The following is a 72089-nucleotide window of genomic DNA, read 5'->3' as shown; positions in this document are numbered from 1 at the left end:
AGAAACACAAGAAAACATAATGATAATAATAATACAGTATATTGACCTTTAAACAAAAATCAAAGTAACAAATTATGAGTAGAAATGCAATCCACAGTATTCAAAGCCCGGAATTCATGATATCTGGAATGCTTTTGGTGTTAGGATATTTCCCTCTGTATACTTTCCATGTGTGAGTGAATGAGATCTGTAATAAACTGACATCCCATCCTGCACTGAACCCTGATCTTTGTGATGCTGTAAAGAAAAAGGTTTGATACAGTGTCAGTATTAAAGATAATTGGATACCAGATTTAAAATATTTGTTGAAATCAGTAAAAAATAAAATCTATGTATCTTTTTGTTTTTCAACTCTGTGATAAATTGATATATTGATCTGTCAAGTGCTCATTGACAACAAGAAATCACAACATTACACATACAGATAAGTTTTGCAGAATAGCTTGGACACTGTTTGTATCCATTGCTGCTGGTCATTAGGCTGACCTGTGCAGCAATTGTGCTTCTGCCTGAAATCTCTCTTACTGCTAGATGGTAATGAGTACCAGCCTCTGAGTATTCTCCTAATTATATCCCGCTTTTCCTCAGCTTGGGTACTGATTTTTGTAGCCTGTAGCTTCTTTCTTACTTCATGCTTTAGACCTTTAGCAGGATAAAATATAGACAAAAGTGTGAGAAACACAGCCTAATATATATACCTGTCATAAGAGAAGAACATAGAGATGACTTACAGCAAAGTAGTATGACATATCTGGCAGTTTATTGTAAGAGCATTCTTATATCATAAATCAATATATGTGTTTATTATGTACATTTCTTTAAACAGGCAAGGTAACTAATAACAGATTTTATTTGCTGTATAATAACATGATCAAGAGGCTCACCATCAAACAATAAAAAATGGATAATACAGTTATGCAAATTAAATTAGCAGTAAATAAAAGATGTGAGAACCCTAGAACCTATTAAATATCAGTCAGTGACAACTGAACTTTGCAAAGGAGCACCTTCATAGAAATGAAGTTGTTCAATTTTGATCTCTACTGCAATTCATTCCAGAGAGATGATCACTCACATCACTTCTCACAGAACTGAAGAATTATGTTTTATGCAGCCAAAAAGGATCAAAGCACCATGATCCCAAAATGTCTGTTGTACTATGGAATGCTACTGGTTGTTCAGTGTGACAGATGTGGATGAGTCTGAAATCAACCTGTACATAATAATAATAATCTATATATATATAAGCCAAATACCACTGACTCACTCATCACAAAATCTCCCGAACAATGAGACCTTGAGACTTGAAATTTGGAATGTATGTTACCCTTGGCCCATAGGTGCTTGCTAAGAAATGGTTTTAAAGATTTCGTGGTCCAAGCACGTTCTGTCTGTATGTCTGTCCACTGTATGTTTGTCCGCTTTCACAAGAGAATTACTTAACGGACTTAGATCTGGATGTTTTTTTATAATTTGCTTGAACTTTCCGGTTGATTTTGCAACTTCTCTCATTGCGCTAAGTACCATAGTACGCTTGCAGTACCGATGTATTTATGCAAATCCAACAGAGTGGCTTTGGGCCAAGAGTGGGGGGTGGGGCCTTCCTTATTCACTCACCAGCCTCTGTTCGAGTTAGTCTATGTCTCGCCACGTGTTGGAGTGCACCTTACCTCCGCTTAGCTAGCAATACCTGTTTGTTTAACAGACATTATCATCTACAGATTGTTAAGGAGTAATGTTTGACATTTTTGAGAGAGAGATCAGAGCACCTTGTGTTTTAGAGGGTAGCTGCTGTTTGCCAGAGATATCACATCCATGTGCTTTTCTCCGCACGTGGGGAATGCTCTACCGTCAGAGCTGAACACGATCAGATATAGTGCCAACATCTATTGATTTTTAAAGTTTGTCCTGTTTCATTACTATGTGGGTGAAGCCACAGGGTACAGCTAGTAATAATACATTTTTCTTATATAGCACTAAAGTGAGGTCAAAAGGTAAGAGTTAATATGGGGTTATTTGGTAGATTTATTTTATTTATTTATTTTTTTATTTATTTTTTTTTGTTTTCAATATCAGTAATTTACCAACTATTGACAAAGTTTAAGAAGTTAGAATTACTGTCACTTGAGTTAACCACAAGCCTCAGAGCAGAAATTTTAATCCTGAGTTTTTAGGTAAGTAAATACCTTTTTTATATTCTACCTATATTTTGACATTTTGTTGTTCTTAAAAACTAATAAAAGAAGATTTTACTGAATATATAAACCATAACCACACACACCCAATTTTGGAGGGGCTTAAAAATGGTGATAAAACTGCATATAATTAAACTGAATGTGATCCAAGACAGAGAATGAGTGAGGTCGCACTGAACTACTTATTAATTGAGCTTGTATGTAACTTATGCTGTTATTTATAAAGGGTCAGAATCACGAGAGGCCCAGAGGCTCCACTGAAGTTAATAAGTCACTTGTGTTAGATGCTGTTTGTATCAACAGTAGGCAAGGTAGGCAAGGTAACTGTCGGAGATGGCATTGGTTTCATATTTTAAAACATTTTGTAATTCTGCCCCTATGTTGTATCTTAGGGAGTGCAATTTCGAAATAAAAACTGGTGTTGTAGTCCATTTGGGCAGGCATTAGAGAATTTATTAGCTTTTAAAACTAGGGGGATGTTCTGCAGGATGGTTAGAAATCAAAAGTCTAACCACTTTCTTTTAAAGTCTCATTATATGAAGGTTTGCGGCTATGCTCCTTCTAAGCTGTACAGGTGCTCAGTCTCACATCATTTTTCCAGGTGCCACACAGCCACTCACTCACCCTCCAGCAGAGCAGCAATGAAGTGCTATTAAGCACATAGCTAATTGTTCATGTGTTGGTGATTTACAATGCTCAATATACGACAAGGGAAACCCCCATTAGTTATTTGTTGATTGATAATTTGGATTTCTCAGTACTTCATAGTGTATGCCCTTTGTTTTTCATGACAATGCTCAATATTTCATGGCAGCCACTCCAACTGATCATCATTAGTGTGAAGCTTGGTACTCCATAGGCCCATGCTGCTTTGCCACGCTAGATGATATGTACCAGCTATTATGCTATTCACATCTGCTCATCAGTAAAACAATTAGAGGGAATGTTGGTTTGGGGGGGTCTTCAAGAACTTCAGATCACAAAAAATGAATGTTTCATTTATACTGAGTTATTCTTATTCAGTGTGTGCAGTTTAGACACTAAATTTAATTCTTGTTGAACAGCAGGGATGAGCACAGAGGGGTGGCTGCAGTGGCTCAATGTCCTACCCCTTCTTCCTCAATGGTTCAAGTGCACTCTTTTCACTTTAAGACCTAATTGATTACTTCTGAACACAATTTTGTGCCTCCTTTTTTATTGTAGGAAACAGAAAAAGCAGTGATAAGTAATGTGCCTTGTTAAAGAATGGTAGGTTATGGAAATGGAAATAAACTGATTTCTGCAATAATTTCATCTATCCATTCATTATCCAACCTGCTATATCCTAACTACAGGGTCACAGTGGTCTGCTGGAGCCAATCCCAGCCAACACAGGGTGCAAGGCAGGGAATAATCCCCAGGCAGGGTGCCAGCCCACCACAGGGCACACACACACACACACCCAGCACAATTTAGAATCACCAATGCACCTGACCTGCATATCTTTGGACTGTGGGAGGAAACTGGAGTACCCACAAAGACACGGGGAGAACATGCAAACTCCACTCAGGGAGGAAATGGGAAGTGACCCCAGGTGTCCTTAGGCGAAAGCAGGCTACCACTATGCCACCGTGCCGCCCTCTGTAATAATTATTTTTTCTAATTCCGCAAAAAAAATGAATAAATATGCATTATTATCTATTAATGTCAAATGTGTCAGGTAACTGCACATATTCACTTTATTTATAACACCAGTATTTGCTAAGGTTATTAGACATACCAAACAGGCATTATCTCCCTATCAAAGCAAGTGCAATGCAACCAAGCAAAGCAGCGTAAAACCTACACATATTTGTGAGAGCACATATCTGTGGACAAAAAAGGCTCACTGATCTCCCAATTCTGGTGACAAAGTTATAACTTAACAATTTATTGAAAAACTGGAATCCAAAAGGACTCCAGAAACAACCAAAACAGTGTTATTATTATTATTATTATTATATTAGGTCAAACCACAATGTCAAACAGGTAAAAAAAAAAATCCCAATCATGATCAAAAAACATTACCAAAAAGTAATACTATATGCCTGAGAGAAAGAAAAGAACTTCAGTAGTCTTTTAGGATGTTATCTGCAAACTTATATAGGAAAGGGCCACCTGTGTCGACCTTTTAATCTATCAGTAATTGTTGTCAGGTCAGAACTTCTAAGACCACAACCCCTGCAACTGGGAAGGTTGATGATGGGTTTACAATGCCCATAGCCAAACAAAATGTAGTCAAAATTGCAGTAAATATCGATAACAACATTAAATACATTTTTATGCAAAAAAACAAATATATGAAAGTCTCATAGTTCAAACTCTCATAACACACAATTAAAGAACAGGTTATGAAAAATGAAGAACAAAATAAAACATCATTACAAATCATAACAAAAATATCTTAATACATACTGTATCATATCTATAAAATCATTTTACATTGTACTGCAGAGTTCTGGAACAAATTCTGTCCCATTAAGTGCCCTTTCTCTCCTTTTGTGCCAATCCAATAGAGTTGCGCATGTCACAGTTATACAGTACTTATTTATTTTTGTCTCTTTTTAAACTCACTCAAAGCAATTCTGTGATCAGATTGTGGTTCATGTTTTACTGTATGAAATTTAAATTGTCTACAGTTATAAGCAATAAAATAACCTGTAATACTAGTCTACTGGAATTGATCAGGATATTTCCACTAGTGAGGGGCACGGTGGTGCAGTGGTAGCGCTGCTGCCTTGCAGTTAGGAGACCCGTATTCGCTTCCAGGGTACTCCCTGCGTGGAGTTTGCATGTTTTCCCCGTGTCTGCATGGGTTTCCTCCCACAGTCCAAAGACATGCAGGTTAGGTGGATTGGCGATTCTAAATTGTCCCTAGTGTGTGCTTGGTGTGTGGGTGTGTTTGTTTGTGTCCAGGGGTGGGTTGCCACCCAGCCCAGGATTGGTTCCTGCCCTGTGTTGGCTGGGATTGGCTCCAGCAGACCCCCATGACCCTGTGTTCGGATTCAGCGGGTTGAAAAATGGATGGATGGATTTCCACTAGTCCTATAATAAGTTGATATGGGGATAGCATAGTCATTACACAGTTATATATAGTGTTGGGTGCTATACCACTTTTACTAAACATATCAACCACTAGAGCCAACCATTTGTGATATTCAAGACACCATAGTATAGCACATTATTTGAGCAACATCGATACCTTATTTTCTCTATTACTCTTGATTAAGCCCTCTTGGTTGAGTGAAATTATGGCTGTGTTAGCTTCTTGTTGGGCTGCATGACTACTCAAAGATGATGTTTTAAAAGAAATGAAGGGTCTTCTGCATAAAAGTGACAGAAATTGAAATTGTGTTTGTGTTAAAGTCAAGAGTTAACTGTAGTATTACTGATAAATTTACTCTGCATACTTTTTGATGCAAAACATTGGCCAGGAAGAAAAGTGACACCAAGTGATTAATGACATGAAAAGGGCACAGCATGAATCAAAGTTAGGGGAAACCCACTGTCAATAGGAATTAAGGCCTACAAGGAAAGAAGTCCAACAACAGTGAGTGATAACAACAGACAAATGGTTATAGATAAGAGGAGAATGTTCCACATGAAGTAAGGTCATCAAGGTAATTTCTCATTTCACAAAAAATCATTCAGTCATTTCTTAAAATTGTAAAAGTGAATACCCAATTAGTATTGGAAGGTGTGTTTGACAGTGTACCCAATAAGGTCAGATATTCCATCCAGGGGTAATTGCTTTTGTGTGCCTGGTGCTTTGGGTTAGGCTTCAGTGTAAGAATCTGGGCAACTCTGAATAGTGCCCAATTGTGATGGCTAGACAACTGGGTCAGAACATCTGTAAAATGGCAGGTACTGTGGGGTGTTAACAGTATGCAGTGGTTAGTACCTGCCAAAAGTGGTCCAAGGAAGAACCAACCAGTGAAATGGCGACAGGGTCTTGGGTGTCCAAGGCTCAATAATGTGTGTGGGGAGCAAAGGCTACTTTGTCTGGTCAGATGTCACAGAAGAGCTACTATAGCACAAATTGTTGGATAGCCTAATGCTAGCTACAAAAGAAAAGTATCTGAATACAAAGTGCACTGCAGCTTGCTTCTTATCACCATTCAGAGTGCCCATGCTGTCCCTTGTCCACTACTGAAAATGCTTACAATGTGCACGTGAGTATCAGAACTGGGCATGTATCAATGGAAGAAGGTGATCTCTTTTCTTTTAGATCATGTGATTAGCCAGATGAGTATGAGATGACAGTAGGACGCACTATGGGAAGAAGACAAGCTGGCAGATGCAGTGTAATGGTCTAGGCAATGTTCTGCTGGGAAACCTTGGAACCTGGCTTTCATGTGGATGTTACTTTGCTATCTACTTACACTTTGTTGTAGACGACATACACTTCTTAATGGCAAAAGTATTCCCTGATGGCAGTAGCCTCTTGCAGCAGGATAATGCAACCTGCCACACTGAAAAAAAATGTTCAGGATAGGTTTATGGAAAAAAGAGTTTGAAGTGTTAACCTAAACTCCAAATTCCCCAAGTCTCATTCCGATTGAGCATCTGTGGGATGTGATGGAAATAACAAATCCGATCCATGAATACCTCAACTTACAATTGACATTAGGAGCAGCACCAGAATTTAACTACATAACAACATAATAGTATTGCCAATCCAAAAACAACCAAATCTGGTGGTAAATGTGAGAAGACTCCACCACAACAAGGTGCAATGAGTGATGTCAGAACAAAATACAGGGTGTCCCAAAAGTCATTGCAGTTTTATTTGCTAGGCTTACCGTCACGTTACAACGCCTTGAGGACTAGTTGTATGCCTCCACATAAGTGCCGCTATTTTCCACAACTTTCAGCCACCTTCGGACGTTAACCTTTCTTAAGTAAAATTCTAGAGAAGGCAGTCATTATGCAGCTTAATGACCACCTCAATAAACATGCTATTCTTGATAAGTTTCAGTTGGGTTTCAGAACAAATCACAGCACAGAAACTGCACTCGTTAAAGTAGTAAATGACTTGCGGGTAAATGCAGACAGAGGCCGTTTATCTGTTCTCTTCCTCTTAGATCTAAGTGCCGCATTTGACACCATTGATCACAATATTCTTAGAAATCACCTTAGTCAGTGGGTGGGCCTCTCTGGCAGTGTCTTAAATTGGTTTGAATCCTACCTGGTAGGAAGAAAATTCTTTGTGAGTTGTGGTAATTAAAACTCAAAGACACATGATATTCTATATGGTGTTCCACAAAGCTCTATCCTGGGTCCGCTGCTCTTTTTGATTAACATGCTTTCGTTAGGTCAGATTATCTCAGGGCATAATGTGAGCTACCACAGCTATGCTGATGACACATAACTGCACTTATCAATAGTGCCTGATGATCCCGACTCTCTTGATTCACTGACACAATGTCTTACTTGTGTTTCTGAATGGATGAGTAGTAATTTTCTCAAAATAAAGAGAAAAACAGAAATTTTAGTGATTGACAATAATAGATATAATGAAGTTATTAGAAATAAACTTGATGCATTAGGATTAAAAGTCAAGACGGAAGTGAAGAATTTAGGAGTAACTATTGACTCTGACCTGAATTTTAAACCACATATTAATCATATTACTAGGACAGCATTTTTCCACTTAAGAAATATAGAAAAAGTTAGACCCCTTATACCACTGCAGATGCTGAGAAATTAATCCACGCTTTTGTTTTCAATCGACTAGATTACTGTAACACTCTCCTCTCAAGACTACCCAAAAGAGACATAAATCGTTTGCAACTAGTGCAGAATGCAGCTGCTAGAATCTTAACTTGGAAAAAAAAATCCAAGCCTATCTCTCCAGTTTTGATGCCACTACATTGGTTACCTGTGTCATTTAGAATTGACTTTAAAATCCTGCTTATAGTTTACAAAGTCTTAAATAATCTCGCTTCATCTTATATTTCGGAATGTCTTACATCTTAAACTCCAAATCGTTATCTTAGATCTTCAAATGAGTGTCTGCTTAGAATTTCAAGAGCTAAACTTAAAAGAAGAGGTGAGGTAGCTTTCTGCTGTTATTCACCTAAAATCTGGAATAGCCTGCCAATAGGAATTCGCCAGGCTAATACAGTAGAGCACTTTAAAACACTGCTGAAAACACATTACTTTAACATGGCCTTCTCATAGCTTCATCTTAGTTTAATCCTGATGCTCTGTATATTCATTTAATTACCATTATTATTCATTGTGGCTCAAAATTTCCATGCTAACCCCTATTTTCTCTTCTGTTCTTTTTCCAGTTTTCTGGGGTGGCGACCTGCACCACCACCACCTGATCAAAGCACCATGATGTCCCTACATTAATGGATTAAAGGCCAGAAGTCCACATGACCGTCATCATCAAGTTCTTTCATGAGAACCCTGATTACCATAAGGACTGATTGATGTCATTTATGTTAGGTAGAATGCCTAGAGGGGGCTGGGCTTGGAAGCCCTACAGATTTTATTTTTTTTCTCCAGCCGTCTGGAGTTTTTTTTTTGTTTTTTCTGTCCTCCCTGGTCATCGGACCTTACTTTTATTCTATGTTAATTAGTTTTCCCTAATTTTAATTATTTACTTTGTATTTTTTCTCTTTCTTCATCATGTAAAGCACTTTGAGTTGCATTATTTGTATGAAAATGTGCTATATAAATAAATGTTGTTAGCCTCTCCAACGTTTTGCAGCATCTCTTCCCCAACCTCACTGCGGCCATGCAGATTCTTTCCTCAAGCTGTAACAGTTTTAGGGGCTTAGTGGCATACACCTTGCTTTTTATACAGCCCCACAAAAAAAGTCACAAGGTGTAAGGTCAGGGTAGCACAGAGCCCATTCGAGGAGAATCCTTTGACTGATCCATCGTTCAGAAAACTTGATGTTCAGGAAATCTCTGACTAACCTGGCAAAGTGGGGAGGGGCGCCATCGTTAAGGGAATGATACGCTTACAAAACCTGCAAAGCCTAAGTTGTTAAATGCTGATGGCTTAAGTCTTTACCTGGAACGAAATAGGAAAAAGGAAGTATATAGTGACTTTTGGGACACCCTGTATATTGCACAGAATCCCAAACTAACAGTAACACAGCATTGCTAACCACTGCACCATAATGCATTAAAGTAGGAGTGACTTTTCAGGACTATCTATAGCTTGATGAGTAAGGATCATAATGAAATTTTTATTGTACTGCCAATACAAATCCGAGCAGTTAGGAGTATGGAAGAACTGGAAGATGAATCATGAGTCAAAGAGTTTAACTATGAAAAAAATGAACTTTTTACAAAGCAAAAACACGAATTAAACTTTAAGTCAAAAAGGGAATCGCTATTTTTCCATGCCAGAAACACTTGCATAACACTCATTTGAAATCCACATTCTCAGATGAACATAGAACTATGACATCGGATTTTAAAGCATGGTGCTGGTGACATCACACACCATGACTTCAGGACTGCACAACTCTAGAAACTTGGTGTTACATTTTAACAACAGGAACCTCAAAATTCTAGTACCCATCAATCCCATGGCAGTCCATGGGATAAAAAGGCTACACTATAAATAAATTTGATCACTCAGGATTAATCTCTTAGAATACCCGGATAAAACTTGAAACAAAAATGCATTCCATAACTGAATCATTAGAAATCTTATCTGAGGGAAACTTACAGATTCACATTTGTAGTATTCATGGATGTGCACACAAATGAATGTCTACATGTTAAGAGTGGACTCTGAAGGCATGACTTTTCTCCACTTTTCAGAAGTTCACTACTTAAGTGTACACTGCTTTTCTCAAAAAAGATAATTTTTTTTGTAATAATGAATTTATGCATCATATCTTGACCATAGGTTTCTTGACTGTGTAGTTTTTGATGGAAATATTGTCTTCAGTATTACATTGGCATTTCAAGTGAAATGGTTCAGAGTTGCTTGCCTCTAATAATCTTTACACTCTCCAAACTAGGGGATGCATGTTATAAGCTATATGCAGACTACAGCATGTGGTTGTATAATTCATTTGCTAAAGAGATGTGTTGTAAATAAAAAGGATGCTAGTTCAATTACTAACATGAAGTTAGGATGCTAGTTCATTTACGAACATGAAGTTTATAATGGCAATAATTCATTCACTTGCAGAAATACGGAAACAATCATACTATCCATCCATCCATTATCTAACCCACTATATCCTAACTACAGGGTAACGGGGGTCTGCTGGAGCCAATCCCAGCCAACACAGGGTGCAAGGCAGGAAACAAACCCTGGGCAGGGCGCCAGCCCACCGCAGGGCACGCACACACACACTAGGGACAATTCAGGATCTCCAATGCACCTAACCTGCATGTCTTTGGACTGTGGGAGGAAACCCACACAGACACAGGGAGAACATGCAAACTTCACATAGGGAGGACCCGGGAAACGAACCCAGGTCTCCTACAAGCACTACCCACTGCGCCACCGTGCTGCCCACAATTGGATAAATGCATTAATTATATTAATATTTTGTGAGATTTTTGAGCTCTTTTGAGACCCTCCCCAATGGTGCTGCGCGTAACATGTCTGACACCCAATGGGTGATGCAGGGAAAATTCTAACCCAGCCGCTGACCTGGCTCTGTCCCTGCTTGTTTACTGTGTGTATTGAAGTGGTAACTCCAATTTGAATAAACACCCTGACTGATCCTGTTTTGATTGGAATAAAGTTGGTTTTCTTGAAGCCTTTGGACTCAGCGTCTTCTCTCAGTAGAATTAACCATTTACTGACAAAGAAATTTGACATATTGCATAGTTATACAGCCATGAGATAGAAATCATAGAAATCTGCAGGTCACAAGGGTAGAAATTAATTTGTTGGAAGATGTAAATGTAAGGGGTGGCACGGTGGCACAGTTAGGACATGTTTGCATGTTCTCCCCGTGTCTGCATGGGTTTCCTCTGGGTGCTCCAGTTTCCTCCCACAGTCCAAAGACAAGCAGGTTTGGTGCATTGGCGATTTTAAATTGTCCCTAGTGTGTGCTTGGTGTGTGTGTGTGCCCTGCAGTGGGCTTGCGCCCTGCCCGGGGTTTGTTTTCTGCCTTGTGCCCTGTGTTGGCTGGGATTGGCTCCAGCAGACCCCCGTGACCCTGTAGTTAGGATATAGCAGGTTGGATAATGAAAGGATGGATGGATCTAAATGTAAGTCAGGGATGTGGTTAGTCACAATCAAATCCAACAAAAATGTGAACCAAACTTTAAGTCAGTATAAAGATCATTAAATCATTTGCCATCTTTTAAGAAATAAATACACTAAGCACTTGAAACTATAACCAAAAACTTGGACAACAAGCAATCTATGCTGCTGGAAGTTTAAGAATATACAATGACTTCACCTGACATGCCTTCCAGGAGAGGTTTCCTGGAACTCCTGTGAATGTATCCCTAATAAAGGGTGCTCATGATGATGGCACCAATAATGAAATAAAGTTGCACTTTGGCAAATTTAAAACAACCAATTATTGATCTTTATAATGCCAAAATAATATTTCATGAAGAAAATAATTAAATGCTTAAAAGCATGATATTCTAAAAGGTACTAAACAATCCAGAAATTTGCTAAGAAATATTTAAATAATTTTGAAAATAACGTAACATGATTGTCAATGTAATTGTTTTGTCACTGTTATGAGTGTTGCTGTCATATATATATATATATATATATATATATACACATACATACATACACACACATTATATATACAGTATATATATCTATATATATATATCTAATATCTATCTATCTATCTATCTATCTATCTATATACATACACACACACACATTATATCTATATCTATATATATATATATAGCAAAATACCAGCCATGCGCATGAAGTACTGCCTTAAAAATTTTATTAAGAAGAAAATTAAACCTTTTTAAACTGAGGGAAAATATACCAATAATTATTTGTTAAGGATCTCTTTGTATACCACATTGTGAGTTCGGCCCTACGGTTGTAATATGACCAAGCTGTGCGCTGAGCTTACTCTTGAGCATGCAACGTACAGTTGGCCATATGAAAAGTAATCTTGTTTCAAATCTCACAGCTTGGATTGCTGCTGTCATAATCGGTTTGAGTTTCATGGTTTGTTTCAATTACGACAGTATTTGTAGGACTTGTGTACATTCGGCATCTGTCAAGCGTTGTAAGTATACAACCAGTTTCATCGATAACTTCACATCCAGCTTTTGAGAGTTTAAACATTCATAAACATCAAAGTGTCCACTACTGAAATCGTCACCTGTGAATCTAAGATGTTTAAGAGGCATTGGCGGTTGTCCAAAGGTGTAAAGTATTTGGCCACTTCGGTACACTTGAAAGCGACAACCGAACAATTCAGGGGCAGCCATCAACTCACATGCAGAACCATAGGTGAAGGGCTTAAGCATTTCACTCTTATAGTGCTCCTGTGTAGTATAATTATCTCCTGTACCGTCATCAGTCCACACCTTGAACCTGTCCCAGTCATTCAATACATAAGACAAAATGTTATTCCAGATATCAAGAGTGAGCCTGATATGGCCGTGCAATATGTAACACAGAGAATGGAAAAGATAGGTGCCATCTCCGGGCATGGAAACAACTCAGTAAGTGACAGTTCTTTGATCGATAGACCTCGATAGACATGTTAATGCGGGTACGGTTGGAATGATAAAGGAAATGGGTACCTGAACAATGTAAAGTAAGTCTAAAATACCCACACAATAACTATAATCGTAATAAACAAACAATAAAACAGCGGAGAAGCCGTGGATTAAATAAAAAGGCTGTAGTTATCAGCAGGGAGACGTGAATCCCGTGGGGAAGCAAGGAATGGAATGAAGAGACTGGAGCAACGGACGGCTTTATATAGGCAGGCAGCCAACAACGTGCGAGGTGTTGGGATGGGGGACCGCCTCACACAGTGACTGAGCTGCAGGGTATGGACATATATATGTACGTAAGTAGGATTCAGTTAGCGTTGGGAACCTGCGTACCAAATTTCTTGAAGATGGGCCCATAAGTAACAAAGACTGTTGAATAGTTCAATATGGCGGCTGACAGTGGCATCATACCACCGAAATAAGTACCAAATTTCAGCCTTCTACCTACACGGGAAGTTGGAGAATTAGTGACGTTGGAAAGTTCAATATGGCAGCTGACAGTGGCGTCATACCACCGAAATAAGTACGTACATTGGTTTTGGTTAGCGCAGGGAAGCCGCCTACCAAATTTCGTGAAGATGGGGCCATAAATAAGAAAGTTCAACATGGCGGACATTGTTGACCGTTATGACCGTTATGCGTAGAATTTCGAAATGAAACCTGCTTAACTTTTGTAAGTGAGCTGTAAGGAATGAGCCTGCGAAATTTCAGCCTTCTACCTACACGGGAAGTTGGAGAATTAGTGACGTTTGGAAAGTTCAATATGGCGGCCGACAGTGGCGTCATACTATCGAAATAAGTACGTACATCGGTTTCGGTTAGCGCAGGGAAGCCGCCTACCAAATTTCGTGAAGATGGGGCCATAAATAAGAAAGTTCAACGTTGTCGACCGTTATCGACCGTAATGACCGTTACGCTTAGAATTTCGAAATAAAACGTGCTTAACTTTTGTAAGTAAGCTGTAAGGAATAAGCCTGCCAAATTTCAGCCTTCTACCTACACGGGAAGTTGGCGAATTAGTAATGAGTGAGTGAGTGAGTGAGTGAGTGAGTGAGTGAGTGAGTGAGTGAGTGAGTCAGTCAGTCAGTCAGTCAGTCAGTCAGTCAGTCAGTCAGTCAGTGAGTGAGGGCTTTGCCTTTTATTAGTATAGATGTAATACATGCTCTGATTGGGTGGCTTCTCAGCCATCCACCAATAGTGTCCCTTGTATGAAATCAACTGGGCAAACAAACTGAGGAAGCATGTACCATAAATTAAAAGACCCATTGTCCGCAGAAATCCGCGAACCAGCGAAAAATCCCTGATATATATTTAAATATGCTTACCTTTAAAATCCGCGATGGAGTGAAGCCGCGAAAGTCGAAGCGCGATATAGCGAGGGATCACTATATTGCTATATGGAGATATCTTTCGGGTATATTTGATTGACTTTATTCTCTCTTGACCTCTTGAAGACAATGAAATTCAAACGGCACTTCACACTGCATGTGGATGTTTATAATAAAGGAGTGTGAGCAGTGCTGCCTTAGATCATCAATGACATGGTCTTCTAAGTAATGTACCCCTCACACAAAGAAAAAATATGCTATGGTCAAAGGGATGATTTGGTAGTTAGATAAACAGTTGAAGAAGGCCAATGTAACTTGTTCTATGTTCGCTTTGGATACTAACTGCACTACATTTCACATGTAACATGAGCACTAACTTGTGTGTCACTTCATTTGCAGTTTCCACAGAAATACACTGGCTGTCTTCTGAGTGTATATTCACATAGCAAACTTAGCACTTATCTCAAACCTTGGAGGTCGTATTGCACAGTTTTCTCTACCTATCACTACTAGAATGTCATCAGGCACAGTGAAGAACACCGAACAGTTGTTAAGAGCTCCACAGAATGTGCTTTAGAGACTTTCTGTCTTCCCTTCAGTATAGAACATTAAGTCCAAAGCCTTCATAATACTTCTGACGAAGCAGAGGACATGCAGTTACTTCAACCCCAACCAAGAAGGATAAGATAACCACAGAATTATATCTACTGTACGTGAGCTAAGATAGGGGTGTTAAAGGAGAGTAGCAGCAAGATGATCAGAGCACTTTATACCCAAAAGGTAAAGGAACGATGGCTATAAAGTTCTTCTGGGCCATCAGAAAGAAGAGCCAGACACAAAGGCCATTGGCATGGCTGGAAGTAAGTGTTATTTCTGCTGTCTCATCTTTAGGTATGCCGAGTAAGCCCAAGCAGCCACAACAGGTTAAGAAATTCTGTTTATATATACAGTGGTGTGAAAAACTATTTGCCCCCTTCCTGATTTCTTATTCATTTGCATGTTTGTCACACAAAATGTTTCTGATCATCAAACACATTTAACCATTAGTCAAATATAACACAAGTAAACACAAAATTCAGTTTTTAAATGATGGTTTTTATTATTTAGGGAGAAAAAAAAATCTAAACCTACATGGCCCTGTGTGAAAAAGTAATTGCCCCCTTGTTAAAAAATAACCTAACTGTGGTGTATCACACCTGAGTTCAATTTCCGTAGCCACCCCCAGGCCTGATTACTGCCACACCTGTTTCAATCAAGAAATCACTTCAATAGGAGCTGCCTGACACAGAGAAGTAGACCAAAAGCACCTCAAAAGCTAGACATCATGCCAAGATCCAAAGAAATTCAGGAACAAATGAGAACAGAAGTAATTGAGATCTATCAGTCTGGTAAAGGTTATAAAGCCATTTCTAAAGCTTTGGGATTCCAGCGAACCACAGTGAGAGCCATTATCCACAAATTGCAAAAACATGGAACAGTGGTGAACCTTCCTAGGATTGGCCGGCCGACCAAAATTACCCCAAGAGCGTAGAGACGACTCATCCGAGAGGTCACAAAAGACCCCAGGACAACGTCTAAAGAACTGCAGGCCTCACTTGCCTCAATTAAGGTCAGTGTTCACGACTCCACCCTAAGAAAGAGACTGGGCAAAACGGCCTGCATGGCAGATTTCCAAGACGCAAACCACTGTTAAGCAAAAAGAACATTAGGGCTTGTCTCAATTTTGCTAAGAAACATCTCAATGATTGCCAAGACTTTTGGGAAAATACCTTGTGGACTGATGAGACAAAAAGTTGAACTTTTTGGAAGGCAAATGTCCCGTTACATCTGGCGTAAAAGGAACACAGCATTTCAGAAAAAGAACATCATACCAACAGTAAAATATGGTGGTGGTAGTGTGATGGTCTGGGGTTGTTTTGCTGCTTCAGGACCTGAAAGGCTTGCTGTGATAGATGGAACCATGAATTCTACTGTCTACCAAAAAATCCTGAAGGAGAATGTCCGGCCATCTGTTCGTCAACTCAAGCTGAAGCGATCTTGGGTGCTGCAACAGGACAATGACCCAAAACACACCAGCAAATCCACCTCTGAATGGCTGAAGAAAAACAAAATGAAGACTTTGGAGTGGCCTAGTCAAAGTCCTGACCTGAATCCAATTGAGATGCTATGGCATGACCTTAAAAAGGCGGTTCATGCTAGAAAACCCTCAAATAAAGCTGAATTACAACAATTCTGCAAAGATGAGTGGGCCAAAATTCCTCCAGAGCTGCTAAAAGACTCATTGCAACTTATCGCAAACGCTTGATTGCAGTTATTGCTGCTAAGGGTGGCCCAACCAGTTATTAGGTTCAGGGGGCAATTACTTTTTCACATAGGGCCATGTAGGTTTTTCTCCTAAATAATAAAACCATCATTTAAAAACTGCATTTTGTGTTTACTTGTGTTATATTTGACTAATGGTTAAATGTGTTTGATGATCAGAAACATTTTGTGTGACAAACATGCAAAAGAATAAGAAATCAGGAAGGGCGCAGATAGTTTTTCACACCACTGTACATGCTAACTATACTTTCATTAGATAATTCTGTGTGTAATAGTTAAAAAATCGGCAGTATACACATCAGTGAATCAGTCACTACAAAGTAGTTTTTAGAGCCTGGAATATTACCTCATAAAAAACATATTCCAGCAAAATCTAGACTTACAAGGTTTTTGTTCAAGTACAACCTGAAGTGGATCTGACAGGCAGAATATCTGAAAGCTGTAATATCACAACACAAAATAAAATATAAACTGGACTATGGATGTTCCGTTGACAATTATTATTGAATTGGATGCCCTCAGACCTGTTATCTAGTTTTCTTTTGTCCTATGGTGGCCTCTAATTTTGCAAACACTAAAGAAAAATCAAAAAACAAATGAAAGACTCTTTTTTTGTGCAAAGGTACCCATTAATACTTTAACACCTTTGTTCTTGCTTTCTTGTCAGTCATACCTGTGTTTCTCTTTTTTATTGCAAAGGTTATGTTTCTAACCATAACTTTTCTTTGAGAATGTCTTGCTACAATTTCACCTTGTTGTGTTCATAGAACTTTTTGAGAGATATTCTCAGTAATGCACTTTTAAATGCCTGCCGTCTATTATTTTTAACAGCCCTTTGTGTGTTGACTAGTCATACACCTAATTATCTGTGCAAGTAGCAGTACTGTACATAGTATGTCATTTTAAATGTTTACTGAGTGATTTCCTATTCAGCATACGGAGAGACCATGTACCATACAGCACCTCATATCATCTTGTGAAATATGGCCTGTTGCAGCAACCATCTTCAAGGGTATAAATACATTGTAGAATATTAGGCAACGTAGGTGGCATGGTAGCGCAGTGGTAGTGCTGCTGCCTTGCAGTTAGGAGACCCGGGTTCGCTTCCTGGGCCTGCGTTGAGTTTGCATGTTCTCCCCATGTCTGTGTGACTTTCCTGAAGGTGCTCTGGTTTCTTTCCAAAGACATCCAGGTTAGGTGCATTGGCGATCCTAAATTGTCCCTAGTGGGTGCTTGGTGTGTGTGTGTGCTCTGCGGTGGGCTGGCGCCTTGCCTGGGGTTTGTTCCTGCCTTGCACCCTGTGCTTGCTGGGATTGGCTCCAGCAGATATAGCGGGTTGAACAATGACTGACTGACATTAGGCAAAGAGGTAGCATAGTAATTCCTATGCCCTTTTTAGGCACCATTAAAATTTATAAAGGGTGCTAATACTGTAGGAAAATTATCAGGAATAGATGAATATTAGAATATGTGCCAACCTCAGTGAGGAACAAGTAAACTGAGGAGGTAGTCTCGAAGATGAACATGAGCTTAAATGAGATGGATGAAATTCCAACCAGGTTGCTGCTGTTTTCTCATTTACTCCTAAAGCCCTACAGTCCCTCAGCAGAGGGAGAGTCTTTATATAAGAAAAGTCATGAGGCTTGGCTAAAACCAAAAATGGGAAAATAAAGGTAGCAAGAAGTGGTTATTATGGCACCCATACATCACAACCAAGTCAGGAAAAACAAAAAATCTATAAACACTAAAGAAAAATACCACTACTTTCCATTGAGGCCCACTGGATCTTGGATGTTATTTGTTTTTAGTGGTAGTGGTCAAATACTTAGATGTTCGACAAAAAGCAGGGACTGTAACTGAAATATTTGTAAAGATGGAGGCAGGCATATAAAAAAATAAACAGAAGCATTCATATTTTATAAGGTTTCCAGGTGGAACACTGGTATTGTTTTTGAGCGACACAGGGTGCCAACAAACTAAAAGTTCCTTACTCCAGAAACCAAAAAGTCTTTCTATTCTGCCCTAAACAACTTTTTTTTGTTTACTTTACTGTTGTTTTGCTTCTTTGCCAAAAAAGGAGCTTCATTTTTTTTACCCAAACAAGTTTGATAATCAAAACAAAATCATTTTCATTTAAATGCTTTCGAGAGACTGCTTGCCCATTATGATCAACCTCCTGAGAATATCATTAACAGCAGACTCAGGAATACACAAAAGGCATTGTAACAAAGAAAAACCAGAATCTTTAAAAGGGGCACATCTTGTTTTTGTGATGCCATTAAAATAGTGCGTCAGTCTGCCCACATGAGTAAACTTGCAAGTCAGTTGAAGTAATGCTGAAAAACCGTTAGGAATACAATACCAAGAAAACATATTCACCCTTTTAGAAGTTTTCATTTTGTTGTTATGCAACTTTATATCACAGTGGATTTAACTTGTATTTTTGATGCTGAACAGCAGAAGACTGTTTATTAACAATGAGAAAACAGATCTCTGCAAAGTGGTCTGAGTTACTTACAAATATCCATCCATCCATTATCTATCCCACTATATCCTAACTGCAGGGTCTGCTGGAGCCAATACCAGCCAACACAGGGCGCAAGGCAGGAAACAAACCCTGGGCAGGGCGCCAGCCCACCGCAGTTAATTACAAATATAAAACACAAAATAATTAATTGCAAATAAATTATAACTAATTCATTTTAGAAACACAGAATTACTTCAATGGAAATCACCTGTCTGCAGTCAACAAGTTTCGGCTGATCTATACTAATAAAAGGCAAAGCCCTCACTCACTCACTCACTCACTCACTCACTCACTCACTCACTCACTCACTCATCACTAATCACTAATTCTCCAACTTTCCGTGTAGGTAGAAGGCTGAAATTTGGCAGGCTTATTCCTTACAGCTTACTTACAAAAGTCGAGCAGGTTTCATTTTGAAATTCTATACGTAACGGTCATAACGGTCGATAACGGACGACAATGTCCGCCATGTTGAACTTTCTTATTTATGGCCCCATCTTCACATAATTTGTTAGGCGGCGTCCCTGCGCTAACCGAAACCGATGTACGTACTTATTTCGGTGGTATGATGCCACTGTCGGCCGCCATATTGAACTTTCCAACGTCACTAATTCTCCAACTTCCCGTGTAGGTAGAAGGCTGAAATTTGGCAGGCTCATTCCTTACAGCTTACTTACAAAAGTTAAGCAGGTTCCATTTAGAAATTCTATGCATAACGGTCATAACGGTCAACAACGTCCGCCATGTTGAACTTTCTTATTTATGGCCCCATCTTCACGAAATTTGGTATGCGGCTTCCCTGCGCTAACCAAAACCAATGTACGTACTTTTTTCGGTGGTATGATGCCACTGTCGGCTGCCATATTGAACTTTTCAACGGTCTTTGTTACTTATGGGTCCTTCTTCAAGAAATTTGGTACGCGGGTTCCCAACGCTAACTGAATCCTACTTACATACATATATACATCCATAGCCTGCAGCTCGGTTACCGTATGAGGCGGCGTTGGGTCCCCCATCCCAACGTCTCCCATGTTGTTGGCTGCCTGCCTATATAAGGCCGTCCGTCGCTCCAGTCTCTACATTCCCTTCCTTGCTTCGTCACGGGATTCACATCTCCCTGCTGATAACTACAGCCTTTTTATTTAATCCACAGCTTCTCCGGTGTTTTATTGTTCATTTATTACAATTATAGTTATTGTGTGGGTATTTTAGAGTTACTTTATATTGTTCAGGTACCCATTTCCTTTATCATTCCAACCGTACCCCCATTAACATGTCTATCGAGGTGATCAACATCGATCAAAGAACTGTCACTTACTGAGTGGTTTCCATGCCTGGAGATGGCACCTACCTTTTCCATTCTCTTTGTTACATATTGCACGGCCATATCAGGCTCACTCTTGATATCTGGAGGAACATTGTGTCTTATGTATTGAATGACTGGGACAGGTTCAAGGTGTGGACTGATGACGGTACAGGAGATAATTATACTACACAGGAGCACTATAAGAGTGAAATGCTTAAGCCCTTCACCTATGCATCTGCATGTGAGTTGATGGCTGCCGCTGAATTGTTCAGTTGTCGCTTTAAAGTGTACCGAAATAGCCAAATATTTTACACCTTTTGACAACCGCCAATGCCTCTTAAACATCTTAGATTAACAGGTGACGATTTCAGTAGTGGACACTTTGATGTTTATGAATGTTTAAACTCTCAAAAGCTGGATGTGAAGTTATCGATGAAACTGGTTGTATACTTACAACACTTGACAGATGCCGAATGTCTCTTCAACACAAGTCCTACAAATACTGTCGTAATTGAAACAAACCATGAAACTCAAACCGATTATGACAGCAGCAATCCAAGCTGTGAGATTTGAAACAAGATTACTGTTCACATGGCCAACTGTACGTTGCATGCTCAAGAGTAAGTTCAGCACACAGCTTGGTCATATTACAACCGGAGGGCCGAACTCACAATGTGGTATACAAAGAGATCCTTAACAAATAATTATTGGTATATTTTCCCTCAGTTTAAAAAGGTTTAATTTTCTTCTTAATAAAAATTTTAAGGCAGTACTTCGCCGCTGCGAAGCGCGGGTATTTTGCTAGTTATAGTATAAATGGACTTTATCTGTAGGGTCCAACTTTTGGTGAGTCAGTATCATGGCCTAACAAAACAACAGGGGAAAATATCCAAGTGACTGAATATCCCGTGGTGTACAGTTAAAGCTGTCTTTAAGAAATTGAAACAGTAGGGCACAGCTGTAAATCTTTCCTGGAGCAGACCATCCACGCAAACTAAGTGACCATGCAAGAGGAAGACGAGTGGGAGAAGCCACCAAGTGACCTATAAGAAATATGAAAGAGTTACAAGCTCCAGTGTCTGAGACTGGAGAGGCTCTGCACACAACAACTGTTTCCCAGTTACTTCACCAGCTTTATGGGATAGTAGTAGAGAGAAAAAATGCACATGACGTCTCAGCGAGTTTGCTGGAGGATACATGGGAGACTCTGAAGTTAGCTGGAGGACATGTTCTTCTCGTCTGATGAGATCAAAACTGAGCTTTTTGCATCATTAGACTAAACGCCATGTAGAGGATAAAATACAGGGAAATCGTGGTGAAAAAACTGATGCAGTCTGCAAGAAGATTTGCTTTCATCAAGACAACATCCTCAAACATAAAGCCAAAGCTACACAGGAATGGCTTAAAAATAACAATAATAATGTCTTGGATTGTCTGAGTCAGAGTCATCAAGTGTCTCAGAATTACTCCTACTCCTTATTGTACTGAAAGTCTGACTAGGATAAACATTTTTCCTCTCCTAGTGTAGGACATGAGAAGTAGTTATGAAGCATTCTACACCCACTCTCAGCAAATGCTGCCTTGGTTTTATAGAACCTTGAAGTGCAAAAAAGGCACTTGTGAAGGCATTTTGTAGTTATCTTAGAAATCATGGTGACTTGTTGTACAGTGGGAGCCACGTCAAACAGCCGCCTGGAGCATAACAGGTCCATGACAGGACCATGACAGGACCATGCACGATCCGTGCACGGAATGTGATCCCAGCGATGACGCGCGTTAACGATGCCCGCCCCATAAACGCCCCATGCGCTTTCTAAAAAGATGGTTGCAATGCTGTATAATCCCGCCAGATGGAGCATTGAATGCTTCAGTTAACTGCAGTGTCCAGGAAGCCCTATACCGTATCTTTAATATACTGTATAGGCAGTTCTTGTATTGTCAACATAGTTTCATAAATAGATGACGTGGTAAAAAAAACAACAACAAACCGATTAATAAAACAGATTAGTTAAATCACTCAATACACAACCCATGATGATTATGCTATTTATTATTAAATAATGAATTAATAAAACTAGTTAGTAAAATATTTTTATTCTAGACTATAAGTGAAGAAAAAATAAAGCAAGTTACAGTAGGCGGTTGATACGACAGCTTGCGTGGTGCAATGCTAAGAACTGCTGATTTCCGATCCGTGCTGTATAAAATCATCACATTCAAATATTAACAATTCCCACACACCCTTCCTACATTCACGACATGTGTACTTGTTGCAGTGTACACATCTCTCTGTGCTATGGTTCCTATTACATTAGCACCTGACATTGTACTTTCTTCCCTATATAAATAACATTCGAGTATAGCGCGTCTCCAAATAAATCACATTCGAGCTATAGCGTCTCCAAATAAATCACATTTGAGTTATAGCGCGTTTTATGTGAAAACAGCATTGTCAGATTTGGGGGTGGGTCGTGAACGCGACTGAGAGAATGGAACTGAATTTAAAAAAAGCTAACCTTTACAATTATCATGCATTTACATATTCGTTTTCAAACAATATTGCATTATTATATAGGAGCTTCCCTGTCTGCCTATCATATAGTGCCTTTCCTTCCTACCTATCTATATATCTATCCCCTTAGCTGTTTTTTATATATCTATTATACAGTGCCTTCCCTGTTTATTTATATATCTAGTGCCTTCTCTGCCTGTCTGTCTTTCTGCCTGATTGCATATAGCGCTAAACTCACTGCTCTGTACTATTCTGTCCCCTGCATGTCCTGGAGTATAAAAGAAACAGCACCATACAGCAACATGTGCGAACTGGCAAGTTCGGGGAAAAACACGCGTCACTGATTACAAACCGCAAGATGAATGAAAGAGACAATATATGTAAAACATCATCGCACTAATGCAATATTATTTGAAACGAATAGCGTCAGATCGGGTTTGAATATGCCCGATCTGACGCTGTTCGTTTTCAAATAATATTGCATGTACTGTGCGTTGAAAGTGCTGCACTGAATAAGCTGACTCCTTCTGTAACAGCGTGTATTCAAACCCGATCTGACGCTAATATTGCATGTACTTAACTATTTTAGAATAAAACATAAATTTGATTTCAGTCAGTCTGTAAGAGCCAGTGTACATTACGGAAGCGTATTAGGGCCACGGTGAAAAAAAAAAATACGGACACAGTGAAGAAAAAAATCTAAATGTCGAGATTAAAGTCGACATGTTGACTTTATTCTCGACATTTCCACTTTATTGTCGCCAATTATGTCGAGATTAAAGTCGACATTTTCCACTTTATTCTAATAGTTTATTTTGTCAGTAGAATGTCGCAAACTAAACTAAATCTTAAAATGAATGTTTTATTTACTAGATTTTCTCAAACCCGTCATTAATTAATGTAGCACATTAAATGCTTTATATTAAGTGTTCCCGACCCAGTTAAGTTGTGTTTACACGGATTACTGTAGAAACGGAACACACGTGAAATGCGTGTATTCCAAATAATGATCTATTCTTTCCACTCTAAAACTCCACTTCACTCCCAGATAATCAATCAAGGCATGAGCTGGGAGAAGTTTGTGCACGTTTTAAGTCGTTGGGGGGATGGAATAGCCGACTCGGAACCAGTGGTGCGCTGTCAGATCCGGAAATCTCTGCATGACAGTCTCGTGCACATTCTCTTTTAAATTCTTGGACAATTTGGCTTTGCCGTTTGTCCCACTCCAGTTCAATGTAACCCATGGGTCTCAATCACAAAATCAGCCAACACTGTAAACAGATGACACAACAAATTATATACTCTGAAACGTTCATTTGAACATTTAAAAATACAGTATATACAAAAACATAAATATAAAAACAATCAACTATTATTGTTAAAGTCAGTCTGCTGTTCAGGATCAAGTTTACGGGGCTTCGTTTAACGTTGAAGCACTAACTGCCAAAGTGCCACCGGTGTGTGTGTGTGTGTGCGCTCCGGCATTCGTCAGGTTTGTCTGAGCTGGCTTTAACACAAACACATTTGCGCCAGCAGGACGAAAAAACATTTTAGCACCATCTAACAGTCAGTAATAAGGAGAAGTCAGTACATTCTCCGTTGAGATTTCTCACATTCCACTCCTCCTAAGTTTGTCTTTTAATGAAGTTCTAAGAAAACTAAGAAAAATATTTTGGGTCACTTAAGCACGAAATAGCACGGACGCAAATGATCAAGATTTTAATTGTTGTTGTCATTTTCTCAAACATGATTTTCCAACTTGGCGTTTATAAAGATTTAGACAGACTGAATTTAAGAATGCACCCTAGTAACCTAAAAAACACACACACACCGAAGAGCAAAGCGGAGCTGCGCATTCACACCTCAGACCGTCTTTTGTCTTGTAAATGAGGTATCCTAATTCACCTTCCAATCCCCACCAGCACACACACTCTTTGTCTGTACTGTACACTGTTGCTGTTTGTTAGGGCACTTGGTTATACAGAGTACTTTAATGTATAAAACACTAACTTCCTGGTTTGTTTTATTTTAAATATAGCTTATTACCTTATTCAGCAAAATAAACAATGTTATCTTTGTGTTAATTATTAACGTATTGATGTCTTTTAATTAAGGACAAAAATAGACCATGCGCTTGTGTTTAGGACTGCTGAACAGCTGTGTTCATAGGTTTAATCAACGATTTACAAGACAACAGTTAAAGCATTTGTGGATGAGAGGTGTGTGTGTGTGTGTGCGCTCCTGCATTTCTCCGTTGGCTTTAACACAAACACATTTGCAGACAGGTCTAAAGAACCCCCCCCCCCGCCAAAAAAACACACACAGAGCAATTAGCGCCACGTCATAGTCAGGATTCTCCACTGAGGTTTCTCACCTAAGTTTGTGTTTGCTCTTTTGATGGAGTTCTTAAAACCCAAAAAATTATTTATACTGAGAAAAAATTATTATGGGTCACATAATCACAAACACAAACTAGCACAGATACATATGATCAAGTGTTTAACTATTGTTTTCATTTGTTTCTATGACCAGTAATAATATTAATAATAATTATTATTGTTAGCCCAACTCTTTGACTATTTAAAACAAAGGCGTCTCCCATTTTTTGCCCATTTACTGTAAGTAGTTGGTTCAAGTAAATGTTTTTTTTAAATACCCAAACAATCCCCCAACAATTAAAACACGCACACACGACTTTAGAAATAAAATGTATTCTTCCAAAACTAGTCAATCGCTTCTTAAAACCGTTCTCACCTCTCCGCCAGTGTCTTTTGTTAATCTAAATGTGCTGATAAAAGAAAAGCTGCAAGTAGCCGGCTATTCCATCCCCCGAACGACTTAGAACGTGCACAAACTTCTCCCAGCTCATGCCTTGTTGGATTATCTGGGAGTGAAGTGGAGTTTTAGAGAGGAAATAATAGATCATTATTTGGAATACACGCTTTTCACGTGTGTTCCGTTTCTACAGTAATCCGTGTAAACACATTTTAAAACAGAAACGTTTTCATATTGTAGTAGTAAATGACAAAATGTAAGCATAAACTATATAATGTATGAAGCCTGAAGTCCAAATATCAAACACTTTCACAAAAGGAACAAATATAACAGAACAAGTATGCTTTTATTCAAAAAATATAACTGCAGAAAAAACCGCCTTAACATGCGACATTGACACTTGTTTATCGCGACTGCCTCCGTAAGCGCAATTGAATCAGCTCCGACTGCGAGTCAGAAGACCGTGAGTTCGATCCTGCACCACTTTGTTTTGAGAAGTAAACTGCTCTTATTCTTACTATTTTAGAATAAAAACATGCATTTGATTTCAGTGTGTAACAGTGTAATTTATGATACTTGTAAAGGTTAGTTTTTTTATTCACTTTTCATTCTCTCAGTCGTGTTCAGGATCCTTCCCTACCCCCCATCTGAGAATGCTGTTTTCACATAAAGATGCGCTGTAGCTCTGCAGTGTACTTGTGACTGCATTCTCGTACCAATGCTTGCGAACTGAAGTGCCTGCATGCAGTTTTCGTGGCATTACACGTCTATTTTTGAGCATGCCCATGTCGCTCAAACACAGGAACATATGTTGGTGTACAAGAATAAAAAACAAGTGCACTTTTATTCTAGACTATAAGTGAAGAAAAAATAAAGCAAGTTACAGTAGGCGGTTGATACGACAGCTTGCGTGGTGCAATGCTAAGAATTGCTGATTTCCGATCCGTGCTGTATAAAATCATCACATTCAAATATTAACAATTCCACACACCCTTCCTACATTCACGACATGTGTACTTGTTGCAGTGTACACATCTCTCTGTGCTATGGTTCCTATTACACTGAATGAGCACCTGACATTGTACTTTCTTCCCTGTTTAAATAACATTCGAGTATAGCGCGTCTCCAAATAAATCACATTCGAGTATAGCGTCTCCAAATAAATCACATTCGAGTATAGCGTCTCCAAATAAATCACATTTGAGTTATAGCGCGTCTTTATGTGAAAACAGCATTGTCAGAGGGGTTTCGTGAACGCGACTGAGAGAATGGAACTGAATTTAAAAAGCTAACCGTTACAATTATCATGCATTTACACTGGCTCTTACAGACTGACTGAAATAAAATGTATGTTTTATTCTAAAATAGTTAAGTACATGCAATATTAGCGTCAGATCGGGTTTGAATACACGCTGTTACAGAAGGAGTCAGCTTATTCAGTGCAGCACTTTCAACGCACAGTACATGCAATATGTAGGCGCATATTCAAACCCGATCTGACGCTATTCGTTTTCAAATAATATTGCATTAGTGCGATGATGTTTTTACATACATTATCGCTTTCATTCATCTTGCGGTTTGTAATCAGTGACCGCGTGTTTTTCCCGATCTTGCCAGTTCGCACATGTTGCTGTATGGTGCTGTTTCTTTTGTACTCCAGGACATGCAGAGGACAGAATAGTACAGAGCAGTAAGTTCAGCGCTATATGCAATCAGACAGACAGAGAAGGCACTAGATATATAAATAAACAGGGAAGGCACTGTATAATAGATATATAAAAACAGCTAAGGGGATAGATATATAGATAGGTAGGTAGGAAGGAAAGGCACTATATGATAGGCAGACAGGGAAGCTCCTATATAATAATATAATATAATATTATAATTATAATAATAAAATATAATGTTAAAATCACGTGATTGCAACTCAGCGCAGCTAAATTGCTGGCGTGTGTTAACGTGTTCTTGAGAACAAAGCGCCATCTAGTGGTGGAACCAGGTAAATGAATAAATAGGGCATGAATGGGCGTGTTTACTGTGAAATCTTGACACGCCTTCTATCAGTAGAGGGAGGGGGGGATCACGGCGTGCATAGGGCAGCCGTACGCCATTCGCACGCCACTCACACGGCCGCGGCTATTTGACGTGGCTCCATCTGTAGTTTTCAGATACTAATGCTAAGGCTTCACAACTAAGATGATGATGATAATAATATTTAAAGTAGTGGAAGGAAAAGGAAAACATAATAAAGTAGGATAATGCGCTGAGCTACATGTAATTGTTGCCACTTTGCAATAACATCAAAAATAATAATGTAACATGGACCAAATGAGAGTTCTCCTAAATCCTGGTGGTTAGGCGTAGTTTCCTAAATTGAGAAAACTGATTAGGACCATATTTGCATCACTCCAAGATTTATGAGCCAGTCAGGACCATTTTGATTGATCAATATGGGCATAGATCTCAGTTAAATTAAGAATTTGCAAATGGACTTGAAAAAGGTTGTGCAGCTATGATACACAGGACAGCCTTACAGAACTTGAGCAATTTTCCATCGAAGAATGGGGAAAATGGAAGTGTCTAGAAGTGCAAAGCTGATAGAGGGAGAACTGTGCGGACAGATCCAAGGGTGTCATGGTTATCAAAGGTGTGTCAACTAAATACTGACTTGAAGGAGGTCAATACTTAAGGGATCAATTATTTTGTGTTTTATATTTGTAATGAATGTAGTCCACTTTGCAGAGATCTGTTTTCATTACATTTGTGACATTAAAGACTATTTTTCTGTTGGTCAATATCAAGAAAGACAGTGATTCAATGTTGTAGAACAATAAAATCTGAAAACCTCAGATAGGCACTGTATCATTATATTGATGTTGACCTGGTTGATATTAGTATGGGTACTGAAGCCAAAAAGACAGCAATGTTCTAGTGAAAATATTCATCAGCAGGGTTGAAATGCCACAGTAGTTGACTTTCAAAAAGGACTGAAAATTTGCAAATGTGACTCCAATCTTCAAGACGGGAGACAAAATGCATCTTGATAGTTACAGACCAATATGTCTTACTTCTGTGCCATGCACAATTATAGAAACTATATTAAGAAATAAATTAGAAAGGCACCTATATGAAAATAATATACTAAATAACAGCCAGCATGTGTTTATAAGAGGAAGGTCATGCCAAACCAAATTTTTAGATTTTTTTGAAGAAGCAACTAGAATGGCTGACGAAAACAAAGCATACAACATAATTTATCTAGACTTTCAAAAAGACTTATACATGGTACAACTTTAAAGATTAATGCTGAAAACAAGAAGCTGTAGATATCAGAAGTATCCTACAAAGCTGGATCTCTAATTGGTTAACCAGCAGGAACAAAGAGTACAAAGAAGAGAATGCTCCACATGGACAATGTCATTGATGGAGTCCCTCAGGGGTTTGTCCTTGTTCTGTTACTTTTTCTTACTTATATTAATAACATTCATTCTGGTATAGGTAGTATACTTGTAAAATTTTCAGATGACACTAAAACTGAAGTGATGACAGACACTGAGGAGGCAGGAAAAGGGATTCAAAAATACCCTGGACAACCCTCAGAACTAGGCGAACACCTGGAAAATGCAATTAAATTTAGAAAAGTGCAAAGTGGGCAAAAGGAACATCAATTATAAATACAAGATGAGGCACATGTAGTTGAAGCAGAAACCTTGACAACTTTTAAGGGAGAATCTGAATGAGATATTGGGACAGCTTAACTATTATTTAAACAAATGGGCTTAATGGACTGAATGGTTTCCTCTCGTTTGTCAAATTTCTTTTGTTATTATGTTCAATCGAGGTTGCCATTGTGAACTTGATGGTTCATGAACTGCGTTGCAGACTGAGGCTTTCTTTATAAGACCTGTACTGTACAACTGCAGACACACAGCAATTGGCTCACTGATCCCAGATAGGCAATTAGTCTTAGATGAACAACTCATAGGTTGGTCTATAACAGATGCTAGAAAGATTCTATAAAAAGATGTCCTATAATGGTCATAGAGTCATTTTGCACAGGGATAGATTGGCAATATACCAAGGCAAGTCGGTATTGCTGCCACTTTCTTAGTTAGCTGCACCTCAAGGTACAGTGGCCCCCAGAACGATTCCATGATAAAGGTCTCATATCCAATGGTATATAGAGGATGCTAGCTAGATTTAGCAGAATGCTAAATTGAGACCAGGCACTTTACTATTATATCATTAAAAAAAATTTATATCCTGCCAAATTGGATTAGTGGTTGTCTAAGAGTTATCTATTAAAACAAGGGGTATCCCCACAGGTGAATGAAACATCATTTTTAAAAAAAAGAGTTGATTTATAAAGGGTTTGTTTGTTGTTGAAGTCAGTCATCAGCATGGTATCGAGGTTTAACATACTATTTACAGTTTGAAATGATGAATTATTAAAGATCTGCCGTTTTGTGTATCAAAAATGATATCTACCGCACATGCTGCATTACCGCTGCCTACAGTCTCATTTGAAAGGAATAACTGTTGGATAGGTTTGATGTTAAAAGCTTTTAGATATATTTCATTTTATTTCTAAGATTACATTTCTCTTTCAGAGCAACTTATTTAAATATTTGTCATTTGGATTTTCTTCATTAAATATACAGACCAGCAAAATCTAGATTAGCATTGACATTTTCTTTTTCTTTCCTTCTCTAATTGAATTATCATTCCTTTCTCTGTTAGGTTGTTAATGAAGTAATCCATTTGCGAGACATGCCAGCCTTAAATGTGAAAGTCTATTTAATTTAATTATTGTCACTTTGTATGAAATAAGCTGTAGTGTGTCAAGCATAATGAAAAATAATAAATGTATCCTCAGAATTAAAACTTAAAACAAAAGCTTTTTTGAAGATAATCAGCTACAAAAGATTTTTATATTTTTATTCTCTTAGGAGATGTCTGTAACAAAGTCTCTTTGGTCTAGTAGCAAGGAGAATGGAACATTAAGACAGGTTTCTATTTAAAACTCTCTACTGAGGTAATGGGTGACTGCGTGAATAAAATGTTTTGTCTACTGTGCTGTATAAGCTGGTAGAAAAATCATTAGCAGCTGCATTTTCAGTATGTTTAGCATACTGATGACTAAAATGCAATATAATTTATCAACTGTAATAAACTGATTGATTCTTAACCCTAGCCTTTGCTGTATGGTACCAAAGATTCCCACTCTTCTTCATTTTCTGTTAGTTCAAGTTCAGGATTACTGTCAGTTTGTACACTGGTTGTAGTTTTATGACATAGCTATGTTCGGTTCTGTCTTTTGTTACCTAACATTTATTTGGCTATATTGTATATTGATATACAGTATAAGGTGGTCCAGATCTTATTATTCAATTTCAATTACGCTATAACTTATTAAGTTTATTACATAGAAAATCACCCAAAAATCCTGGACCATCAAGAATTGTGCAAACTGATGACATGAAGAATCGTCTTTGTGCCAAAATGGAATCGTCCCCGCATAAATCAAAGTCATCCAGACAATCTAGATCTGCATAATTAGATCTGGACCACCCTGTACGGTGCCAGCCAAAAAGGAGCTATACGGTGTTAGATCACATACTTTATGTCTGAACTACCACATTACAAGCTTGGCTAGCAAAAATGACCAAAGGTGATGCATTACTTATGATTAATTGCTTCATTTATTCTCACTCTGTATACATTTAAACATATTTATTAGGAGATTTTTACTGCAGGTTTCTTGCTATTGTGGAAATGTTTTTGAACTATCAGAATACTTAGGATTATATGCTGTTGTGATTTTACAGACCAATTTTGTGTGCTGGTGATAATGGGGCTGTCAGATATTCATGGATTTAACCTTTTTTGCAAAAGGGATGACTGTGTAATGTTAGTGTGTGGAAAAGAATTTTTTTTACTACATTGATAGATTTTCTCATTAATGGCAAAGTAATTTACAAACATTTAAAGTATATTGATGAGTGAGAGACATATCATGAAACTGAATAGTGTAGGGGCTTAGTTGGTTGGTTAGTGTTATGGAAATCAGGGTTTGACTCCAGCATGAGGTAACAGTATTTCTTTTAACACAAAAATATTCCAACAGAAATCAAAATAGTAAACAGATAAGGATTTTTAAAAATAAAACTGAAAAATATGAGTACTATGCTAGCAGAATGTGATTATTAATAACTAATTATATAAAACTAATGGTATTTTGTTTTAATGGTATTTTGTTTTGTGCTAGTAATTTGTCAGTGTTTTCAAAATGATTTGCTACACTTACAAAATTAACCCAACACCGACAATAATAATCCGTAGGGGCTACAGTTTAAACAATAACCCAACGACAACAATAATAATCTATAGACCATATGATCAACATGTCATTAAGTATGCAACTTTAAGATTTAGACGGAGTGCTAGATTTAATTAATTTCTCATATTTGCTTGCAGATTAAAGCTTCCAGAAAAATTTGGTAAATGTCACCCTCCACCATCTCTGACTTAAATAATGACCATCTTCCCCTTTCGATTGTGGCATACTCTGAGTATATCCATAGCCAGACTTTGATTTACAGTAATGGTAAAATTGCCTTATTTGTTAAAATTGCAGATTACACAGTAAATAGGAATCATGATTAAATGTCAGTCAGTCAGTAAGTCATTTTCCAACCTGCTATATCCTAACACAGGGCCACGGGGATCTGCTGGAGCCAATCCCAGCCAACACAGGGCGTAAGACAGGAACAAACACCGGGCAGGGCACCAGCCCACCACAGATGATTAAATGTTTAAAGATAATTTTTATGCTTCAGGTTCATCAAATTTTTCTATTATTTTAGACCTTTTGTTTAATTTTAGCAACCTACATTAAGCTTATATGTTTATGTTTAAAGGGCAGTCTTGGTACAATTCTAATTGTATTGTCACCATCACCATAAGCCGTTTCTTAGGTTGGTGGTCTAAACAGAGTGCAACCCAGTTAAAACCTAGTTTGTACAGAATACTTGATTGTTTTCTTTCATTCATGTAACACAGTGATGATGGGAGTGATGGGGTGATTATAAAGGGAAATGTTTTTGTGTTTTGTATCTTGTGCTTTGTAAATGAAATGTATGTATTACAAAAAGAGACATTGATTTGATGTTATTGAAATATAAAATACAAAAAAACAACCTGTAGACTTGCCGGTTCTATTCTACAAAAGTTGCCTGCCAGTTCAGTTTCTATGGGGTTTAACTCCTCAAGAGCACATTTTTCCAGGAGAGCCTTACAGATAGACATTAACATAAGTGATTGAAACTCAAAAACAACAACAATAACAACAACATTTATTTATATAGCACATTTTCATACAAAAAAAATGTAGCTCAAAATGCTTTACAAAATGAAGAATAGAAAAATAAAAGACACAGTAAAAATAAAAAAGTCAACATTAATTAACATAGAATAAGTAAGGTCCGATGGCCAGGGTGGACAGAAAAACAAAAAAACTCCAGACGGCTGGAGAAAAAATAAAATCTGTAGGGATTCCAGACCATGAGACCGCCCAGTCCCCTCTGGGCATTCTACCTAACATAAATGAAACAGTCCTCTTTGTATTTAGGGTTCTCATGGAAGGACTTGATGATGATGGTCACGTAGACTTCTGGCTTTCAGTCCATCAATGTTGGAGCATCATGATGCTTTGAGTAGGTGGTGGTGGTGCAGGCCACCACAAAGAAACCGGAAAAAGAAACAGAAGAGAGAGTAGGGGTCAGTACGGATTTTAGAGCCACCATGAATAGTTATTATGATGAATTGAACATACAGAGTATCAGGATTAAGTTAAAGTGAAGTTATAAAAGGCCATGTTAAAGTAATGTGTTTTCAGCAGTGTTTTAAAGTGCTCTACTGTATTAGCCTGGCGAATTCCTATTGGCAGGCTATTCCAGATTTTAGGTGCATAACAGCAGAAGGCCGCCTCACCACTTCTTTTAAGTTTAGCTTTTGGAATTCTAAGGAGACACTCATTTGAGGATCTAAGGTTACGATTTGGAATATAGGGTGTCAGACATTCTGATATATAAGATGGAGAGAGATTATTTAAGGCTTTATAAACCATAAGCAGTATTTTAAAGTCAATCCTGAATGACACAGGTAACCAGTGTAGTGACATCAAAACTGGAGAAATGTGTTCGGATTTTCTTTTCCTAGTTAGGATTCTAGCAGCTGCATTCTGCACTCGTTGCAAATGATTTATGCCTCTTTTGGGTAGTCCTGAGAGGAGTGCGTTACAGTAATCTAGTCTACTGAAAACAAAAGCGTGAATTAATTTCTCAGCATCTTTCAATGATATAAGAGGTCTAACTTTTGCTATGTTTCTTAAGTGAAAAAATGCTGTCCTAGTGGTCTGATGAATATGCGATTTAAAATTCAGATTACAGTCAACAGTTACCCCTAAGTTTTTACTTCCGTCTTAACTTTTAATCCTAATGCATCAAGTTTATTTCTGATAACCTCATTGAATCCATTATTGCCAATCACTAAAATTTCAGTTTTCTTTATTTAGTTTGAGAAAATTACTATTCATCCATTCAGAAATACCAGTAAGACATTGTGTTAGTGAATCGAGAGAGTCTGGGTCATCAGGTGCTATTGATAAGTACAGCTGTGTGTCATCAGCATAGCTGTGGTAGCTCACGTTGTAACCTGAGATAATCTGACCTAACGGAAGCATATAGATTGAGAAGAGCAGCGGACCCAGGATAGAGCCTTGTGGAACACCATATCGGATATCATGTGTCTTTGAGATGTGATTACCACAACTCACAAAAAATTTTCTCCCTGCCAGGTAGGATTCAAACCAATTTAAGACACTGCCAGAGAGGCCCACCCATTGACTAAGGCGATTTCTAAGAATATTGTGATCAATGGTGTCAAATGCAGCACTCAGATCTAAGAGGATGAGAACAGATAAATGGCCTCTGTCTGCATTTACCCGCAAGTCATTTACTACTTTAACGAGTGCAGTTTCTGTGCTGTGATTTGTTCTGAAACCTGACTGAAATTTATCAAGAATAGCATGTTTATTGAGGTGGTCATTTAACTGCATAATGACTGCCTTCTCTAGAATTTTACTTAAGAAGGGCAGGTTAGAGATGGGTCTAAAATTTTCAAAGCAGAGGGGTCAAGATTATTTTTCTTGAGGGGGTTTAACTACAGCAGTCTTAAGACAGTCTGGGAAGACCCCGTATCTAATGACGAATTTACTATGTCAGAATATTATCAATTAGCACCCTGATACTTCTTTGAAAAACCTTGTTGGTATTGGGTCAAGGACACAGGTGGAGGGTTTCAGTTGAGAGATTATTCTATGTAATTCAGGTAAATCTATCCTGGTGAAAGAACTTAATTTGTTTATAAAGGAGTACCGGGGCTTAGGAGGTTCTGCAGTGTTGGGGAGATATACTATGTTATCTCTAATATCATTAATTTTTTGATTGAAAAATACAGCAATGTTCTCACAGGTTTCACTGGAAGTATTCTGGGGGCATTCCTTTGTGTTACCTGGGTTTAACAGACGATCAATTGTAGAAAATAAGACTCTGGGATTACTAGCATTGTTATTTATAATCTTAGAGAAATAGCAGCCTCTGAAGATGGACTGTGTTATTGTATTCTGTTATTTTAACCTTTAATATCTCATAATGGATAGTTAGTTTAGTTTTCCTCCATTTACGCTCAGCTCTACACATGTTCTTTTAAATCAGACACTCTTTGGGTCTTCCATGGAATAACAATGCTAGAAGATTTTTAACTGTCTTTTCAGGATCAACTATGTCAACAGCAGCTCTTACTTTAGCTTTCCACTTTACTATTTACATTATCCTCGCTATTATAGTTGGCACTATAAATGGACTGATTGCTTAGAATGTTTGTAAGTTTTAAAGCTGCTGATGAGTCAAAGAAGCGTTTTTTAACAATATGCTTCTCATGAATACTTTCTATCATTATTTCTATATTAAATAGTAGAAGAAATGGTCTGATAGACCAATATCAATGACCTGCTTTATATCAACTTTTAGTCCTTTAGTAATCACTAAGTCTAACGTATGACCTGCTTTATGTGTAGGCTGATTAACGAGTTGTCTCAAATCAAAAGAGTCCAGGAAGTTACTTTTTGGTCACACTGATTGTCGATATGAAAATTAAAGTCGCCGACTATTAAGAGTATGTCATAGTTTGTAATTAAAATTGACATTAAGTCAGAGAATTCCTCAAAGAAAGATGCGTTAAATTTAGAAGGTCTATACACGGATAATACTAGAACTTGAGAATCTCCATGAATAACAACGGCGAGATACTCAAAGGACTTAAATTTACCAAAACTAACATCTTTACACTTTAATCGCTCGAGTAAATGTTTGCCAAACCGCCCCTTTTTCCCTGGCGGTCTGCACGAGTAAAACTGTAATCGGAGGCGCAGATTGATTAAAACAGCGCGCCTGAGTTAAGCCACGTTTCACTTAGTGCAATAAAATCAATGTTTCTATCACTAATAAGATCGTTTATAAAAAATGTCTTGTTAGTTAAAGCTCTAACATTTAATAGTGCCATATTTAATGTTTCTGAGGGCAGAGCTGAATTCTATGCGTTATTGGTATTGGAACAAAACTAAGTTATTTTTGTTAGCGCGCTCTGTGTGTATTTTTTATGTAATCTACAATCTGTTTTTATAGTTTTAATGCATTGTTGATCTAAAGTAGTAATTGCAATTAAATTATTGGTGTTTATGCCGCACTGCCTAGATTTTTTACGTGCATTAACATTGGTTATTAGATTATTAATGTTGTGCACCTTTACGGAAGACTTTGTTAAGCCATTATGTCCTATCAAAGCAGTAGCATTACGGAAGGGGTTTAAGTAGAAATAGACAGTCAAGATAGACGAATTACCTTAGCAATGTTTTCGGAGAGGACCCGGGCGCCAAATCTATTCGGATGCAGTCCATCCCGCTTGAAGAAGCGCGGCCTTTCCCAAAAAAGATCCCAGTTGTCAATAAACCCGATGTCTTGAGTCTCGCAGAAGCCTTTCAGCCAGTTGTTTAGACCCAGCAGACGACTGTAGTATTCATTTGATCGTCAGACGAGAGGTAGTGGACCCGAGATGAAGATTTTTGTCGATGAAGTCCTCTGCTTCGTGTCTTTCATTAGTGCTGTGAAGTCAGCCTTGAAAACCTCCGACTTTCGGTGCCTTATGTCGTTTACGCCGGCGTGTAAAATAATGGATCCAACTGCCCTCTTGTGCTTCTCGTAGATGGTCGGCGCCCATCTCATCACATCTCGGACTCAAGCACTGGGAAAACAAGAAACAAAAGATTTTCTATTAGGGCATGTGATATTGAGGTTTCGTACAATCGAATCACCTACCACGATTACATCACCCGGGGTTGAAGGCAAACTGGGGACGCGGAGAGGGTCGAACTGGTTTTGGATTGAGATGCTCGCCTGTGCCGATGGAGGTGTTCTAGCCTCGAACCCCCGCCTGCATAGCTGAAACACGCCGAGGTCTTCATCGGCGTCGTCGTCACTCCTACGAGGCGTGGGGGTGAAGCTTACTTGCCCTTCGAATTGAGCGGCACGAGGTGGGGTTGATGTTACGTCGACTTCAGATGTCAAGGATGGTTTATCCAGCAGCTGAGCCTTCAGGTCTCTAAGGTACCTTCGTCTGGACAAGATTTTCTGAATCTGTTTGTCGAGTGCCTGCTTGACTTTCTGAAATTGTCAAACTACTGTTTTCTATCAAACCTCTGTAAGCTGATATAAGCTTGGGCCCTTCAGACTATTAAATGGATCAAGATTGTTCAGCTGTGAATGCATGAGTCTGTCTGTGTTGTTAAGTATGTTGCATATGCTGGAAATAGAGAAGTGGTGAGTGGGGATATTTTAGTCTGATTCTATTCAATTCAGAGTGGTAGAAACAACACTTTATAAATTTGGGAGATGTGCTTGAAATGTTGCTTGGGCTTTACTTTAATGAGGGAACTACAGAACTACAGAAGACTAGAATGTAATGTCATAGCCAATACAAAAGAACATCATGTTCTCCACATGTTTGTGTGGGTTTCCCTTGGGTGCCCAGACATCCCCCCACAGTTCAAAGACATGCATAGGCAGTTTAGCCTGGACATCTGGACTCACCCAGCTCGTTATGAAGGATGCCCAGGTATCTTTAATGACCACAGGATCCCAGTTTTACATTTCATCCAAAGGACAGCAACCATTTTTACAGTGCAGTGTCCCCATCACTGCACTGGGGCATTGGGATCCACATTTAGACCACAGGGTAAGTGCCCCCTCCTGGCCTCACCAACACCTCGTCCAGCAGCAATGTAAGCTTTTCCTACATGGTCTCCCATTCAAGTATTGGCCAGATCCAAACATACTTAGCTTCAAGTAGATGCATGTGGTATGGCTGCCACAACTTAAGCACCTTAAGGGTTATGGCTCCATCTTACCTTGCTTGTAGTGAATTATTTAAATAAACAGCTAAAAAAGGTCAGTTATAATTTCAGTTTATAGTTTATTAACATGTTTTAAATACAGCTAAAAATTATAAATACATTAGAATATATCCATTAGGTATATTACCCAGAACTTTAAATATAAATTTAATGTTTTCAGTATTATTATAGAATAATCTTTGATCTAAATTAATTTATTTTAGATTTAACTAAATGCTAATGGTTCAGAGCTAAAAAAAATCACAAAAGGGAAAAAAGATGTGTTTTTGTTCTGAAGGCATTACTAACCACTGACTAGGCATCAATGTTTACTGACTCCACATCAGACCATCGTATTTAATTGCAATACTGTTTTAAACCTCAGTCTATGGCTTATAAATTGTAGAATTCCCAGAAGATCTGGCCAAAGGAAAGGTAGCACTCTACAGGGTGCCCATATTTATGTATATGATGTTTCACAGGCTGTAACATTACACTACAACTACTGCGCGAACAGTATTGATAATAGCATCACTGTGTTTCTGAGAATGGGAGTAAAGATGTGCTGGACCGGGCAACCCCTGCTGGTTCTTAATGTTCATGTTCCATTAAGTTACTTGATAATAACTTTGGTAATTTCCTGACAATAACACCTTTTCAATCATATACATAAATATGGGCCACCCTGTATATCACAAAAATTGTGGATCCGCAGAAGCTTTTTTATTGTTGAGTGCTGTTAACATTAGGCTTTTGTTTTCCTTTCTTCTGTTGTATGTGAATATTGCAAGGCTATATACCTTACTGTGAACATATTGCATAATGCCTCTAAGTCTATCCTATAGGAATAAACTGCATTATATACTGTATATAATAGTTTCAATCATTACTTTTAATAAGCACATTGGGACTCAGGAGATAGAAGAGTCAGATGACACATTTTTATAAAAGGATACATATGGTCATTTACTATTACATTATATTATATTTTAATCAGGTTTTTGAAAGAAATATGGTGTTTCTTATTATATATTCTATGCATATAATTGCTGACTGCATTTGTCGTAGTAATGGAGAATAAAATAAAGGATGGGCTTTTGTGTTTTTGTGACCTTTACCTTAGAATGTTCATCCTGAAAAAAAAAACTCATTATTTGAGATTTGGTACATTATGATTCTTAGTGACTTTTCTGAAAGTAAGAAATGTTATTTCCTCTGCACCTGCTGTGATAAAATTAAGGGTTCATTTTCAGAGCACATGAAGTCTTGGTACTGGCAAATGCACAAAGAAGAAAGTTTTTTTTTCTCAATCTGCTATAAGACAAGAAAATTAGCTCACTGAAAGTAAGTAACCTGACCAGTGAATCCATTAATTAGGTGTTAATTGAATAAGGAGTGTCTAGAAGCCAGGGAGAATTGAACATTATTGTCAGCACTGAAAAATGTCTTTTGAGATATATGTTTAGTCTAGCTAGGTTTAATCCCCACATGTGACAGAATTCAGAAGGAAAAATGGAATTTTGTAGGGCAAGGAATATTAAAAAAGAAAGGACTTGGAATTACAGTGAGAGTAAATTTGCTTTTGCCATAAAACATATTCTGGGTTCTTTGTTATGCTGTACAGCCTAATAGAAGACTACAATACAAGGCTTGATAGGATCTGCAGAAGGAGTCGGTAATAAATGTTGACTGATGCAAGGTCACTTACTTGAAATATGGCATTTGGTATGTGTTAGTACAGAGACACCATTTACAATTCTGAAAGCCTTTATTACAAAAAGAAATAAACATTGTTAATGGGTTACAAAATACTATGGTAAACATAATACTAATGAGGAAAATAAATAATTTAGAGAGTTATTTGATGATCCGTACACTCGCTTGCAAAAGGCAGTAAATGAATTAATGAATCAGTCTATATATTTTACAGCAACTTATACCCTACATGAAAGTAATTAATACTATACGCTCAAATAAAAAACCTTACAGTATACTGTAGGTGCTGATTGAGATAACTCTATTAATGATCCCTCTTTCTACTCTTTTTGAAAAATAGAAAAATAGCAGTAAATTATTGCTTATTAGAAAGTATATAATTTATTTTAGTATTAGACACTACATTAAGCTACCGTACAAGAAATGCAACTTAGATCACACAGACAGAGAAATATGGATTTAGTGGGACTTTTAAAATATGAATTGAAAACTCTGTGCTGTGAACCTTTCCATTTTAAACAGCAGGAAGCACACTGAAAAAAAAATAATATATGCCAATAACTTTTTTTCTGCACTAGAAGTTGGTGTATTGTTTCTATAACATTTTCCCTGCACAAACAAAAAGCTTCTTCATAAAGTTGAAAAGCTCACCTATGATCTTTGATAAGATGATGATTTTTTATGCAGCTTCATTAACCAGAGACTAGTGAATTTCAGATACCTTTGAATATAGTTCAACTTTTAAGATATTCAATGTATATCAAAATAAGTTTACTTTTAGGATATCTCCAAAAATATGTTTAGATACCTGAAACACATTTCAAGATATCTCAAATATATTTTTTTATATCTCAAACTGACCTTGCATGCATTGTAATAAAATAAATAAAATACAGGTGACAAGTTGGGGGCCTCTAGGGTAATCCTATTTAATGCAGAGATGGTCATTTTCTTTTGCATTGAGAAAATAAACATAAAGATGAGGACCATCATACAGTATGTTAGCATAAATGAGGATATTTCACAAATAATAACAAAGCTCCTTTGTGTGAGGTTCCATCTTCTGTCATAACTGGTTCATTAATGAAAGCCGACTTTCAGTGGTGAACTTTCCTTAACACTAGAATTACCAGAGCCCATGAAAAAACTTCTAGATCCGGCCCACCTCAAATCCGTTCGCACCTTTCCGCCAGCGCCTTTTGTCCTCTAAATGTGCCGATAAAGACAAGCTGTAAGCAGCCAGCTATTCCATCCCCCCACCGACTTAGAACGTGCACGAACTTCTCCCAGCTCATTCCTTGATTGATTATCTGGGAGTGAAGTGGAGTTTAAAGAGTGGAAATATTAGATTGTTATTTGGAACACACGCATTTCCAGTACCAACAAAAGGTGTCGGCAGCCCAAACCTGATGAAATGACTGGCTTCAGGACTAAAATTAGTAAGTCAACATCGGTCAAACACATACAAGCATATTCATGAGTGGAGCTACTTCGAAAACAAAGCACGGTGTAAACCTAAAGTTTAAATTAAGTTCATAGACAGGCTGCCGCTGGCGTTTGCCATGCCCACGGCTAATGCGGGATACAAGTTTAATGAGAGGACGCAGGATATAAATGAGAGTTTTGATCACTTTGTAACTAAGTTAACATTGCTGGTGAGGGGCTGTGCTTATGCAAATTCCGAGAGACTGTCTTTGTGGGGGGGATTGACAGTTAAGGCGGGTGGGGGAGTCACGTCATCATCTCCCCTCCCATTCACCTCATTTCGCTCTGAGCTGAGCTCCGCAGCTAACGCAGTCTTGAGGAACCAACTTTGTGACGCTGCCACCACATACTTACAGAAAAATCCACAAGTTAATACACACGCTGTCTCTAGAGTTTCTCCACACTCTGAATCCTCCAGGCACTACTTACAAAAGGTAACATTGACAATCGTGTTACGTTATTTTTAAAATATTTCCTTTTCTTAGCACAAGCACAGCTGAGAAGCTTCGATGCATGTGCTCCATAACGCGTTAAAAAATAACGCATTTAATCACACTTTGCATTCCAAGCAAAGGGGAACTTCTGTCAATGCATGATTTCCTGGTACACTGATTACATTGATGCACACATCAGAGCTACAAAAATGTAACAGTCGGAAGAAAGCGCGTTGCTACGACTGATTGGAGGAAAATTTCATTTCAAAAGACTACCCGACGGAAGCCTTGATAAAAGCGTGGTTTTGTGCACATATATATATATATGTATATATATGTGGATGTATATGTATGTATACTGTATATATGTGTGTATATGTATATATATGTTTATGTGTGTGTGTGTATATATATATGTATATATATATGACAGCAACACTCATGACAATGACAATGTCAATCATGTTACGTTATTAAAATGTTTCCTTTTCTTTTTCATTACTTCTTTCACTATTTCTCCGCTGCGAAGCACGGGTATTTTGCTATTAACAATAAGAGCAGCTCACTACCGAAAAAGGCAAATATAGGAGTGAGTCGGGATCAAACCGGAGTCTCTTGATTACAAGTCAACAAATCTTACCGCTACACCACGGAAACTGTTGTCTTTTCCTTGAACATTTTGAGAAAGTGTTTACTTGATGTTTTGACTTCAGGCTTCATACATTCTATAGTTTATGCCTACATTTTGTCATTTACTACTAAAATATGAAAAACGTGTCTGATTTTAAAATGTGATTACACAGATTACTGTAGAAACTGAACACACATGAAATGTGTGTATTCCAAATAACAATCTATTATTTCCACTCTAAAACTCCACTTCACTCCCAGATAATTAATCAAGGCATGAGCTGGTGGGAGGATGGAATAGCCAGCTGCTTACAGCTTGTCTTTATCGGCACATTTAGAGGACAAAAGACGATGGCGGAGAGGTGCGAACGGATTTAAGGTGGGCCGGAGCTACGATTTTTTTATAAGGCTCTGCTAATTCTAGTGTTAAATACCAAACTTAACGGAAGGAATGGGACTTGGGGGAGAATGTCAGAATTGACATCACAGTATTTTAGTGACATCTTCCTCCACTCTAGAGCAGCAGGGTGCGAGCAACTGTTGCTGGGGGTGCCAGAATCCATCGAGGAAGAAAAATGAAAAACATTATTTGTGCAAAATCTTAATTTATCTATTCATTCCTAAATAATTAAATGGGCAGGCTATTTTGTATCAGTGCAATATGATGCTTGTTAAAACGGATGACTTCCACTCTTACGCGCACTTAGTGCTGCGTGGTTATTATGAACTATTGTATCTGTTCAAGTTCTATTTAAAATTATATATAAGTAAGTTTTATTTAGTCGACAGAAATATCTTTGGTAGAAATGTAAGTTAAATTTAGTCATCATTGCATAAATATTTCTTCACCATAGAAATTTAACGACTAAATTCAACTGCAATCCTACCAAATATATTTCTGTTGACTAAATAGAACCTACTTATATCCAAATAGAACATAGAAAAGATATATTTTTGTGAATCTGACCGCGCATTTTAGATCGACTTGATGCGCACTACATTGAGCCCGCGTGCTAGTGTGCTCTCACCTGCCTGCCTCAATAAGTCACCGTCGCTTTGCTCTTACTTTTTTACCATTCATTTAATCATGGCTAGTTGCGAAAAAATTAGAAAATGAAAGGAGGATTACACTGTATGGCTTTACCAAAACAATTATTGATGGAGAATAAAGTATCCATTATTCATAAAGCTTCAATTGGTGATCTGTTTTTCTGCATTAACCTCATATTTTTTCATACTTCTTCTCAAACCAAGGGGGTGCGAAATTGGCCTCATCCGTCACAGGGGGTGCGAGGGTAAAATGCTGCTCTAGAGGTAAGGAGGGAAGAAATGTTAAAGAACATGCCACACCTTTCCCTTTCTCACCTGTTCAGAGCTCGCAGAACATTCCCTATACTTACGTGTTGAACAAAATTTTAAGATATTTGAAATTCATTCAGAGATATCTCAAAATTACTACCAAATATAATTATCCTTTTCTTTCAATGGGATTTTAACATATCTTGAAACACATTTGTATTATCGGGAAATGCACAGGATGTTATTTAGAGATATGTTGAAATTTATCCCTGATTTCTTTAAATTATATTCAGCTACTGTATGTTGAAATAACTTCCTGTCCTTTTTAAAGGTATCAAATTTGAGATATTTTAAAATAAGTTTTAGAACATGTCAAATGGAATGGATATAACATCAAGAAACTAATCTGAGATATCCAGAAATGTATTTTCAATATCTCAGAAGTGACTCAATGTGAAGATACCTGAAACCCATTTCCAGAAATCAAAAAATTGCTTCCTATGCAATGGGGGATATCTCAAATTCATTTTATGATATCTTGATGAGACATTAAGTATTATTCAAAACATTGGTCATTTTATAAGAAATACATTTGTAATTTTTTAAATTGTATTTCATATATCTCGAAATGTATTTGAAAAAGGTATGAGAACTTATTTTTAAATATTTTCAAAATGCATTTAAGATATCTTAAAGTACAGTTTTGACAAAAACCAGGATGCCATTTTAAGATATTTTAAAATGCACAGAAGATATCTGAAACAGATGTATTTAAGATGTCTTGAAATAGATCCATTTTTTAAGATACCAATCTTTTAAAACAGAGATATCTTAAAATGCATTTTCATGACATAGAACGCTGAATAATAGGAAGAGGCTAAACTGATGTACCATAATAAAGTTTGATTTGCATGTCAAATGAGCATTGAAAAATGATGGAAAGTGCAAGGAGTAAACTATTCAGATAAGAGGCCGATAACTTCTTGGTCTGAAGTTCTGTCAATAAAAATAACTGTAGTGCATGCTGGGGAAGTAGGAACACTAATCAGGACTTCTTGCTTACATAGCTGGGGATCTTGGAAAACTGACCTTGAGCTTTCTGATACCAGTGTAAGAAGTATTTTCATGTGCTGTGAGAAAATGCAAATGTTAATGTTGTCTTGTTTGGGTGTAAGAAGGGCAGAGCTGATACTGGATGGTCTCCCTTTCTCAGCTGCTGTCATAACACTGTTAAAAAGTTATTTATTTCTTCTCTCTTACTATATCCTTTCCTTGTTTGAGAACACATAACCTGCATGAAAAGAAGACACTTGTGAGTGGAATGATCATCAGCATTCTAGGACATCTACCAGTACTGAATGAAAATGTAAAGCACCTCAGTTGTATGATTCTGTATATTGCCTTAGATACTCTGTTATTGGTTTTAATGCAACAAATATAATTTACAAGTGAAAGCTTAAACATCATTGCCTTTGCCTGGTTATTATTATTATTATTATTATTCAGTGCAACCAAGTGCCAGATTGACCATTGTTTGTCCTGCTGCTGTCCTTTAAGGGCTCAAGGGGACATTATTGGTTAAACTGTGTTGAAGTATAGGTTTGGAAATAAAAGACAACAGGTAGCCTGCCATTAGGGGTCTCTAGAGTTGCATATGTGGGGTATGATATGGATAGCAAGACAGACAAGTGGATAAAGGTAACAAGTATGTAGCTTACTTTGACATTTCTTCCTATCCCCATTAATAAAAGAGTTGGTACCATTCATGTTCAGTGATCTAATAACATAATAAAAGAAATGTAGCCCTTTACTATGCAGATAAGAGTTTATGTGGCTTAATAATTTAACACATCATTTCAAATGTGACTCTCTCTTATATGAAGGATAACTGTAAGCTCATCACCTACACTGTATGAGTTTAATAACATGTTTCAAGATACCTTAAGGTTACTAATCAGAATACTGCACATTCCCCTTTTGGCAGTTTGTCCTCTGGCTAAATCTATATATATAATTCACTAAGGCAGGACACCCATGGAATACACGCCGGAAGGGGTGTGGATTCACTAAGTTGCTGACAAGTAAGACACTTATGGCGTACGCAGGGAGGAGCCACGCCCACCAACTCCAAGACCATCGGAGGTGAGTCGCCATATGCAGCGTATGAAGCAGTTTGCGAGGGGTATCCCATGGAATCCTTAAAACAATCCTTTACAACTGAGGTTAAAACACAATGAAGTAAGCAGTCTTTAAAAACCGACTTTTTGGTTACGACTCACGACCGCGTGCACCATAGCAAACTGTTTTACACGCTACATACAGCAATTCGTATCCGCGACAAACATGCGTCTTCTTTACTCACGGACAATTATATGTTGCTCTCTCCAGAGTTCCATCTTTTCATTCACTTTCTGTTGTATCCTCAAACCCTCCCTTTTTAGACGACAACTGTGTCTTTCCAGAAGTGTTCAACCATCAATAAATAATTATATGGCGTTTGTTATGCCGCGGGTTCACTATTGTGTTGTATTTTGCTCTCTCCAGAGTTCCATCTTTTCATTTATTTACTGTTGTATTCTCACACCAACCCGTTTTAGACAACCGTGTCTTTCCAGAAGTGTTTAGCATTCAATAAATAATTATGCATGAGATTGAGCGTGTGTCTAGGCGTGGGTAAGCCGTTGAACCCCATTCGGGCTGCAAACCGTGGAATTCCCACTAAGTGCGAGTCATACGCTCCCACTGTTTTCGTCCCTACCCTTTGTTCACACCCCCCTCCCACCTCGCTACTACTGTGGTCGGGTGTCTTGGTGGATTATATATAGACATGCAGCCAAAACCGCACAGAGCAATGAAACGTCTACGTGAGTCACAGGTGCTTAAGTGACGAATTGGAGGTGGGCACATGAGCGGGCAGTGCATACTGAATGAGAAATCAGCAGACTAGCATGACGGAGGGAGCTGAATAGACGTCCTTCTCTCCTCCCGTTTCACACTCTGCGACTGAGTGCCACGCACCCCCATCCCTCCGTCTGGCAGGAGAAGGCGGTACGCCAGTTTTCAGTCACGGACGATTGTGTGTTGGTTCTTTCCGTGCATTGTTACAATGTTGCTTTTCTTGCTAATTTATTACATTACTGATTTTTCAAATGTTAATTTTCTCCCTGTGCTTAAAAATCATTAAAAAACCAGCCTGATTATGCGGCGTATGGTACGTCACGGGTTAGCTAGTATATTAAAAAAGACAAAAAGGCTAAGAAATCTACCATTCTTTCAAGCTTTGCCTCCACTACTGAAGGGAAAGAGTTACTAATTTTTTTTAAAGTAGTTTCCGGTTTTAGTAGTGAAGCAATTTTTTTTTCTTCACAAGTAATCCTCATTTTTCTGTTAAAGTTTTATAAAGCATAACCAGAGAAGTAGCTTTAGAGCTTCTGTTTCATTAAGTTCATTAAAGTTCAAGTCCATTGATTGATTTAATAATGCGTTTTACATTTAAAGCACATTTTATCTATCCATATACATCATTGATCATAAAAAAGCCCTGTCTTACATTATCAGACTAATTTATGCCTTGTGAACAAACAACCTAATATCCAATATATCCAATCTAAACAGAAAGGAGGCTAATAAGTCTTTTTACTTCTGCTTTTAAAACAGAAAGTTGCAAAATGAATATGTAAACAAATGCACATTTTGTGATTAAAATCTAAATAAAACAAAATAATCAAGTTAAATCAAGTTACATTAAATGCTATTTGTCACATACAAATTATAAATACAGTACAATATGCATTGAAAAGCATAGCTGCTCAACTCAGTGACTGGGCATTTAAGAAGAATATAAAGGAACAATACCGAAAACACAAAAAGTAAGTTAACTTTTAAATAAATAAAAAGTAAGAGAGTTAATAGTAGGCATCATGTTGTTCTAGACATTTTACTTAATCAAGATGAGGATGGACTGTGGGAAAAAGCTCTTCCTTATTCTTTCAGAACAATGGTAGCATTTACCTTACTGCAGCGCCAAAAAGAAACTGGTGTTGAGATGGCTGGAATCTATCGTTTTTTTATCCTGGTCCAACATCACTTGGTATACAGTAGATGTCCTGGAAGTTTGAGAGTGCACACCCAATGTTGTCTTTGGCTGACCTCACAACTCTCTGTATAGCCTGGAGGTCCTGCTGCATGCTGTCACAGTATTTTCAATGGTGGGTGTGTAAATTTTCTTTGGGGATAACATTTGTGATTATGCGCTAACAAATCTTCTGTCATCTGCATTGTTTTGTTGAAGCATCACAGACACAAAATGAGGCTTCAGGTAAGACCTGAAGTGATATGACTGCTACATTTCCCTGTATGATTAACTTAGTAGCCAGCTTATGTGCTTGTTTTCTATTTAGTATTACATTCAAAACTAAAAGGAAAGACCTGGGAATCTGAGATTTAAAAAAATAGAAGAATGTTTGTTTGAAAAATACAAAATAATAATATGTATGATTTATATATCAGTCTGCACTCTGTGTCTCATCATAAACCCTCAGTGGACAATTAGCATCTATGAAGCCAGAAACTCCTTTTTGGCTATATTATTTGCTGCCTAAAATAATTGCTTTGAAATCCCAAAGCTGATTCTCAATGCAATTATTAAAAGGAAGTAATATTCTTCCCATATGCAGAATAATAATGTATTTTGCCATTATCCAACTTATTAAATAAGAATGAATTTAAAGTCAATTGATTTTATTTCATTTTTCAAATATTTTTAATAGTATTAGTGAAGTAAGTGCTGCACTGATGACAGATGAAGTTAGACTGGCTTCTTACACTTGAGTATAACATATCACTTAACACTGCATTAAGAAAACCAAAGCAAAAATATGCAGTTATCAAATTCTAATATTCTTTGTGTTTGGCATATTTTGTGTTAGGTGCAGTGGGTAGCACTGCTGCCTTGCAGTTAGGAGACCTGGGTTCGCTTCCTGGGTCCTCCCTGTGTGCAGTTTGCATGTTCTCCCCAAGTCTGCGTGGGTTTTCTCCAGGTACTCCGGTTTCCTCCCACAGTTCAAAGACATGCAGGTTAGGTGCATTGGAATTTCTAAACTGTCCCTAGTGTGTGCTTGGTGTGTGTGTGGGTGTGTGTGCCCTGCCTGGGATTTGTTTCCTGCCTTGCGCCCTGTGTTGGCTGGGATTGGCTCCAGCAGACCCCCGTGACCCTGTAGTTAGGATATAGCAGGTTAAATAATGAATGGATATTTTGTGTTAAGCAGTTGTTTAAAAATAATTTTAAACCTTTACAGACATTTAACACATTTTTGTATATACATAATAAGGTTTTAAATCAACTTATTAATTCTTAATCCTGCTATACACTGGAAAGTGCACTCTTGAGCAGACCTCAACCCAAGAAAAAGCTGTAGATTCACAGAAGTTTTAGAAATGCATGATTTTATTAACAAGAAAGGGCTAAAACAAACACAAAGGGTGCAGGTGTGCTGACAGTAGAAAGGAAGAAAGGAAAACTATAAGCCTAATGACATTTTGTTTCTAAGTGAACAGTTTACTACCCTAACTACCAACCAGGTTGACTGGTCTACTTGCCTAGCTGTGTTGTTTGCCTATTTACTCCTTCTCTGTCACCCTTGGCTCTTCCTACCATCAAGTGATTTCTTGCCAACACTAATCTTCTCAGCACTAAGCTCATTTGGATAGTGACCAGAAGGGTCTTTTGAACCCCTAGCAGGCACTCCTTCTGGAGAAAGCTTCTGGACCCTTTTTTTGGATTCTGGAGTGCTCTAGAAAACCCCTGGGATCTGCACACCTTAAAGAGCCAAGCAAATTCCAGGTTGCTCAGTTATTAAATGGCCCATGTTAGGTGGCAGAGACCATACATTAACTAGCAGTCTTCTCTGCCTCCTCCTCCTTTCTGAGTTTATTTAGCACTACCCCCAAACTTGTTCTGTGTCTAAGGAATAACTAACTCCCAGGCAACTACCAAATCTAGGGCACATCATGCACTGATAGAACCATCATAATCCCACCAGGGTATTTTATGGCCTGACTCATATCCTGCATCATTTAGTTTCTGCTGCAGTTGCTGTTCCTGTGGGTCTCTCCTTCACATTGCTAAACAAAATTTAGGGTTGTGGCGGCGCCAACTGCATTGTTTACAAGGTAGGAACTAGCTCTGGATATGGTGCTAGACAGTTTTAAATATATTTTGAAATTCTTTTTTTATGCTTTTTAACATTAAGGAACCAATTGTGTAATTCCCTTGATGTATGAACAATATTTGAGCTAAGATTACCCTATCTATGTTGTGACCTACCCTTAAATCTGGTTTGAGCCTACTAGAAATACTTCCCCCTAGGCTGTCTAGCAGTGATATTTTCATAACGAAAATGAGAACTAGAACTAAAACATACTGTTTTTTATTTTACAAGAACGAGAACTTAAATTAAGGCAAAAAAAATAAAAATTAATGATTTGTGCATGAACGAGAACGAAAACTGAGTAGAAACGAAAAAAACAGCAATAGCGTTTTCGTTCAATCCAGTTCAGTCGTGCAAAGGCGTTGTTTGCAGGTCACCTTGAGCGTTCAATTATGTTGCGCTGTTTATTATGCGGTGATCCTGTAACTTGGGTTTACTATAGTCACATGGCACAACTTCCGTAAAGGACCGTTTTTTGTTTGTTGAGCACATTTGTCTCGTTGGGTTGAAGTAGTAAGCGCTTGTGGTTAACGATAGCAAGTTTTGAACAGATGTTTGCGGGTAGAAAGTGAGAAATTAAAGTATGCAAATAATTTAATTACAGCACAGATGTTAATAAAAGTAAATGTAGTGTGCGAGAAGAAGAAAAGAGTCTTGGAGGTTCAGTGCAGGACCAGCAGGATCAGTGCTTAGTGGAAGTCCAGCACTTCTCGGGCACCATGATTGCACTTTATACAGGGACGTGCGGTCTCACCTGTCATCATGAAATGTAAAAAAAATAATAATGATAACATAAAATAAATTTGTCCACTGGTCTGTGCTATAAATTTGTTTTCTCTATGATTCAAATAATTTTCATAATTATTATAGTCACAATCACTGAATTTGAGCATTTTCTGTTCAAATACAGGGGAAAAATGTCAGGTGCGACGAGACAAACCCTCACCTCAGACTGCGCTGTCCCTCACGCACAGGGTTGATGTATGCAATTGGAGCGTGCCTGTTGCTATCTCTCTGTATGTTGCCAATAAAATGTTTGCACATGTGTTTATTATACACCCCGCCTTTCCACAGTCTGGCTAATATCTTTAATAAATGTGTGTGACATATCTAGTCTTGCTGATTGTACTTGTAAAACCACAGTGAAAAGGCACAAGGTTGTGAGGCCAGCATGTGCTTGTTGCTGCTGTTCTACTACGCAGAGGCTCAAGGCACCAATAAGTTAGCAATATTAGAAAGTTAAGTCCACTGCAGCGGTCCGTTTATTTTTATTTTTTGTTCCCACTGACTGCCAAAAATGGAAGATTAATATTTTTAAAACTAAAGGAAAATAAGGAGGACTTTTACAAGAAAGTGATGAAGATTTTCATGGAGAAGGATAGGCACATGGACTTCATTTACAAATAAAGGTAAGACCATAAACGGTTTTCAATTTTATAAAAATGGGATCAGACTAAGAAAAAAAATCCAATATTTAAAAACTAAATTTTGACCTTAAATAAAATATCCCTTTGTTGAACAGTCTGTATTAAAATTGATTAAAGTATCAGAATTAAAAACTTTTAAAAACAACTAAATATTTCAATTAAGGTCAAAATTGTAATCTATTTTTTCTGTACACCACTCTACAAAATACTTTGTATTGAATGAGTAAGAATTGTGAAATTGCAGATTTAGAACCCATGGAGGGTGCAGAGCAAATGTTCTTTCTCTCTCGTCGCTATAAATGTAACATTCTTTCTTAGCCAAATATGTGCCTTACCTATCTGTGTGTAAAAAATGCTAATGAGATATAAAACATAACCAGTAGTCAATGTGCATGATGCCAATTGAATAGTGAATAAGCTATCCTTTTGGGTTTATATGTTTGTAAATCTGATTCTGAAGGAGTCAGTGCATCACCAGCCATGAACCTTACCGCACGTCACTGCACTTCAGTACTGGCAGCAGAAATCATCAGCATACAGTCCCCTGGCGCCAGTGGCCGAGGACCTCATCTGTGTACCTGCATTACAGGCGCTCATCAAGCGAATATTTTCACTGTGCAGCTCTGTGCAATGGACATCGTTACAACATGATCAAATCTCTCGAAATGCGTGCTTGTTTAAAGCTTAACAGCAACGTGCTTGCACAGACTGGTTTCTTGGGTTGAAACATTTATTCATGCTGACTGTACTCATTAGGCCACTTGATCTGTTTGATCATTGATAGTCAAGTTGTGTTTAACAGCATTATGAACTGTGAGTGTATTTTGTTGACTGAAACATAACTTGCATTGAAATATGTGTAGGCCAGCATTTGTGGTCTTGCAACAGAGAAAAACTAAAATTGTACTAGTATTATGTAAAAAAGCCAGAACTAAATAAAATAAAAACTAAAATTTTAAACACAGAACAGAATAAAAATTAATTTTATAAAATATAATAAATATTAAAACTATAATTAATATCAGAACTGAAATATCACTGCTGTCTAGCCCCTAACTCAAAAGGCAGCTCAAGGGCAGGCTTACAGAGGCACAAAATAGGGCTTTTCAATTTTGTAAATTTTCAAAATGTCTACAAATGCTAAGAGGAGAGAGAAATAATGCATTAATAACTCTGATCAAATGAAAACAAGGTTCCTTTTTATTATTTAAATATCAATTAAAAAAAAGTAAAAAAAATGAAATAACAAAAGTCAGGCAGAAAAGGCAAAGCCTTAAGTACAATGAACACAAAACAGAAAACAATACCTTCAAAGTGAAGCAGTGTTCAAAAAGCAGTACAGCTAATGAAAAAAAACACAAAAAACAAGAATCTAAACTAAATATGCGCAATGGGAAAGCTGTTGATCCCTCTTCTGCTTTGGCTTAAATACTTCTGGGGCAAGTACCTCTGTTACCTGATTAAGTTCCTCTTTGGGCTCCACAGACAGAAGGCAGGGCAGATGACAAAAAACAACAAGGTAACACAAAACATCACAACAAAATTAATGAACACCATATGGATAAAACCATATTATATAGTATTTCATCTAGTTTCTTGACTATATTAGACAAAATTACTTTTAGATTCTTTCTCTTCTGCTGAAAATCCTTTAAAGACAGCACTGGGCATATTTCTGCCTTCTTATGTGCTCTGTTTGCACTCTGCTTGATTTTTTGTATTATAATGTGGAGTTATTTTTTATTTTTTTCCTACCACTGACCTCTGAAATGATAACCCTTGGCCACAATACATAACTGAGGTTTGGATATCATCTTAAATGCACTTTTTACTTATATCCCGCTGGCTCACACTGGCCACCGGAGATACTCAAAGATAACAATGGCCACTTCAGAAGGTGACACAGAAAAAGAAATGAAGTGAAGCAAAGACTGAATCATTGGCCTGCATGTCCACCATCACCAAGCATCTTCCTCAACAATATAAAGTCTCTGGTCAACTTGCCAGCTAAAGCTCCTAGCCAGAGTGTTGCTTCACCGGAGACTAAAGGGCTGTAACACACTGTGTCTGACCGAGACTTGGCTCACAACACAGATCCCTGACCAGGTCATGATTATTCTCTGTCTGTCAAGGATATAGAAAGAAGGAATCTTGGAAATTGAGGGGTTGTGGTGAGTGCCTTATAACAAACAACAGGTGGTGTACTACAGTAAATATTAAGATTCCAAATTCTGCTCATTGGATGACCTTTCTATTTTATGTCATCCCTTCTGTCCTCCCCAGTACAGTTATTATCATAGCTGTTTACATCCCCCCAGAGGTGGACACTAAACCAGCACTATCTAAATTGTATGATGTGCTTAGCAAACAGCAGTTCAGACATCCTGACGCTGCATTAATTGAGGCTGGGAACTGCAACATGGTGAACCTTAAAAATGTTTTGCTCATCTTTCACCAACATGAAAAGTACCTCACCATGGTGGAGAACTTTGAATCATTGCTACACACAATTTTAGAGTGTCTACAAAGCCGTTTACATGCCTGTATTCGGGAAATCTGATAATTCAGCCATATTCCTGGTACCAGAATACAAGGACTTGCTTCAAGATGCCCTGGGTGATACTCACTGGGACATGTTCCAATCCAGCTCCAGTGACACTGGGGAGCTTATGGAAGTGGTAATAAGCTTCACAGCAGCATTTGTTGGGGATAATGTCCCATCAGTTACTGTTAGGAGCTTTCCTAATCAGAAACTGTGGATTGATAAATCTGTTGACTAGGCTAACATAGTTGGTGAAACTGTAAAGCAGGCGAAACAACACTACAGGGATAGGGTAGAGGAGTGAATGGACCAGCATGACTCCAGATGCCTGTGGCAAAGTGTCAAGACCATCACAGATGACAAGAGCAGACCTTTTACACAGGTGCCATTCTAGCTGAGGAGCTGAAATTATTCTGTGTATGGTTTGCTATGTAGCACTTTCCAGATACATTTGTAGAGGTTATTGAGCTATTATGATTTTCACAGCTAGAGGTAACCAACATTTTACTGTGTCCAAACAGAGTGTAGGGAGAGCTCTGATGGGTGAAAGCACAAGCTGGAGGCCCTGATGGTATAGTAGGTTGTGAGCTGAATGTCTCTGCTAACCATCTAGCTCCAGTATTTACCACTATATTTAAAGCATCTCTGACTCTGTAGTCCTTATTTTCTTCAACAAGTCCACTGTTGTCCCTTTCCTCATGAACACTCCCCATCCAGAATGAATGACTACCAGCCTGTAGCTCTCACTCTGTTAGTTATGAAATACTTCAAATATCAGATGAAGGACCACATCTGCTCCTGCCTTCCTAAAGACATGGATTCATTTCAGTTTGCATACCAGGCAAACAGATCCACAGAAGATGCAATTTCCCATGTTACACACTACTCTTTCCCCACTTGAACACTATTTAAGAAGACTATGTGAAGTTGCTGTGTATTGACTTTAGTTCAGTCTTGCTCAGACACAGTAGCTTCCACCACAATAAAACTACAGAATCTGGGCCACAGTTCCACTCTATGCACATGGATGATTTTGTTTGTCAAATCCCCAGTAGTCAAGATTGGAAAACACCTCCTGCTCCATTACCTGCTGCAGGGAGTTGTACACTCAGCTGAGTACATTATGGGTATACCATTACCATCCCTACAGCCCTTACATGCAAAAAAGTTGCACTACCAAGGTAGCCAGGATCATGAGGGACTCCTTGAATACTTTCTACATCCAGCTTAAATGGTTAAGAACTGGCAGGTGCCTGCGTTGCCTCAAATCAAGAACAGAAAGAGTGAGAAAGAACTTAATTTCAAAGGCGATAAAAATAACTAATGGTCACATTGTCAGGCATTTCTCAAAACTGTAAAAGTGGTCATCTATTAATTATATTTTTTAACTATAATTTACTTTTTAACAATTGGTATACCTCTAATGTGTATATGTGCTATACAATAACAGTTACTTATCTTTAACATGTTATATTTAATTTTAATATATACTTTTTAATTTAATTACACAGTACAGGCTGGCCTCTGAGCTGCATTTCACTATATATCCCTGTGTGTGTACATGTGACAAATACATTAAATCTTGAAATACATTATTGTTTAAATATTGTTTAAATAATAACAAAAAAGATTTAATAAAGAATAAATAAACTTAACTCAGATGAATAGCTCTTGCTATACCATAATACTCCAAGGGGAAAGGCCAAAACTGCCTTACCCAACAAAAACTTTATATATTAATATATTCAATCAGAAAACAAATAATACTTCTGAAAACATTGAATTTTTATATGTTTAGAATTACAAAAAAGGATCAATATAAGAGTCAAAATGAAAAACAAAAATATTCAACAGGAAACTAAAACACAAACTTATTTACATTAGAATAATCAGATGTTCAACCCAACAAAGCTCACCAGTCCTATCCACTTAATTTTTCTAAAATAAGGTGAAGTCGAGTTTTGAAAGTCCCTAAGTCCTACTGTCTACCATGCTACTTAGTAGCTTATTCCACATGTGTAAAGAAAAACTTCCTCATGTTTCTACAAAATTTACCCTTAACAAGTTTCCAACTGTGTCCCCTTAATTCTTGATGAACTCATTTTAAAATAACAGTCTCGATAATATCACATGCTCCACTTTGATAATTTTTATTGCTTCCTCATAGAATTCCAGCATATTGGTAAAACATGACCTCCCTCTTCTGAACCCATGCTCACTATTCAGAAAAAAAGGAGCAAAAAGGAAAAAAGCCTACCTTACAAAAAGACGACTCCTAATTTGGAAGTGTGGAATCTAAAAACAGAACCAAATTTTAAAAAGTCCAAAAGATCCACAACAAAATGGTCAAAAGACCAAAAAGTCTCACAAAAGAGAGTCCACAAAAGCAATATGCTAATGCCATAGCAAGGAAACAACAGATGGTTTAGGTAAAGTTGTTTAGTCACATTTGAAGGCTTTAATTAAGCAATAGTTGAAAAGAGACTAGGACAAAATTACAAAGAATACAAAAAAAGGCAAAGAACAAAGGGGGTGTTGTTAGGAAATTAAAAAAAAAAAAAAACTAAAAATAGAAACAAACCAGAAGAATCAAATGTATGTTTGTATTATATAATAGTTATAATATAATTATAGCAGCTCACTACTCAAAATGGTAAATATGGGAAGGACCCAGGATCAAATCCGGAACCTCTTGATTTTGAGACAGCAGTTCTTACTTCTGCTCCCGCCAAGAAGAAACAAAGTCTACTTTCTGTTGATTGATATTTGTGCTTGGGTTTTTACACACTGACAGCAAGTAAATTAAATTTTTTTTTCTTTGGTTATATTCTTGAATAAAAGCACACTTTTTTTGTTATACCTTTTGTGAAAGTGTTGATATTTGATATTTGGACTTAAGTCCTCACACATTATTCACTTCATGTCAACATGAAAAAAGTTTCTGTTTTAATTATGTGTTGAACAGCTTTTGCCTTGCATTTCCTGTGATCCTACACTAACACAGATTGTTATAGACACGGAACATACATAAAATGCATATATTCCAAATAGCGGTATGTTATTTACCCTATACCATTCCAGACCCCTAACTCCCAGATAAAATGCCTTCAGCTCTGAGAATTTTGCATCTGACTTCAGCTCCGTTGGTGGGGGATGAGTGAGTAGGCTGCTTGGCTGCTTATGCTGATTGACACATTTGCAAAACAAAGACGCTGATGAGGAGGTGCAAAGGAATTTAGGGTGGTCCAGCATTACCAATATTTTTGTAGGCTTCAGAGATTCTAGTGTTAATATTTGTGCTGTTATTAAAATATTGCATAACCACTTGAATTATTGTATTATATATTTTTTTTAATGTTTTTTTCTTAAATTCATTGATCATGCATCAAAAATGTTACACTGAAAGAACTCTAATGCTTATTCTGTTGAGAGATGTACAAAACATTCTGCAGTTCACTCATGGCCAAATCAGATGCCCTACCTTCAAGCCAAACATATTTTAAATTGCTAGTGTACTTGCCAAAAAATTCATACTCATTAGGCACTAATCAGCAATAAACTATTATTCACATAATGTTTCCATTTAAGGTTAACTGGTTCCTATAAATTGCCCTGGAATGGGTGTATGTCTTTGTATGTAAGTGAATGTGAAGCTCTATAATGTGTATAGTGGATTAAGAAAATGGTTGATTAAATATTATGGATGATGTAAATTTGTTCCTGGGTTATTATTTTTACTTCTAGTACAATTTTTTCTGTGCTTAACTTTTGTTAACATCACCAACACCACTATAATAATAGGACCTGTTGCATTTCACATTTTCTTATTTTTTAATTTACCTAGTAGCATTTTAAGGCACCTGAAAATGATATTAAATGGTCATACAACAACCAGAAACAGCTGTGAAATTTCAGTGAAATTGCTGTAGGGTCTGCATATTGTTTTCATGACGACAATGTCAGTGGAAGCCAATTTGGAGTCCTAGGCGGAGTGATGAACATCTCTCCTAATTGTTGACAATGGGTAGTTGGTATCAGACTTAGAAAATCTGGTTTTACTGGTGTCCGCAGCATGTGCCCCATCAGTAGCACAAATGCCACCGCTTTATGTATATACCATGGACTTTATGGAGCATGCACCCCTTAATGTACATAGCGCTAGCACTGTTACTTTCATAAACAGAACCTAGCAGTTAACAACGTCCTCTTTGTATCTTCAATGAGTGGTGTTCCAGTCAGTGTCTGGAACGCACAACTCTTAACTTTCTTTAATGTTACCCTAACGATGACGGCGACATAGGATTGCCTGCCTCTGCATGATGGTAATTCTGTTTTAGCTCTTTATAATTAATGATTCTTGCAATTAAAATCACACAGAATGAAACAAGGAAAAGGTGCAATCTTTGTGAAGGAAACATGTAAATCAGTATGAGTTCTTCCCACAAGTTACTACTTTTGTCACTTTTTTTTGCTGCTTGATAATTATAAAATTACTCTGTGATCCCCAACTTAGGCTGCTCTGTTAACAGAGCTGCTCTTAATTAAAATTCTTATAAGATCATTGTATACAATACTACCGCATACTGTACAATAAGTAATTCTAATTTTAAAGTTTGTGGTACATATCACTTCTACTTTCTGTGCTTATTTTTTACTTCTGTACTTTACCTCTTGATTAACTTTTATCATTATGCTATTTAAATTTTTGCATCACCATTTTGACTTTTTTTAGTGGCATTGGTCATTGCCATTTTGTGTGCTTTTGTTGTTTTCAATAATCTTGGCTGCTATTAGGGAATCCATTCCCAGGCTCCCAATTACCGGGAGCCCGGGATTCCTGAACATTTTTTATTCCTGCATTCCCGGGAATGAAACTGCTGTAATTCCCGGGAAACCGGGAACGGCCAATCTTGCATATATAGTGTGTAAGTGTGTAAAACTCATTCAAGAAATAACAGAGGTATAGTTGAAAATAATTCAGTGGCACAGTTTTTTGGCCCATGGTGTAGTGTGTTGCCGATTAATCCAGTCAACAACAGACCAACAGCAGTCCGTCTCCTGGCTTCCACTAAGGCTGAGCACAGTGGACTGGAAGGAGTGTGCACTCTGCAGCTCAGGAATGCCAAGACGGGGCATTGACGTCTGTCAGACAACAGCTTTGAACAGCAACTTGAAATTGCAATGCGTCAGTCTGTTGCATCCGCATTATCTGTGTCAAGAAACTTGCCATCACAGAATGATGACAAGAAACTGGATGCTTCAGTAAAAGCTGAAATGGCAGTGTTTCAGAGCAATGGAAAGTGCGGGCATTGTTTAAAACAAGTGTATCAGTATCTGATGAATGTGCTGCCTACTTCAGTGGAGGCAGAGTGTGCTTTCTCAGAGGTATGCTGGACACGTTGTGCACGTTACCGCAACTAACTAGATACATGTACTTATATGACAGCATGAACTGCTTGCAGATAAGGTTAGTCTTTATTAAAAATAAGTGTTGGCCGTTCTAAAACCTTTCACATGTGAAATGCTCATGCACTGTGTCATCCCCGGGAGCCCAGGATTCCCATGGAATGAAATGCGGGATTCCCGAATTCCCAGGAATGGATAAACCCGTCTGGAAATGGATTCCCTAGCTGCTATCCTGCGGCATTGAAAAAGATGCTATTATATGTACTGTCTTATTTGTCAAGGAGCCACCACAAGTTTCCATGGGTGGCTGTCACTTACCAGCCTCCAACTCCATGCTGGTCGACAGCATCATGTCGTCAGGAATCTCAATGACGGAGGCTGCTGCAGAGGGAGTGGCGGTGGGGGCAACAGTGGTGATCATGGTGGTGGTTTTGGGAAGAGAGGAGGAGGAGTTTGCTGCTGCCTTCGCCTCGTCTTTCCGCTACATAGAGCTGGATGTATCTTGGTCCCGGCTTTGGTGGTCTGGCTCTGGAGCCATTTGATGTAACTGCGTTGGGTTACAAAAGCGGGAAGGGTAACAGGTGAACAAATGGAAGCAGGGTCCCACTACCTTACTGTGCCCTTCCCCCTAGACCCCACCCAAAAGTCTCTAACCTCTTTGCCTTCTGATCTTCCGCATTATAAAGGGCCTTGAATGTCAGGTATGTATGTTTACCAAAGCCAATGAGCCTCTTGCCCTTGTCCAGGTGCCTGGCTGACCTGTCTCTGACCCATTAATGATGGATGGCCATTTTTACTTCAAGAAAGAACCAGGCGTAGGCCTCCAGGGTGTTGTTATTGTTCGCCAGTGGGCTATCCGACACCTGGCCATCTTTGCGCTCCATCTGGTGGGTTGCCAACTCCATGATGGCAGAGCCAACATTTCAAAAAGTTTATTTTTTTAATTAAACTTTGTGTTATTTAATCTATGAATACTTACATGTCAACACCGCAGGTGATGTTGGCGCCATCTAAACAATGCAATCAACCAGTACGTCAATTAAAGAAAGAAACCATTGTTTTAAGAGGAAAACTGCTACTACAAACAAAGATTCATGTAGGAACACTAGTCGCAGTCATGGTAAGGGATACCAGAAACCGTTAATTCTGAAAGAAAGGGGACACACAAAAAATATATAAATATAAGGGTTAGTAATACTAGTACTGACTTTTTAAGGCCTTTAATAATATTACAGCTACCTTGTTACACTGTAATTTGTTATTGTTAGCATTATTATTATTTATTATTAACAGACATAATAATTATAATGCAATTCTGTCCAGCCTATGTAGAGATAATTATATTATTGAAATCAGTTTGCTAAATTAATATGCACAAAACAAAAAAATTCTCATTAGATTAAACTACATCTGTTTTATTTCACTTCACTATAATCCTGGTATAGTAATAGCATTATAGTTATATTACTTGTTATACTACTTGTCAAAGTACCGTTATGCACTAGTTAAACAGAAAAAAACAAAACATTTTCATTAATATGCACAAAAGAAAAAAAAATTAATTAGAGTAAACTACAAGTTTTATTTCACTTCATTATAATACTTGTGTACTAATAGTAGCAACAATAATACCATATTAATAGTAGGCCCACTTTAAGATAACTTGAAACCTGACATCGCCACTTTTAGGCAGGGAGGTGGGTCTTCAGAACAGAAAATAGAACGCTAGCCAGTCAAACTTTGCAAAAATATTGGAAAAATAAAACCTCGACCAATTAGAAGGCACGCATTTCTTTGGCGAGCCAATCACTGCACACAGCTGCTTGTCCTGAGAATCACCTGAGAAAATGGCACAAAATAGCAATGAAGATTGGGACTTTTTAGGGGCTGAGGTTGGTTATGCTGAGTGCTGAGATGAGGGGGGTTGTTGCAATTGTTAATGAACAATATGATATTCCTATTTTGTTTTGTTATTTTCTTGACTATTACTTTGCTACATTTGTTCTTTATGCTGTTTACATTCCTTTTTGTGGTCTTTTATTTTTGTTATTTATATTGCTGACTACTGGTAAAAAAACTGATCACAAAATAAAAATAGTTTTATTTTTACACATGATTCTTTCACAGAAAAAGACAATTAAAATTTACAGAGGCACTCACAGTCATTTACTCCAGAAAATGGAGAAAATTTAGCTATGGAAATTAGAACGATAACATCACTAATATTGTGACAGTGTTGTCAGTCCTTATGACAAATTATAGGGATGCAAATATACTATAAAAACATGAGAACATATATGAATCAAATGTATAAAATATGAACACTATGAAAACTACTAAAATACTCAACTTCTTTGTTCAAAACTAAATTAGAAGAAATTGTTGTGCATAGTTCATTTGCCTTACCAACTACATTAAAACAAAGAGATGACACAGGGTTAATGAAAATGTTTCCATACACAGAGACCATAATCTATCATCTCACTACAAGACTGCACATTCAAATTAAAGATTAAATGTTTGTTTTAAAAGTACTTTTTTCTTATCTCTGCATTTCATATCCTTGTCCAATTTCCATAAGTAATGTATTATTTCATGTCATGCATTCCACTGAGATGAGCTATGGGATTAGACTTTGTCATTACTTTATTTTTTGATTGAAAATTTGAGATTTAGCTGTGACTAGAAACAACAAAACATTACAGCAATCAAATTACTCTCCTGGAAACAAGTAGAATGTTTTAACAAATTGCTGTAATTTATTTGTAAAATAAAAAAACAACTTACACACTGGTTGGGGGTATTAGAGACATCTGATTACATTTACAGGAACAAAGCGTAATAAAAATACAACTGAAAATAGCTCCATATACACAGTAAATATAATCTTAGTTGACATAAACCATTTTACTTTAAATTTTAAAAACTAATAGGATGTAATAGGAACATTTCAAACCCTTATATCAAGCCTTGATAGATCTTTATGTAAGTTACTTTTCAATAAAAATATTCTTAAGGGTACAATAATTCATTATAGATTCCAAGCTTCATGTAATATGCTTAACAGAAACTTGGCAAAAATGAACAACTTTATGTCTCTCACAGAGGTGATACCACCTGGATACGTTTACTTCTCAGAGGCTTGCAGCTCAAAACAAGGCGGAGGGGTCGCAGTAATTGCTTGATCAGAGTTAAACATCAACAAAATCCCAATTGACTGTCCACTGTCTTTCAAGTGTATGGCTCTTAAACTAATAACAAACTCTGGTCCTGTCTTACTTATTGTTGTCTATCATCCCCCAAAACACAAATAGGTCTTTCTTATCTGATCTGACTGAACATTTAACCCACTTAAGTTCCTTTCCAAGAGTCATTCTGTTTCAAAATCCATAATGACACTCCTTCATGAATGAATACCTGCCCTTACTGAACTGTTTAGACTTGGTAAAACATGTTGATTTTCCTACCCACTCTGGTGGTTATATATTGGATCTGAACTGCAAATCTGGCTTATTTGTTGGCAACACTTATAGAAGTAATTTGGGACTCTCTTACCATAAAGCAGTACTTTTCACTGTCTCATTACATCTCCCTCCTCTTACTTACAAATGTTTTTTTTTTTCCAGAAACCTTTAAAAATATCTATCTCTCTATCGTTGCTGGTTCCATTTTCGATCTTTTTCTGTCTTTCCCCATTCCATCAATGATAGATAGTATTGTTGACTACTATAACTCAGCCCTTCATTCAGCACAAGATAAAATATCTCTTTTAAAACACAAGGAGGTTTCTTTTAAGAGTTCAGGTCCATGCTTAATTTCAGATTATGGTCTATGAAAGCAGCTGGCTGACGCCTTCACAAACCAGCATATTTTTTCTATTAGACCTAAATGCAGCATTTGACACTGTCAGACATGACATTTTTCTGTCCAGAATGGAGAACATTCTGGGTATCTCTGGCACTGCCCTCCAGTGGTTTAATTCCTATCTCTTTGACAGGCAAGAGTTTGTTAGTCTTGGCAACAGCAGATTCAGTTCAGCACTACAGTAATCCCTCCTCGATCGCGGGGGTTGCGTTCCAAAACCCCCCGCGATAGGTGAAAATCTGCGAAGTAGAAACCATATGTTTGTATTGTTATTTTTATATATTTTAAGCCCTTATAAACTCTCCCACACTGTTAACATTATTAGAGCCCTTTAGACATGAAATAACACCCTTTACTCAAAAGTTTAAACTGTGCTCCATGACAAGACAGAGATGGCAGTTCTTTCTCACAATTAAAAGAATGCAAACGTATCTTCTCTTCAAACGAGCACCGTCAGGAGCAGAGAATGTCAGAGAGATAGAGAGAGCGTGACAGAAAAGCAAACAATCAAAAAATCAATACGTGCTGTTGGGCTTTTAAGTATGAGCACCGCGATAAAGCAGCCACAAAGAAGGGAGCAATGTGAAGGTAGTCTTTCAGCATTTTTAGAGTAGCGTCCATATCTTCTACGCAAACAGCCTCTGTGCAAACAGCCCCTCTGCTCACACCCCCTCCGTCAGGCGCAGAGCATGTCAGAGAGAGTGAGAAAAGCAAACAATCAAGCACCGCTTGGGAAGCACATCGTATATCATTGAGGAGTTTTAGTTAATATGTAATACATGCTCTGATTGGGTAGCTTCTAAGCCATCCGCCAATAGCGTCCCTTGTATGAAATCAACTGGGCAAACAAACTGAGGAAGCATGTACTTTAAATTAAAGACCCATTGTCCAGAAATCCATGAACCAGCGAAAAATCTGTGATATATATTTAGATATGCTTACATTTAAAATCCGCGATGGAGTGAAGCCGCGAAAGTCGAAGCGCAATATAGCGAGGGATCACTGTAGTCACACAAGGAATCCCTCAGGGCTCTGTTCTCAGCCCCCTGCTCTTCTGTATCTGTATGCTTCCCCTTGGCCATATTATTCATAGCTATGGACTGGGTTATCATTTTATGTAAAAGATACTCAACTCTACTGCATTTCAATGATAAAAGTGAAGCTTCATCAGAGCTTTCTCGGCTAACAAATTGCCTCAGTGAAATTAAAACCTAGATGGAGCAGAACTCTTTCTAATTAAACTACAATAAAACAGAGCAAAACTGAACATAGTGGTTAAAGCTTTGGACTTTAGCTCCCGAGGTTGTGGGTTCAAATCCTGCCACTGACATTGTGTGTCCATGAGCAAGCCATTTGACCTGCCTGTGCTCCAACTGGAAAACCAAAAGAATTACAATACAATATTTTTGTAAAGTCCAAAATCACACAAGGAGTGCTGCAATGGGTTTTAACAGGCCCTGCCTTTTGACAACCCCTTAGCCTCGACTCTCTAAGAAGACAAAGAAAAACTCCCAAAAAAACCCTTGTAGGGAATAAATGGAAGAAACCTTGGGAATTGCAATTTAAAGAGAGACCCCTTTCCAGATACGTAGGGCATGCAGTGGGTATAAAAAAGGAGGTCAATACAATACAATGCACAGAACAGTAATCCTCAATACAATATAATAGTGCAATAGAAATAGTACAAGTACAGATCAGAATTCAACAGTAGATATCACATAATAGGATTTGGATTTGTTCAGAATTCTAGAGATCTCAGCCATTAAGCTGCCTCCCCCATCGGCCATTCCACAGCTGAGTTAGCACTGGGCAAGCCAATCCGATGAAAGGACCCTTCTACTCGACGATTCCTGCGATCCTCCATTAGAAATGTAACTAAATGTTTTAAGTCATAAGTAAATGAAATGGAAATCAAAAACCTGGATGGAAAACAACTCTTTAAAATTAAATTACAACAAAGCTGAACTGCAAAGTGGCACTAAAGAACAACTTAAGAAAATAAGCTCATTTTACATTAAAAAACTTTCTTACTTTCACCTCCATAAAACATATCCTGTTTTCACTTTTTCCTCTCCTTTTCTAATACTGAGAAACATGTCCATGCTTTTATCACATTCTTCATCGATTATTGTAACTCTACAGGCAGGTACCACTTCTAATTTTACATCGAAGCTCCAACTAATTCAAAACTCTGCTGCAAGAGTCCTTACACAAATCAGCACTGGCTTCCTTTGTCTTATAGGATTGAATTTAAAATTCTGTTAATAACCTGAAAAGTTTTAAATGACCTTGCACTGGAGTACATCAATGACCTTGTCCATCACTGTACTCGTTTGCCCACTAAGGTCCTCTGATTCTGGTAATCTTGTTGTGCCTCACACTAACCTGCACTGTACTGGTGACAGGGCCTTCAACTGCATATCCCAAACTTTGGAATGGCCGTCTTAAATTAATTAGATCAGCTGATTCCATTTATTCTTTTAAAAAAACAACTTCAAACTCATCTTTTCAGGAAGGCTTTTAACTTAACCTAACATTCTGCCCCTTCTTTCCGTTTACAGACGCAGATGCTGAGGATAATTTGTGCATGGGTTATATCACAAAGAATCTTATTTGTTTAAGACATTTCTTTTAGTATTGAACTTAACTTTTTACTCTGGCTAATTTTTTTAATACCTTGTATACCCTGTATTTATCTGTTTAGTGTTCTATGCAGAAAATATTTGAACCCAATGTTATATACCCTGTTGCTCCTTGAACATGGGAAAGGTACTATATAAATGAAATTTAGTAGTAGCAATAGTAATTGCATCTAAAAAGCATCTTCTTCTTCTTCTTTAGGCTGCTCCGTTAGGTCGCCACAGCGGATCATCCTCTTCCATATCTTTCTGTCCTCTGCATCTTGTTCTGTTACACCCATCACCTACATGTCCTCTCTCACCACATCCATAAACCTTCTCTTAGGCGCCCCTCTTCTTCTCTTGCCTGGCAGCTCTATTCTTAGCATCCTTCTCCCAATATACTCAGCATCTCTCCTCTGCACATGTCCAAACCAAAGCAATCTCGCCTCTCTGACTTTGTCTCCCAACCGTCCAACTTCAGCTGACCCCCTAATGTACTCATTTCTAATCCAGTCCATCCTCATCACATCCAGTGCAAATCTTAGCATCTTTAACTCTGCCAAGTCTAGCTCTGTCTCCTGCTTTCTGGTCAGTGCCACCATCTACAACCCATATAACATAGCTGATCTCTCTACCGTCCTGTAAACCTTCCCTTTCACTTTGGCTGATATCTGTCTGTCACAAATCACTCCTGCCGTTCTTCTCCACCAATTCCACCCTGCCTGCACTCTCTTTTTCACCTCTCTTCCACAATCCCCATTACTCTGTACTGTTGATCCCAAGTATTTAAAGTAATCCACCTTTGCCAGCTCTACTCCTTGCATCCTCACCATTCCACTGACCTCCTTCTCATTTACACACATGTATTCTGTCTTGTTCCTACTGACCTTCATTCCTCTCCTTTTCAGAGTATATCTTCACCTCTCCAGGGTTTCCTCAACCTGCTCCCTGCTCTTGCTGCAGATCACAATGTCATTAGCAAACATCATAGTCCACAGGGACTCCTGTCTAATCTCGTCTGTCAACCTGTCCATCACCATTGCAAATAAGAAAGGGCACAGAGCTGATCCCTGATATAATCCCACCTCCACCTTGAATGCATGTCACTCCTACCGCAGACCTCAACACGGTTACACTTCCCTTGTACATATCCTATACAACTCTTACATACTTCTCTGCCACTTTTGACTTCCTAATACAATACCACAACTCCTCTTCAGGCACCCTGTCATATGCTTTCTCCAGGTCCACAAAGATGCAATCAACTCCTTCTGGCCTTCTCTATACTTCTCCATCAAATCCCTCTGAGCAAACATCACATTTGTGGTGCTCTTTCTTGGCATGAAACCATACTGCTGCTCACTAATCATCACCTCACTACTTAACCTAGCTTCCGCTACTCTTTCCCATAACTTCATGCTGTGGCTCATCAATTGTATTCCCCTGTAGTTATTACAGTTCTGCACATCCCCCTTATTCTTAAATATCGGCACCAGTACACTTCTTCTCCACTCCTCAGTCATCTCACTTTCCAAGATTCCATTAATCAATCTGGTTAAAAACTGCACTGCCATCTCTCTTTTGCACCTCCATGCTTCCACAAATATGTCATCTGGACCAACAGCCTTTCCATTTTTCATCCTCTTCATAGCTGTCCTTACTTCCTCCTTGCTAATCCGTTGCACTTCCTGATTCACTATCTCCACATCATCCAACCTCTTTACATCTGCTCAACACACTCTCCTCGCGTATGAGTACATTTCCATCTTTATCCTTTATTACCCTAAACTGCTGCACATCTTTCCCAGCTCGGTCTCTCTGCTTAGCCAATAGGTCCTTTTCTACCTCCTTAGTGTTCAACCTCTCATACAACTCATCATACACCTTTTCTTTATCCTTCACCACCTCTCTCTTCACCTTGCGCCTTATCTCCTTGTACTCTTGTCTAATTTCTGCATCTCTCTGACTATCCCACTTCTTCTTTGCCATCCTCTTCCTCTGTATATTCTCCTGTACTTCCCCATTCCATCACCAGGTTTCCTTTTCTTCCTTCCTCTGTCCAGATGTCAAGTCAAGCACCCTTCTTGCTGTCACCCTTACTATATCTGCTGTAGTTTCCCAACTGTCTAGTGATCCTTCACTGCCACCCAGTGCCTGTCTCACCTTCTCCCTAAACTCAATCTTGCAGTCTTCCTTTTTCAACGTCCATCATTTGATCCTTGGCCCTGCCCTCACTCTCTTCCTCTTCTTGATCTCCAACATCATCCTACAGACCACCATCCTATGGTACTTAACTACATTTTCCCCTGCCACCACTTTGCAGTCTTCAATCACTTTCAAAATTACTCATTTGCATAGGATATTATCTACCTGTGTGCATCTTCCTCCTCTCCTGTACATCACCCTATGTTCCTCCCTCTTCTTAAAATACGTATTCACCACAGCCATGTCCATCCTTTTGGCAAAATTCATTATTCTTTGACCTTCTTCATTCCTCTCCTTGACACCATACCTACCCATCACCTCCTCGTCTCCACTGTTCCCTTCACCAACATGTCCATTGAAATCTGCTCCAATCACCACTTTCTGCTCCATGGGTACAACACTGTTCATCACTTCATCCAACTCACTCCAAAAATCTTCTTTCTCATCCATCGCACACCCAACTTGTGGGGCATATGCCCTAACAACATTCATCATCACAACTCCAATTTCCAGCTTCATAATCATTACTCTGTCTGACACTCTTTTCACCTCCAAAACACTCTTGACATACTGCTCCTTCAGAATAACCCCTACCCCACTTCTCCTCCTATCCACACCATGATAGAACAATTTGAATTCACCTCCAATACACCTGGCCTTACTCCCCTTCCATTTAGTCTCTTGCACGAACAATATATCAACCTTCCTTCTCTCCATCATATCTGCTAAATCTCTCCCCTTACCAGTCATACTGCCAACATTCAAAGTTCCTACCCTCAGTTCCACTATCATTACCTTCCTCCTCTCCTCCGGACACATCTCCCCCCTCTTCTTCTGCCAACAGTAGCCCAATTTCCACCAGCACCCTGTTGGCTGACAGTACTGGTGGCGGTCATTGTTAACCCGGGGCTCGACCAATCCGGTATGGAAATTTGTATCATTGTCCGCATATTGATTTGGCAACTCTCCCCATTTATCCGGGCTTGGGACAGGCACGAAGAAACACACTGGTTTGTACATCCTCTGTGGCTGGGTTAATTGCATCTAAAAAGCATCTATTTAGTGTAATTTCTTTCAGAATAAAGGGTCACAGAGACCTGACGCCAGACTGGCAGACCTGCACAAGCACACACACAAAAACCAACTGTCATTAATATCAAGCTAAGCAATAAGAATAGCAAGAAACTCTTTGGAATGTTGATAGAAAATGGGGTAGCCAAAGAAAAATCCATCAAATAATACTCTGCTAAGGATATTTTATTTTTTTATATAATGGTTCACATTATAGCAGCTCAGAGCACTATCTAAAGTATTTGGTGGTTTGAAAAGTATTGAAATAATTGTTATCGTTTATTCATCTATACATTGCAAAAAGTTAATTCATACCAGATCTCAAGCACAGAGAACAAAATGCTAAAATGGAATTGTCAAAGTTTTGCAGGTGCTGATATTTGTTTAGGATCTCTTTGGAAGAGACGACTCAAAGCATCTCTGTTCTATGTGCTCTTTCATGCTGCTTCTGGTTAAATCAATACACTGAACACATGAGTTGCAAAAATCAGCATTAGAACATGAATGAATTGAAATGTAGACACCCAAGCCATCTATTTTCCAATATATTGTGAAGATTAAACATACTTAATTTGATTTGAAATGAGTGACATTGTTTTGACAGTTGCAAGTTTATAATAGGGCGGCACGGTGGCGCAGTGGTAGTGCTGCTGCCTCGCAGTTAGGAGACCCGGGTTCGCTTCCCGGGTCCTCCCTGCGTGGAGTTTGCATGTTCTCCCCGTGTTTGCGTGGGTTTCCTCCGGGCGCTCCGGTTTCCTCCCACAATCCAAAGACATGGTGGATTGGTGATTCTAAATTGGCCCTAGTGTGTGCTTGGTGTGTAGGTGTGTTTGTGTGTGTCTTGTGGTGGGTTGGCACCCTGCCCAGGATTGGTTCCTGCCTTGTGCCCTGTGTTGGCTGGGATTGGCTCCAGCGGACCCCCGTGACCCTGTATTCGGATTCAGCGGGTTAGAAAATGGATGGATGGAAGTTTATAATACAGTATTTATTGCTTTTACCACTGACTAGGAGGTTTATGTTAGACGTTAACCAGATTCATTTTAGATAGATAGATAGATAGATAGATAGATAGATAGATAGATACTTTATCTATCTATCTGTCTATCTAAAATGAATTTTATTGGCATGATAAAATATTTCATTGCTTATTTAGTCTGCAATGTAAACCTGAGCATGGCTACACATCCTCCCTAAGATCAGTTTAGAGTAACTAGTTAAACTATCTTAAATGTACTCAGGAAATATAAGAAACCATCACATGCACTTGCAACACATGGCAGAGCAAAGATGATACTAACTGAAACCTAGGGCTATGAGTCACCATCACTATTAAGTGTTATATGCAGTCCAATGCATAATCTTATATTGAACAGTTTAAGGAAAATAACTATTGTACCTTTGGATTTTTATACAATATGTTTATTAAAGTATATATATATATATATATATATATATATATATATATATATATATATATATATATATACGATAATATTGACATGCTGTGAGTTCTTGAGCCTTTAAAATGTGTGACTTTGTAGAACTAATTTTTTATATTTTTTAATTATGCCAAAATTTTTAACAGTAAAATCTGTAATGAATCAATATTAAATTGGATCCTCTAATGATGCAGTGCCTTAAAGCACGTACCACAGATTTCTTTCCTGCTTATTGCTTCTGCTCTTGTTTCATACAAGTAAAATCATTTACGGTGTCAAGCTTAAGACCTTTAACATGAAGAGTGGCTGACATGTGTCATTAACAGATTCTGATTGAAGGAGAGCAAATCTTCGAGCAGTTTCCAGTGGGACACAGAAAGTGACAGGCTCTCAAAAGAGCTGAAATCTGACTGCTGAATCTCCCCAGTACTATCTGTAGTGAACAGAAGTCAAGTCGAGGCATATCCCGCAGGCGGCTGTGTCTCTTTATACTGTAGGCTATAGCTGCCAGGAGACGGGACTTATTGATACAATCCATAATATTGGAAGTAAACCTAAAATGATATATAATGGTTGATGCTGCTTTAAAAACCAAGAAAATATTCTGACAACAGATTATTTGGTTTAGTATTCCTTGTCACTTACTTTTCACTAATGTGTCCTAAAGATAAGTCAATTTAAATTGTGAAGGTCCACAACATGCTAATTTACAGCCACAACAGTAAATAACTTGATCCACATAGTATATAGACTGTATTGCATGTGCAGAATTTCTTTGTGTAAGATTTATTCTGAACTAAATCCTGGTTTTGAATTCTGTGTGCTGATTCAATAAATCTAACAGTATTTCCAACTGATTTAAAAAGTGACAGTATATTGCTGTGATCTGAATCATTCCCCTAAAAGAAATAACATTTCTGTTTTTTCAATGTTCATGGACAAGTAGTTCTCATCCATCCACTCCTTGAACTCATGGACCCAATTAACTAAGGACAGCATCAGAGAACTTCACTTGGTCTAAAAGAAAGGTATAATTGGATATCATCTATATAAGTGAAAATTAATGTTATGTTTTCTAATGATCGTTCCCAATGGAAACACATAAAGTGAGAACAGTAAAGGTCCCGATCCTGAGGCGGTGTGGGACAGTACAATTAACTTCTGAATGTAATGATGGAGTACTATCAGCACACTTCTGTACGTAATAAAATTGATTTGATAAATATGAACTAAACCAGACAAGCAAAGTGCCTGAGTAATAAAATACAATGGTCAATGGTGTCAAACGCTGTGCTTAAGTCTAATAACATAATTACTGGGATATTTCCTTCATCGGGGGATAGTAGAATGTCCCTTACAACACAGGATAGTGCCATTTCTGTACTGTGACCAATAAAGAAGCCAGACTGGAATTTTCCCAATAAATTGTGATGTGTAAAGTGAGTTTAAAGCTCAGCAGGAACTACTTTTTCTAGTATTTTAGAAAGAAGGGCTAAATTTGAAATGGTTCTATAATTATTAAGCATATGTAAGCATAGCT

This window comes from Polypterus senegalus, chromosome 8 (genome assembly GCF_016835505.1).
Source record: "Polypterus senegalus isolate Bchr_013 chromosome 8, ASM1683550v1, whole genome shotgun sequence".
Taxonomy (NCBI): domain Eukaryota; kingdom Metazoa; phylum Chordata; class Cladistia; order Polypteriformes; family Polypteridae; genus Polypterus; species Polypterus senegalus.
Note: the sequence above shows the minus strand (reverse complement) of the source record.